This window comes from Oryzias latipes, chromosome 12 (assembly GCF_002234675.1).
Source record: "Oryzias latipes chromosome 12, ASM223467v1".
Taxonomy (NCBI): Eukaryota; Metazoa; Chordata; class Actinopteri; order Beloniformes; family Adrianichthyidae; genus Oryzias; species Oryzias latipes.
In genome coordinates this window covers 5496605-5568693 of record NC_019870.2, presented here as the reverse complement: position 1 = coordinate 5568693, position 72089 = coordinate 5496605, and the positions used below count along the sequence as shown (strand labels likewise).

General features: G+C 39.5%; 1 protein-coding gene across 5 annotated transcripts; it reads right to left on the bottom strand.

The window, feature by feature from the left end:
- Positions 1 to 11587: 11587 nt before the first annotated feature.
- Positions 11588 to 70119, bottom strand: arhgef28 (Rho guanine nucleotide exchange factor 28). Of its 5 annotated transcripts, XM_020707521.2 has the most exons (36): positions 69775 to 70119; positions 63402 to 63456; positions 54336 to 54480; positions 53875 to 54231; positions 50646 to 50820; positions 46744 to 46933; positions 45920 to 45989; positions 44862 to 44902; positions 44699 to 44762; positions 40137 to 40240; positions 39819 to 40057; positions 38962 to 39043; positions 38753 to 38855; positions 37444 to 37539; positions 36183 to 36225; positions 34742 to 34843; positions 33716 to 33839; positions 32407 to 32542; positions 32281 to 32336; positions 32148 to 32208; positions 31885 to 32020; positions 31481 to 31596; positions 30960 to 31106; positions 30601 to 30851; positions 30409 to 30534; positions 30217 to 30334; positions 29829 to 30083; positions 29666 to 29742; positions 29394 to 29572; positions 29190 to 29281; positions 28401 to 28586; positions 27854 to 28083; positions 25728 to 25775; positions 24682 to 25200; positions 20809 to 21082; positions 11588 to 13706 (listed from the first exon to the last, which is right to left on the bottom strand). In XM_020707521.2, the coding sequence occupies exons 2-36, from the start codon at positions 63432 to 63434 to the stop codon at positions 13540 to 13542; spliced, it is 5142 nt and encodes a 1713-aa protein (XP_020563180.1). In that variant the 5' UTR covers positions 63435 to 63456; positions 69775 to 70119; the 3' UTR covers positions 11588 to 13539. The 5 variants fall into 5 exon arrangements, with proteins under 5 accessions (XP_020563180.1, XP_023816525.1, XP_023816524.1 ...); XM_023960757.1 differs by lacking the exon at positions 34742 to 34843 and having other exon boundaries at positions 69775 to 70118; XM_023960756.1 differs by lacking the exon at positions 37444 to 37539 and having other exon boundaries at positions 69775 to 70118.
- Positions 70120 to 72089: the final 1970 nt, after the last annotated feature.

Below are 72089 nucleotides of genomic sequence, written 5' to 3'. Positions count from 1 at the left end.
GTACAACGCTTAGTGTGGGTTTATGCCACCAAATGTAATTCACGAGGTTGATGCAGGTCAGACACCAATATGATGGAAAATCTGAAAAATAAAGTGTTTTGGACACTAATGAAAACTAGAAATGACAGTGGTGAGCTTTGCCTAAATAATCATGGGTGTTTTTGTCTTTCCAAAGAAGCAACAAACACTATGACTCTTCAAAGCTCATTCAGAGCCTAAACGGATCAACAGCAGTTCACACAGTGGCCACTAGGTGTTAGTTAGAAAAGTAAGGCAGTCCTCATTCAGGCCAATATAAAATGCCCTTTACAGCACAAAAACCTTGTTTTTTTCTTTATAGCTTTGTGACTGGACTTTCCAATCAAATCAAATCAAACATTATCTATAAATAAAATTGAATATCTTAAGTAACACAAAGTGCTTCCCAGAATAAAAACATTTCTTAAAAATCCCAAAGCAAAACAAAGTCATGACATCTGTGCTGGAAACAACTTTTTATCAGCCTCATTTTACTTTCTTCTTTTTTTTTTAACTTGTCCTGTCCAAGATTTGGGCAAACAGATGAGAGCTGAAGGCCTCTTGTGTTGGACATATTTTACTTTAACAATAGGGGTTATGTATCTTCTGACAAACCAGAGGTATGTCTGAATAAACCCCTTTTGTAATCGAGGCCAAACTTTATTCATTTTAATCGTATTTGAAAATCTGATTATAGGAAGGGGGGGCTAAAACCATGAAGCAGCATAAAGAAACAAGTTTCCTGGATGATTATACTTATTACGGTGAGGTTCAGATGTCTATAAGGGCGGGGCCTGTCCACACACACACTCAATTGTTACAAACACACCTGTTGGCTCAAAAAATGTTCACATGTCAACATGTACACAATGCAAATATTGTTCACGCGCGCATACTTGTGCCTTCAAACCAACTAGTGTGAAATATTTCATTCAGTCACGCAAACTAGGTGAGCTAACACCTGTGCTCAAGTGAGTGTTTATGTTCTTCTAAAATGGATGATGGAATGCAAAAAGAAGGAGGGAGATTGCTCAGCCATCCCCACACCAAGACCCCCGCCGCGGCAGCCAGAACCCCCCAACATCCGCACGGTAGCAGATAGAGATCAACCGCCCCCCGGGTGATCACATCCGCCACCCAGGCCAGGGCCAGCATGACCGCCACGGGGCCCCCAGAGCCAGAGAGCAGGAAGGCATGGGGGGACAGAGTGCAGCTCCGGCTAAACCAGGAGAGCAGCCCCCACGCCGCGCCGGAAGGGCCCAACGCAGGGCCCTTTTACTTTATTATTGACTGAGGCTATGAACTAGGTAGCGATCCCATTTGATTCACCAATTAAAATCAACAATTCACAGATGAAAACAAAGTTTTAACTTATTATATTTAACATATTATGTTTAAATGGTTGCTATATGTATATATTTTTTACTGGATATCTCCAAAATATCTAAATGCAACTTATATTCCAGAAAATACGGTACTTAAAATCCAACATTATTCAGAAATTTTAGAGAGATAGTTACATTGCCTAAAGTCTATTTTTACTATTCCATTTTATAAAGATTGTGAATCAACAGTCTCAGATGCCACAATTAATTTTTCTGGAACCCACAACTTTATCAATGAAATATATGGCCAAATCCAATCATTGATTTATCCATATTTTAAAAACTTCAAAGTCAGAGCAACTTCAAGTGTACATTGCACACTCTGTGTTCATCTGTTTAAAGGGTTTAATCTCCCATGTAGCAATAGATGAAGTTGCTAGGGAGGGTTGTCTGGGTGTCTGGCCTCCATCTGATATAACCTTGTGATGGACAAAGCTCTTTGGAGTTAAGTATTAGAAGATTACAAGCTGCCAACTTTTACATAGGTCTCTGTTGACTTTAGCTGAGCTGTTATCAGCCACTGGTTAATTTCCCACAAATACTATTTATTTAAAGATACGCTGGGAGCTGATTCCCACAGTTCTTGGTTCATTTGAGTATCACTCAGATCCTTTTAGCTTCTGATCCACTTCTGAAGCCAACACTCAGGTTTGGCTGTTTATTTTGGCATCTCACTCACTGGGAAACAAAGCTGAGCATTGTCAGTTCAGCTCACTTCCTTCTTATTCTATCACCTTTATTAATGTGTTTCTGGGCAGATTTTAGAGGATTTGATTTAATGCCTCACAACACACCTTTTTGATCTAATAAGGGCTTATTTTCAATCAAACTGCTGCAAGACGATGTGGGTTCTGGACTACATTTAACAAAAACTGAACATTGGTCTTTTTTTCTTGTGATTGATTTTCAACAGAGATTAACAGAGATGTAAATGCTTTCCACATACAAGTCACAGCTGAGTATTTAAATCGCACCCCCAGCGAAACGATGCACACACACACACAAAAAAAACAAACGTGAAAATATGGTACATTGTTATCAGGCAATGCTCCATCTTTGGGTGTAGGGTGGAGTTTATCAGAGACTATGACTGAATAATGTTAATAATGCTCAGTGGAACTGCGAACTAGGTTTTTAGTGACTTCAACAATGAACAAAATATATAATGCATAGTTATTTCAGCTAATCTGTTATATAATCTTCGGCAATTGAAATTTTTAGTCATGCCATCAATCTGTCATTTTTTCAGCTCTCTGCTGGATTCACACTTCAATACATGCTGGATGATTTACAGTGAGATGTTCCTGCAGTGCGACCCGAAGCTGACAGGCAAAAAGACTGAGGGCTGAAATTTTAGGAAGCCAATTAAAACCAAATCCAGCGATTTGCTAAAAGAATAAGGGTGCAGAGGGATAAAAAAATAAAAGCTTAATCTAGCCAGACATTCAAATGTCATTCATTAAAGCTAATAACTAGCTTTGTTTCCTATTCTCACTGATGGCATTAGATTGAGATAAAAATAAACATATTCATTTAATTAAATTTTCTATCATCACACAACTAAGTACAAGTGCACTCGTGTGCACGTAAAAACAGGTGTAGTCAGAATTATGGGATGGGCATGAATGACAAGCAGACGTCACATTGCATGTCTAATGTATCACTGAGCCTTAGTTCCATTGTTCTGAGAGCCAGTTTCTAATTAGCTCTCAAGTCTTAACTTTTCTAAATAGCCTAAGGAAATGCATGATGACCATCTTTAGCTACAGGTATTTAACCCATCATTCACAGGGGCTTGGATGATGCACAGCATCACTGACTTCACCCCTTCCACTGATGACAGGGATGCAAAGCCCATAACTAAGAGCAAATGACCCCTGAGAGCTATAATTTTCAGTTCCTCTTTGTCCATGGGTGGATGGAGGTGAGCACTGACCTTGTTTTCACCCATTTCATTGACCAAGTGTTCATTTAGGAGCTGTTATCTTTTAACAGTTGCCACTTCCAGTATCAGGAAGAACCAATATCCAAAGGAAACTGAGTAAAAGACTGACACTGAGCAGCTCACGCTCCATTGATCAAAACAAAACAAACTACAGCGAAAACCCTCCAAAATAATTTTAATTGCATATTCTTAGGAAGGATCTTGGATGAAGTAAATGTTGTTGTTTTTTTTTCCTTTTTAGTAAAAACAAGAAACAAAAGAAGGAAAAATTCACTTCCATGCAGAATTAATGATACTCTGGGGTTCTAAAATGCAAAAGGGCATATTATTGTTCAGGGTAAAGACATTTTTACCCCATTAAAACTGCATTTTATAAGTAGTTTAAAAGCCCAAGAAAAGAAAATTAAAGCAAATATAGATTAAACTGTTGCAAGGTCAAAACTAGAACTTTGCATAAAAATGTTAGAATTTAAACACTTTCCCCAGAACAAATGAAACCATTCTCAGATTTACAACCCCTTTCTACAGCTGAATAAATCACTTTTTTAAACGCATTGTTTTTCTATTGTTTCACATTAATATGACTTGCATTGTGGTTTGAAATACCAAAGAGACATTCTGTTTTCCGTTAGCCTCCATTATTTAACCCTTTAACACCAGAGATGTCGCCAGCGACACCTAACTAACACATGCTCTTTGACATAATGTAATTCTTGTCCAAAGTCTGGCCTGTAGGCCAAATGCGGCAAGAACAATACTATGCGGCCCGAGTACTTTCTAAGAACTGTGAATACGATTTATTGCTTGGGATTGGCTAAATTCCATCACAAGCTGTTGTCAACCTGAGGCAACACTGTTGCGGGAACCTTCTGTGACACTTTCTGGCTTACTTCTTAAATATCGACTGCAAACAAAATGAACAGATTAGTTTTCCTGATCAAGTGTTTTGTACTTCTGAATAGGATAACTTTGTTCTTTTCCTGTTTACATGATTTACATTTAGAAGTTTACATTGAGGATTTATTAATGAATAATATGAAACATTTCATGTGAACCCAGTTTTGATGTTGATTAATCTTTTTCAGACTTCTTTGTTTTATTTCTAGTCTTCAAATACGAAATTTACAATAATTTGGGTAAAAATGTATTTGGATATATTTCTGTTCAATGTGAAGTAATGAAAAGTATAACATTGCAAAAAAAAATGTTTTTATTTAATAGTTCAATTGCATTCAGTGTTATAAGAGGGGTTGATAGAATCCAGGCCGAATGGTTAGCCCTCACGTTTTCACCTCACCAGATCTGGCCCTCTTTAGAAAAGATTTTGACACCCTTGGTTTAAGCAACTTTGCACTAATATGCAACATTTTACGATTGCATCAGAATCAGCTCTTTTAACTGTTCCAAAACCTTTAAAACAAAGCATTACAGTTAAAGAACTTTTAGGAAATCTTACAATCAGTAAAATATCTAGTATTTTAATATCTCCAAGCTTACCTTTTTTCAAAGTATGAAAAAAACAGTGTCCTTATGTAATACAAATAGAAAACCAAATGCAAAACAAGTTCAGTTACCTAACAACTTGTTTCTACGTCATTGTTGGCTACAACCCACACAACACACTCATGCATTACTAAGTATTTCTTCTGCTGCTGGCTCATATTCATGATGCACAGTCACCTGGCAGTTCTCTATGACTTGACGAACAAAGAAAGAAATTGAGCGTCTTTTTCAGAAGCAGGTGGGTGGGTCAAACTAATGAGTGGGTCTATTGTTGAGTCTCACCCCACTGTCACGGTGCAGGACCACGGCGAACGACTCATTCCCACACTGTCACGAACACCATTCTGCGCTTGTCCTCCACTCCTCAAGTGTTGACAGGCCTCGGCTGTGTGTAGGTATTCCGCAAACTTCATCTCCTCCCTGCACAAAACCAACAAAACGGCAATTAAAAAGAGGCTTTTAAAGGCACTCCATTCTATCAAGCTGGTTGTTTTTTTTATAGGCTAGGCCTCAGACAGATGATGCCAAACACTCCTTTGTGAATACCATATTGTCCTTTACACACACATACACACACCACAGACACACACACTTATACTCATTATTAGATGGGGCTTTTATGCCAACAATATATTTGGGCCAACAGATGACAAAAAGAATGGAGCACTGACAGGATGACAGGAGCTCAATGCAGTTGCTTGAAAAATGAGGCACCATTCACAACACAAAGCGTACAACAGGTGGAAAGACTGATGCAGGTTCATGCAGAGAAGATATCACCACAAATATATCCTCTTTTTTATCTTCATTACAGAAAACGTATACCTGTATATTGATAATTTTACAAGGATAACAACAACTGATAGATGCTGTAAAACAAGATATTTGTGAAAACTGTAAAACATCTACATTGCCCTACTTTGACTAGAGAAGGGCTATATACATAATATACTCCATGAATCTTGACACGCAAAATTAACATGTTGTGCATTAACTGTTGCAACAGTTGATTAAAAAATCTAATTCTGATCATCTTTTGATCTATTGTAGAAACTTTCTCAGGGCTCTTTTGATTATGATTATGTTGTTTTTTAGCCATTATCAAAAACGTGTCACTTTCTAGGACATAGTTTCTGCAGGGCGGCAGTAGTTTAAAAGAAATCACCCTCTGAGCTGTGGATGGGACTATTGGAGCAAACCTACTGGCCCTTTACATCACTCATCTGTTTACACTCGCCACTAGCTTACAGCCCCACACAACTCTAACCTAATGTTACCTACCAGCTTGGGCTGCACGATATTCGGAAAACTCTCGATTTACGATAGTAGTGATCAATTTTGCTATGACAATATAACTCCAGATACATGAACAAATAGCAAAACATTGTTTCACTCACTGCAAGAGTTTATTTTGAATGAAAGTCAACATAACAAATTACACTACAAATGATCCTAATGTCAAAGGAGTCCACCCGATTGGTCAAATGAAGAAAGAAATTTATTTGATTTGTTAAATACTTCAAGCTGCCATAGATTGTTTTAGCACATTTAAGGTTACCATTCATCGCAATTTTAGACGACTTTTGTAATATGCGTATTGCAGAGGTTAATATCCCAATAATGATAGTATAACGAGCTAAATCGGAACAAGGAAGTGAAGACTTTAACCACTTCTGATTGGTCAGACTGATGACGTATGATTAAGCCTCCAAGAATGATTGGTGGAGACAGTTAAAGGGGCGGGACTTTTCCTAAAACAGTTATAGCTGCAGCTAAATTGCGGTACCTTCATTCTTATCAAAATGTCTTTAATAGAATCAAATAAACACAAAGAAAAAAGTATTTTACGATCTTTCATATTCCTAACTACTCATTGTTGTATCAGGGCCTGTTTGGATGAACACAGAACTGATATCCTGGAGATGGGAAATGTTTTCCCACGGCACACCTGACCATCTCCCATGGCACACTAGTGTGCTGCAGCACACTGGTTGAAAAACACTGCATTAACCATTGAAAAATTATTAGTAAATCAGATCTGTATTTATTAAATGAACCCACACATAATTCATCCATGAGAGTACTGGAGCATCTCTAAATGTACTGTTTTGGGCTTTATGGGCTAACATTTTATTTTCCTGATTTCCCACTTCAGGGGAACAGTCGCCCCAATAAACAGGTGTTTTCAGCAAAGCTGCTCTTCAAATTTAATGTGCATTACTTGCAAAGCAGCGCTGCATGTGCAAACATTAACCTGGTAACTGACAGGCTGTGTTACTATTATTCATTTTGTTTATTTACCTCAAAAACACCTGACTTTTAAGGGATTGCTTTGGCCGCCCTCTTGCCTCGATACATGAGGCACATAGATACATGGGCAATCACCTAACTTTATTGAGATGATGGAACTCGTTTCTTTAAAGAACTTTAGCAGATGTCAGCCCACTTACTTTCTCATATCTACCATTCAGCAGAAGACCAAATATGACAAAAACATCATAAAGCTATTATTGAAGCTGATGGCAGGCAATAAAAGTGTGCAGTTTAATAATATAAAAGGCTGCCTGCATATACTATGGAACAAATATTTTCAATTTTTCCAGCTTATAAAACTAGAATCCAAGCCATTGCGAGACAAGCTGATGGATGTTTTTCCCCTAAAGCTCTGATATTTTTCTGCTCGTCAAATGGAAAACAAAATATAAATGCCTTAAATTTACCATTTAACCATTTAAAACGGAGCATAAACCTAATTATTTGCCCCCACAAAACCAAACAAATCCAGCCAAACGCAGAAGGAAATAAAAAAGGCCAATTTATGCTTCTTTAACAAGGACTCAGTATAAAATATTATTTTAGAGCTACTAGGACTTGCAAAAAAAATACTATTAACTGGTTTATGAGAAAAGTTTCTTAGCAATATTAAAGTCTGTCTATACGTAGAGTAACCTTTGATCTGTAATTTCAGAGCACAATGCCATACGTGCATGCATAACTTAACTTTGAGGTTTAGTTTACGGCTGTGAAACTGAATTTCCTGTGTGTAAGTGCTCTTGTAATCATTTATTCAGACATAAACAGCATGGCTTTTGGATTTCAAACAGCTGCAAGAGATGACTGTGACAGGAAGTGATGAGTAAAGCCAATTAAAGCAGGGTCAACAACAAAAAACAGAGGATGAATCACTCTTAAAGTCACGCTGCATGTTTTGCAAAACCAAAATCAAAGACATAGGAAAGCTATTGCAAATTTCTAGCACCATTTCACCTCCACAAACAAAACAAAGAAAGTAAAAAAGCACAAATACAAAACACAACCAAATATACATCACATTCTTAAGTTGAAAAATTCCCTTCATTTGAGTCTGTTTATGGCTCATATTGAGGGGAGTATGTAACCATATGTCAACCCAAGAGGAATCTAATACCATGTAAACAGGCTGTATGTATATTGTTCAGGTTTCTTATTAAAAAATCCCTCACTGGTTTGTGCTTTGATAGCTGTTTTCTGGGCTCGGCCGCTTTATTCTGTGAGCCTTAATAATTACGCACACCCATAAAGAAAGGTTATGGCAAAGCATGTTTCACCTTAACAAATGGCTCGGCAGTAATTTGTTTTCTTCTTTTTAATTTTTTTTGGCTGAAACTAGTTACCGTCCACTGAGGTCATAAAAAACACCTGCGATAAGGTGTAAGGCCACATAGTGATGTTCGTACGTGGTGTTACACATAAAACACTACTTTTAATTAGAAAAAAGACAGTTTTATATTAGCTTAGGACCTAATATAAAATCGGAGCATAAGGACTTCAACTCAAGATTCAAGATTTACATTAAACTATATTTGGCGGTATGAAAAATGCAACTTTCCAACCCAATGCAGGCATGTAAAAACAGTGTCTGACAAAAAATATTAATGCTAAAGTCCCTATAGCATAAAAAAAGCACAGCTTCAAACCCATATTTGTCTGAATCACTCCAAAATCTGATTCCAGCTCAAACAGATGTTCAGGTCTCCCTCTTCCAGGATTCCCGACATGCACAAAAAAGATTACATCACCTAATGGTTTCAAAAAGGAAGGAGATGCGTTTCGTGCCAAGTTCGATAGGAGCTGATGGAAGTGAGTGTAAACTTCACTGGAACAGCAGAAGTAATAAATGTAATGGATTCCTGATGGAGTTAGAGAGAAAAGTAAAAAGCATTGCTTTGGCTTCAGCCTACATGAAAGGTCAACACAAAAACTGCCAGAAGAATTCATAGCAAAGACACATTCATTATTTTTGATGCATCTTGTAAATTTATATATATGTAACTATAATTTAGTTAAATTGCAGTAAGAAAAGAAATTCGGAAGATTTTTTCAGCATTGGTAACAAACTAAAGCTCTGTATGAAGGATGATTGACACTGACAGTCATTTTTAGACTGTGACATTACACTGAGTTTTAGGAGATTTTAAATGGAAAAAAAAACAAGTAGTTTACAAAGCCCCATTCCATTGTCCACTGCTCATTCGGGACCGGGTCGCAGTGGCTAAGCAAAGATGCCCAGACTTCCCTCGCCCCAGCCACTTCCGCCACCTCTTCAAAGTGGCTGTCCTCAAGGGCCAGATATAATTTATACATGTAACTAAATGTAATGAAAAATAAATGTAACTATTCCTTAATGTTGAATAACTCATTTGTTTTTTTAAAACTTTTTAAAGTGACAATTGCAGTTGCATAAAAAACACATGTTTGCTTGTTACTCTAGCATAAATCCTTTGGAATTTGATTCTATCAGGTTAGGTTATATGACAGTGTTTAAGTCCTAATGTATAGTTGCCCAATCCGATATTTCAAGTCTGTTTCCCCCATGATATGAATAAATACACACTAATTTTATTTTTTTTTATTTTAAGAAATTAAAAACTTTTATGAACTCGCTGGCCACATAAAATGACATAGAGGGCCACATTTGGCCCCGGGTCTTGAGTTTGACTCATGTGCTCTACGAGCTTCTCACCCCATCTCCAAGGGAGCCCCCAGCCACCCAACGGAGGAATCTCATTTCATTCGGGACCTCATTCTTTCGCTCATGACCACGGGCGAGTACTGGAGTACAAAATGTAACTCGTTAACGTGTATCGCGATTTTACACATAAAAAACACTTTTTTTGATGGCTTGGAGTTCAAGTTGAAGTTGTTGTTTTTAACTTAAGTACACCTACTGTGTGTCAGCAAGGCCCCCCGTGATGGGCAACTTAAGCATTTACTATGACCTCTTTCAATGAAAGGTATAGTTGCCCATTTATTTTATTGGGGGGGGGGGGGGGGGGGGGTATTAAAAACAATAAAAATGAAAAAAACTTATTTGTGCATCGTGGTCTAAAAATGATTGTATATGTTAGTTTTTTAATTTTTTTATATTTATTATTATTATTTTATTCTTTATAAAAATTAATTAAAAAAAAGAAAAGCTGTTAACATAAAGCGCTGTGTCAGGCTAGCTGCTAGCAGCTAACTGTTTTCTTAAGTTAGTCAACTTACCTCAAATAGAAGACCATTCACTTCTTTAAGTTCTTTTTATTTCTCTGTCTTGAATTTTTTTATATATATTTTCCTTTTAATCCTTTCGTACCTGACAATTAGACGAGACTGAACAAATAAAATTTAATGGCGAAGATGTGTCGTATGGTTTAAGCTAGCCGCGGGCGCTACATATTTGCGCATGCGTAAAACGTTTTCCTTTGAGGGACAAAACTAACGTCCCGATGAGAAACACGCTTTCAAAATAAAATTGGCCAACATTCAGAATTCCGATTTGATAGCCATGCATTTTAAAAAATATATTTTTTATGAAAGCTCCTTTAATGTTTAGATTATGATTTGATACTTAAATTAAAAAATAACATTAAAAATAAAAACTATAGCCCAGTCATTTTTAAGCATTTACAACCTTAGTTATTACTTTTTTCCTTTAAATATACTCTATGTAAATTTACAAATTTCAGCTTTAGACTTTAAGATTTAAAAGGCCAAAAAAGTATGTAATTTTAGAGCCTCAGACTGTAAATAGGAGATACATAGGAGAGCATCTGGACTTATTAGCAAATGTCAACAAATTAAAATGTATGCAACAGAAAATATTAAAATTGCTGCAACTATATTAAAGGTTTAAAACGAAACTTAAAATAACTCAGAATATTCTATTTTGTTTAAAATTTTGTGAGCAGGGAGGTGTGGCTAATGAGTAAGGAAGTGGACATTTGCTTGAATTTCTTTTGTAAAATAATAGTTGATATTTTGGTTCAAGCAGAGACCCATAGTATTTTATTATGTGTTTCTCTGTCTAACAGGGATATACAACCAGAGACACAGCTGGCCTTTCCAGAATTAATGAAAGTCGTCAGGAAAAGCCTTGGAGCTCCAGTTGCGCTGTCCTTGTTTTTTTCCAATCCGACCTTTTCCTGACAGTCAGACCTCGAGTATGGGGTGTATTTCTGCCAGTAAACGCGAGAGAGTATTCTTAAAAACTGTAATGCTCCCAAAATGTGTCATCCCTCTCCAATACTAATGCAGCTCTTGTGCATGAAATTCAGAGCAGCAGCCAGACAGCAAATCATTGACATTCATGCACCTGGTTTACCACCTGTCACTGCTGGCAGCTGATCGGGCAGCACACTCATATCTGTTTGCATTCATCCAGACTGCACAATGAAACCCACAACAGAAAATGACATTCGTCCCCAACTTGAACTTCTGTGTTTACGTTTCAGCATTTTGTTTTCCAATTTATTGTAATAAAATTCTTCACAAAATCAACTTTACCTGTCAGCACAGCCATGTCTGATTATTGAATACACAGGTTCACTGTAAGTAAACATGGTTCACAACAGGAGAACATCTCTGCAAAACACAGAACATCACTTTTTGTTTTTAATGAATAAATAAAAGTCCAAATATATGTACATGGTACATCAAAATATGCCACTGCCCTTTTAGTAGTGGTAGAAAAATCTAACAAAGTTTCGACCACTTCATATCTGTTAACATATGAAAAAGATGCTGGGACAAATCTTAAGCACTGGCACAGATGTGTTTAAAGGAAAACAAGAGACAGAATTCAAACATGCTACATTACGCATAAAGTTCGGGGTTGAATTCAACAAAATGGGTTAATTACTGTTGCTTTAGGCACTTGAAGAATTATTTTAAGGCCCCCCTATAGTGAAAATCCGGTTTTTCTGTTTTAAACACGTTCTTGTGGGATTTTTCTGATAAGGGACATATATTAGGAAAATGAAATTTAAAACTTCTGAGTATTTCATTATTCAAATCGATGTGAATCCGGAGCAGACAAAAAAAAAAGTTTGAAAAAGAGCTTTGACCTTAGACAACGATTTGTGAATCATGGTCTAAAAATGATTTTTTTTATCTTAGTGTGTTTTTTTTGTTGCTTAATAGCTGTTAAAGCACTGAGTTAGCTAGCAGCTAACTGTTTTCTTAGTCAACTTAACTTCTATTTAACCGCATCCGGTTAAATAGAAACATGTACTTCTTTGTTGTAACTCTTTAACTCCATAATTGTTCCAAATTAGACTAAAAGGTTCAGCATCTATTGGGGTCCGTCATTAGCGATTTGATGGACACATGGGGGCCAAATTTGAGAGACTTAAGTTTTCGTTCTTTACTCTGTTTTCAGACCACTAGGAGGCTTGCTAGACAAATGAGTATATTAAGGAAAATGACAGATGACCATTATCCTAAATGCCCAAATTTTTGGCTAATGAACCGATTACATGTGGATCAAACCAATGCTCCACTGCATAAAGTTGTTTCATAATTAATCACCAGATTTTTTTCTACAATCAACTGTAAACAAATAAGAGGGTGTGTTTAATAATAGATGTAGACTTGGTAAAATATCTGAGATCTTTTTTTTTATGATCTGGGTACCTAAAATCAATTGTTGAGCCTCTTAATGCTCCAAAGATAACTTGTCTTGATTTTTATAGTTGATTAAATGAGCACATAAATTCAGCAGCAACTTTTCTTTTAAATTTTTGCACACATTTCAGCAGTAAATGAAATCCTTATTACAGAAAATTAAAAAAATATATAAAATATAAATTATGGCATACGCAACAAACCAAAGAAAGTGGGACTTTAGCTGGTGGGCCTTATTTTTCTGTTCAAATATTCTGCTGAGAGCTCGGCAGACAGCAGGACAATCGGACGCTGGAGAGATACAGCCTGGTATTTCACTGATATGGGCTGCGGTATCTTTATTCTTCCCCAGCTGCAAATAAAATAAATACACAGCCCAAGGGACGAAATGTGTGTGGCTAGGAAAGAAAAAGCAGTACGGGTAAAGAAGTAAGTCAGATGGGAAGAGAAGGGGAAAGGTTATGGTGGTGGGAGACAAAAGGATGAAAAAAGAAACCCTAAGCAGAGCGCAATAGAAAAAAGTGACACTGAACACCCAAGTGGTGCCTTCTTTTAAGGTGCAAGACACATGAAACACAATCTTTATCTTCTTTTGGCCAAATATATATATATATATATATATTACAAAAAAAGAAAGGGACAAAATAGGCAGATACATTTCAGTACAAAATACTTTACAGCATTAAATATATGCCTCATGGATGTCATATCTTTCCCACAGCTGCAGTGCTGGCTCTTTAGGAGCATGAACTCTGTCCAAACTCAGAGGTACACAATGGTTTCCTCCCTGCTCTCCTCCCCATCACTGTCAGTCTCCAAGGAAACCAGCGTGCTAAGGTCCAGCTGAGGGTCACTGGGGTGCGGGAACACTGGATATGGGTTGGCTCCGCTTGCTGCTGACGTCCAGGTCTCACAGTTGAAGCTGGGATCTGTATAACCACAAAAAAACTCACATTAGGATTTTATCTAAAAGAAACTAGATTTATAATGCATGGAATTTCATAATTGAGCAAGCACTGATAGATAAATCAGGAACAGATGTGTAGACAGTTATTTAATAAGCATAGACAGATTGTTTAACCCACTTATCTAATCTGTAACAAGCCCAGATAAAGCAGAGCAGCCACCTCCTGCACCACAGCACGACGCAGACAGGAAGACAATTTGATTCTGAGGACGTCCATCACTCCACTACTACTCAAAGTGCGCCTAACGCAATCAGCTGTTCGCGCTTTCATGACAGCTGCCTGCTCACAATTGACGTCTGACAAAAAGAGATGCAGGGGACGGGGACCGGAAATGAAAAATGATCCAGCTTGGTTGGCTTTGATGCTTCAAGCCCTTAAGCTGGAAAATATATGGCTGACTAGAGGGCTTTGGAGCAGCCAGCTGCACCAAGCTGAGCTCCTCCCAGAGCATGGTGCGTCCCCTTCAAAGATCCAGAACATGACGTTATAACTCAATTTAAAAAAAAAAAAAGAAGAGCATGTTTTTTGTTTTTGTTTTTTGACATGCAGCTGAGTGTGGATGGCATTACTGCGTTTTTAAGCGTGTCGGCTGCTGTATAGCATTAGGGCAGGTGTGCTGTCATGGTAACAGATGGCGTGAACTATAAATTGCCTCAGTGTGTCTCCATTGGGAAGTGTCTCTGTTTGATTAATTATATAAGAATCTGTTAGAGTAGCTCTCTTAGCCAACATATAGGTCTGGCCTCTGATAGATGACACATCAACAAGCAGCGAGATGACAAAAACCCTAAACCTCTGTCTTGGAGATCAGAATATCTGAGCAGAAATATAGTGTTACAACAAAGATGACTAAAGGATTCCGAAATTACCTTAAATGTTTTGATTTATTGTGGTTTTGTTAGCCAAAGAATTATTTTTATTTTGGTGAAAAGAGAGAAAAGTGTGAAAATGTTAACATTTGTACGAAAAAAGTGTATGGTTAGTGTTAAGTGAGGGTTTTACACCCTTAAAATACCTATGATAATTGTTAATAATAATAAATAATAAAAAAATTGTTATCAGTTATTGTGCCAGGAGTCTGCTGAAAAAAGACAGAAGTGTGTGTTTGACAAACTTATCGTGGGAGCTACATTCTAAAAATAAGCCATTGTATCATCAAACACAGATGTGACACACACGCACTTCTTTTTTACAGCAGACTCCTGGCACAATTAACACAGCGTTTGATGTTCAGTTCACAAAGCTGTTTTTTATAAAGCAGAAAGAATTTAAAAAAAGGTCAACGTTTCACTACTGTCTGTGCAAAATAAACTTAATCCACTATCTGGTAAATATATTTACTTTGGATTTTCCAAAAGCGTCCAACTTAAATGGGCCAAATCCAAACAAGTTGTTTTAAGATCCTATTGAAACACATGAAACATAAGATTTGACCATTTTTTCAGAGGTTAACACTAAAAAGATTTTATTTCAAAACCAAAAATAATCTCAGGTCATATTAATTCAAACTGGCTTTATTTATTTTTTCAAGCCAAGATACTTTAATACTCAACTTTATCTTGAACTTAAATTGAATCATCTAAATAAATTCAGAATAATTACTTATTTCTTTCACACAGTGTTGTGGTTAAAGAACACATCCTCCTGTCATATTTAGTTAGTTTCTCACATTAAATGATGTGAATACATATTTCTCAGTAACATCCAATTTTTTTGAATATTTTTCTTCTGTGGGTTTTTTTTTAATCAGGTTACTCTTTCTTGAAGTCTTATTCCGGTCTTAAATATGCAACACTGAATGGGGTAAGTTGATATTAAGATTTGTTATTGTTGCTATTCCTTCTAAAATGCTGATTGATGAGACACAGATCCACTTCCTGGCTGTGGGCCAATGATCCTCAATTATATTTTAGAGTTTTCAAAGTTACGAAGCAGGTTTCTGAGTCATACATCACATTTAACGAGACGTGAATTCATCCTCGTCTTTCCCTGGCGTGCTCTTACACAGAAACACGAGCCGCTGAAACCTGATTCATCTGAAGTCATCAGATGAAACGTCGTTTCAGGAAATTCCATCCAACTGGTTCCCCAAGATTACATTGTGCCGGTACAAATTATGGAAATCCGTCGAATTAAAAAGGCTGCACGTTTGGGTGCCAGCGAATGCCTCGGAGGAAATCTTCACATGCTCGGTGAAGGAAGAAGTGAGATCATATTCCAATCCATGTTGTAGCACAATAAACGTTTTGCATTTGAAAGAGATTTCTTTTTCATTTAACATAAAAGATTCTAGCTTCCTCCACTTTCCCAACATTGCAAGATTCAGTGTGAAGTCACACAGAAGCTCTTAGAACTTGAATAAAAAGTGACGACACTTTGCTATAGAGGTACAGCAAGAAAGACACGTTTCTGTTATGAAGGTGTAGCTCTATTTTATTTTAGCACCCCCTATGATCCAGAGGAGCCTGCTGTGCTGAGATATTAGCTGGAACACACCCCGTCTGCAAACCGCTGCCATGGAACCACCCCGAGCTTGTTAACAAGTGAGTCGAGCCTGAGTGTGCTCAATAATGAGAAAAGGTTAATAAGCGGATCAATGAAGAGGACATGGCGTCTGCGAGTGGCTGGTAAACAATTCCAGGACGTCTGGAGTTAAGAGTGACCTCATTCCCTGAAAAGTTGATGGAGGACTGGATGTAAATGATAATTTCTCATCTGTTGCGCACATTAGAAGGACCTGCTCCCTGAATGGATTAGGGATGACACATCCAGGCAGGCGCCTCCCGATGAAACATAGATTAATTTGTGTTTGCATCCCTTATTCCCCCACCCTGGTCGTTCCGCCCCCTACTTCACCTGATGCGATGACAAGTCATGCAGTAATGAGTTTTGTAAAGATTTTTCAGATCAATGTCCCAATCAGTCAACCCTCGCCTGTGAACTGTGATTCACATGCTGTTGTCTGCTCTGGCAGGAGTTAGATAGAGAAAGCATTGATTTTCCCTTCCTTTGGAAAGCAGGTGGGTTGGGGGTTGGGGGGGAGGGACTCTGGCTCTCTGCTGGTTCATGTGGGTTGGGTTGGGGGGGGGGGGGGGGGGGGGGGGCGCTCACCAGGGATACAGCCTTGAAAACACAGTGAAACCGGAGCAAGCTCAGGTTTGTTTGTGTTCTCACGGCCACAAAACTTCTGCTTTTGGCAGGAAGCTGGCGCTTTATCGTGCCGTCATTATCATGATTAAAGAGCGCTCTGCTGTCCAACACAAGAAGAACAGGTGCTGAATAATACTCTAGTGTTATCACTTAGGTACATAAACTACTCACAATAAGTTAAGGGTACTGTGAAAAACTCTTGGGTTGTTGTACACACAATGTTTATTTTTCCCATCATGGCCTCACTGTGTACAGCGTACGTTACTTATTGTGGCCATAGCACGTCTTCAGGTTGGTGGTAAGCAGTGATGTTTCACATGAACTTGTCTCAAAGTGTCATCAGCAGACTTGCATCAAGACACAGAACTACTGGTAGATTTTGTGGCAGACCCAGGAGTGGAGCCTCGTAAGTGACAGACCACAACCATGACCAGAACCTAAGGACCTCTGCACTCAGACATGGTTTGGCAAACGCCACACAGCTCCAGGCCCGTTTACCAGATGTGAGGGGTACTGGGGTTTCCAGGCAAACCATCCACAACCAACTCCACCGCTTTGACTTGAATGCCAGACGACCGTTGCAGGTGTCTCCACTGACACCAAGACACCACCGTGAACGTTTGGAAACAAGACCTGGACAAGGCAGCAATGGTCTATCGTCCTGTTCACTGATGAGTGTCACCCCACCTTCCACAGAAATAGTTGTCAGCGTTGCTGGAGAAGGCGAGCTATACGCCAAGATCAAAATGATCAACAGGGTTCGCTTTTGGTGGAGGAGAGGTGCAACACTCTGGACAAGCATCAGCAGTTGGCACAAAACCAATTTGGTTTTGTAGATGGGCCAGATGGGCATGTTCTTACCTCAGAGACATTATCCCCCAATTCCACCTACACACCCCAAACTTTCCGTTCATGGATGATGATGCTCCACCACATGGTGCCAGAATTTCCACAGCTAGACTTTAGGAAGTTGGAGGGCCTCATCTGGTGTGGCCGAATGACCACTGACCTGAACCCCATAGAACACATCTGGGATCTGCTGAAGCAAAGACTGGATGATCGGACCTTATTACCAAGTGATCTGACATGAGACGTCACTGCAGGCTGTCAATGCAGCAGATGGTGGAAATACCCGCTACTGACATGGTCAATAATATTTTTTTATGGCTCTCTTTATTATTGTCTTAAGTTTTGAAGTAACAAATTTCAAATGAATGAAAATGGTGTTTTGTCTCATTCATTATTAGTGATATCGAAGCAAACTTTAACAGGTTTCATTAAAAATCAGACCAACTAGGAAAAGTACCGTACTCAGGAAAATATCTCTAACGTGTAACACAAAAAAAAGAAAAAAAATCCAACTTTGGTACTGAATCTTTGTATTGAGTATTGAGCATTGAGTTTTGAATTTGAGCTAAAAAAATGTTAATAGATTCTTCAGTTGATAAATTTGGATGCATCTATCTAAATGTTTTTTGGTCTCCGATGTTTGTTTGTTTATTCATCCACAATTCTTTGATTTCATTTTGCAGGAAGAAAAAGAAGATTTCTTTTAGGGATCATTTTCTTTCAGCTTATTTTTTTTGTTTTTCATCAAATGTCTGAGTTTAAATCCAGGAGGAACACAGACTACAAGAAAACTAGGGTTTCTATTTGCAATTTGTAGTGCCCCTCTAAAAAACCACAAGCTCCAAAAGGACTGAATGTTTACAAAATAAAACAAAAGGCAGGTTTTTGTGGGTTTAACGTAAACCTTGTCTGGCTCTACATTTGCCAGCACATTCTGATTTGAATCCAGTCTCTAATCCAGACATTATTCATAACAACACCTTCATATGTGGTGGAATGACTTGAATATTTCCCCTGATGATCTTTTATTCTTTAAATAATACGCTGTAAGTAGCAGATCGCTTCATTACAAAACTCTCACCGTCTTCAAGGAAACAGCCGCCGTCTCATCTGTGTTGTGTTCTGGCACTTTTTCTGCTACTCTGTGTCGCAGTTTCCCAACAATACTCATTCAAAAATGTCAAGCGAAGCCATGAGGCTTGGTAGTGTGCCACTCATGTGCCAATCATCCAGGAGTTGTTGGATCTCAAACTCCACAGATGGGAGAGTCCATTTCTGCTCTAGTTTGGCTGAGCAGGCTGATGGAAAAAGTCACAGAACCACAAAGTTTTCCCATGAAGCATCTAATGAATGTCAACACAATTCATTTGACTTTTACTGCTAAAATAAGTAGCATAAAAGTATATGTTAGTACAACCATATTCCATGTAAGGCAATAAAAGTCATGTCTTTTTTATTTAAGATACAGACTTATTTGGGCCAGATGTTGAAATGTCTGCTTCATGTTAAAGTATTCAATGTAGGTTTACTGTGGCTGTCAGTGCAGTGTCCAGAGCATGGAGACGCTACCAGGAGACAGGCCAGTACATCAGGAAATGTAGAGGAGGCCGTAGGTGGGCAAAAACCCTGCATCAGAACCACTACCTCCTCCTTTCTGCAAGGAGAAACAGTAGGAGCACTGCCAGAGCCATGCAAAATGACCTCCAGCAGGCCACAAATGTGCACGTGTCTGCTCAAGCTGTTGGAAACATGCTGGTAGTCTGAGGGCCAGACGCCCACCGGTAGGGGTTGGGCCCAACTGTGAAAGAGGTTTGCCGTTTGCTAAAGAACACCAAGATTCACCACTGGCGCCCTGTGCTCTTCTCAGATGACAGCAGGTTCACACTGAGCACATGCGAGAGTCTGGAGACACCATGGAAATCACTCTGTTGCCTCCAACATTGTCCAACACGACCGGTTTGGTAGTGAGTCAGTAATGGTTTGGGGTGCCATTTCGTTGGAGGGCCGCACAGCTCTCCATGTGCTCACAAGAGGTAGCCTGACTGCCATTAGGTACAGAGTTGTTATTCTCAGAGCCATTGAGACTTTATACTGGTGTAATGGGCCCTGGTTTCCTCCTAATGCAAAACAATGCTAGGACTCATGCGGCTGGAGTGAAGGCATTGATGTAATGGATTGGCCCGCCCATTTCCCAGACCTTAATCCAATTGAGCACATCTGGGACATCATGTCTCAGTCCATCCACCAATGCCAGGTTGCACCACAGACTGTCCAGGAGTTGGCGGATGCTTTAGTCCAGCTGTGGGAGGAGATCCCCCAGGAGACCATCCACTGCCTCACCCAGGTGTTGCAGGTAAGTCATAGGGACACTTGGGAGGCCACACCCACTACTGAGCCTCATTTTGACTTGTTTCAAGAATCCAGGTTGGAACAGCTTGCAGTATCTTTCTCCACTTTAACTTTGAGTATGATTCAACATCCAGACCTCCACAGGCTAATACATTTAATTCCCCATTAATAGTTTTTGTGTGGTTGCATTGTCAGCACATGCAACTATGTAACAAATAAAGCATATGAAAATAATATTTCATTCGCTCAGGTAGGATGTGTAGTGTTCCCTATATTGTTTAGAGAAGTGTATATAAGAAAATATACTAACAGTGAAAACTAAGATGCCAGAAGAAAAAAAATTAACATTTCTCATCTTCTGATATACAAATGTTCAAATCATTTTGCTTAAAGTCAAAACAATATTTTTGTAAATAAAAGGCTCCAAGTGAAATTCCAGCCCCAAAAGCTTGTTTGGGGGCTAATGTCCAAACATTTCAGGTAAAGATTTGACTTTGGCTCAGAAAACAAACATTTTAGACAGCGATTTGGATTAATTGTTGTAGCTGAGGCTGATTAATTGTAAGTTGGCTCTCTGCTCCAAGAAGAATTCATCACAGAAGACATTGGCATAGACGGTAATTCTTAAAGTGAAAACAGCCCCCAGCTGCCATACAGTTATATCAATAACCTCTTTATCACACACAGCAAAAGAATGAATGGAGGCATTTCCTACCTGTGCTTGAGTGCTGAAGTCCAAAGGTTTCTGCAGGGCTGCAGAGGTACCCGGTTCCCACCGTCCAGTCCTGGGAGTCTGAGTTTTGGCTGTGAGGAGGTGGAACCATCGCAGAACGTCTATCGTTGGTTCTGGCCAGCAGGGTGTTGAGACAGTTGTGCGTGCTGGGGCCATTTCTCTTATGGTGGCGGTTGTTGGTGCTGGTGAGTACGGCCTCGTTCACGAACACAGAGCCGTTACCGGCCTGCCCTCTGGACTGACTCGGTGGTGAAGTCTGAAGGAGAGGGAAACATGTCCTGATTGGAGTTTAAATGTTTCAGAGGCAGAAGAAAATGTTGGATGGTGTCAACACTTGTCTTTGGCATGCCCTAATTGACTGTATATGAGAACTGGAGCGAGCGAGTGTGACAGTCATAGAAAACGGTTTACTTCCAGCTCCAACCAAATGAAGTCAATTCAGTCGCCATTTTTTCATGATACGGACACCGCCATGTTGGAGCCAGACATACCCAGTAAGCAGCGATTGATCAGATTGGGTCTGAGTCAATGTTTCTATGGCAACCACTCTTACCAATCAGGGGTGAGCTTGTTGGGACGCCACACCCCTACCACAAGAAAGCTGGCTACACGAAATCTGTCAAACGTTCACCGTGAGACCACATATTTTTATTGAGGCATCTCACTGGCCAGTTTATAACTTGAATAACTTGCACTACAGAAAGACAAATTACCAAAATTTTTATTTTGTCATGAATTTGTTTACAAAAAAAAAAGTTAAAGCAAGAATGGTTATTCTGACCAATAGAACAAGTGAGAAACAACTGTTTATTTCTCTATAAAGGTCTATGGGATTTAGGCTTCTTGGAGCCAGCAGGTACTTCCTGTTAGGAATGCAGGGTCACTCAGTCCAGTTCTCCTATTTTTAGCTCTACCAATAATATCATAAAAATGAAAAAAAATGACATTTTTGCATTTTGAACTTATAGAAGTTAGAAACGGGGAGTCAGTGGTTACTTCCTGTTTGGAACAGCGGGGGGGGGGGGGTGTCAATAAGTCCAGTTCTCACATACAGTCAATTAATGCACTCCCACATTTGCATGAGCGACCAAAACAGGCATTAAAAATAAATGACAAAAAACAACAACACAATTCTCAAGGTTAGTCACCAAAAATCTATTTGATGTAAACAAATATCTTTTTTTTTAGTTGAATTTAATGGTAAATGTGAGTTTAAACAGCAGCTTGAGAAGAGGACAGCAGCTGTTTGAATGACTGGCCTTCTTCTCCTTACGTCGTCTCCTACCACATGGCCAGACTCGTAACAATAACATGGCCTTTGCTCTGCAGTGTGGAGGCCGCACGGCTAATTAAATACAACTCGAGGAGTGATGCACGTGTGCGCGAACGCGTGTGTGTCATTGGATCTGTCTCTGACCCCGTGAACCACAGCCTCTGGCTAAAACATTACCAGGAAACATAAGTACCTCCATTGTCTGCACGCTTTTGTTGCTGCTGCAGCTCTTGCTGCCTCCGACTAAAATAGATGAATGGAAGTAAATACAGTAAGTCTGCTCCAGGCTGGGAGGGCCTCAAAGCTCATGGCGATGTGTAAATTAACCAGGGAGCAGGGCAATACTGTAACCCGAGTCTCCTCATTAGTCTAAGTCCTCTGTGTATTTGGAGTGGCTGCACCTGCAGAATAGAGCAGCAACAACCTGTCAGCCAGGGGAGACTCTTTCACCCACGACAGAGGGGAAAACCTTTTTTTTTTTTTTTTTTTTTTCATCCATCGGGACAAACTGATCCAATAAATAATACTCCGTCTTTTCAGGGCAGATTTCAATTCACTAGTCCATGATTGAATTCACAACTCGATGTGATTAAATTTACATTTAACTAACATAGTTATATCTAAAACCAAAATAGTTTGGTGATCAAAACCACTTCACAAAAAAAATCATTTGAACAAAACAGAAAAAGGACAAAACTAATATGTATATTAACAACAACATTACTTCAAGGCAATAGATTTTAATTAATTCAATATTATTGATTTGATATAGATTCAAAGTGCTTCCAGTACAGTAATTTATTATTTTTAATAAAAAATCTTAAGTTTGTGCCTATTGTATAAAAAGGTATGTGATTTTCCAGAAAATACAAAAATATTGCTTTACTTTCATGATTTTGTGTTATTGCGCTTGAATACAAATGCATGAAAAGATGTTATAATTGTCCATTTACGGCTCAGTATTTTTCAGTACTGCTATAAGACTTCAGATTCACAAAATATAGTATTTATGATCAGGAGCTTCATTTCTTACACATTTCAGAAAATAGTTTTGTTTTTTTAGGCTGTCAAAAATGATTTATTATGACCAATAGGAATGCAACCCAGGATTTGGTTCAAACCCTGATTCTCAGGTATCGGTTTGTTTTAGTTGATATATGAGGCAAAACAACAACAAAACCAAAACATTTGGAAAAATCCTTTTTTCAATGTGCCTATAAGCAAGTAACTATGAAGATAAACCCTTCAGTTGGTTCATACCAAGCCTGTAGTAAAGTAATAAAACAATAAATAATGAATTCTTCCCAAATTTGGCACGTTTGACACTTTCAACGTAAACATATGCAAAAGTGTGCACTTGCAACTTTCCCCACAATTTGTTTCAATGGTGTAATGTACGGTTTGGTTTTAAACAGAGAAATGTGGCATCCCTAGTGACTAGTTAGACCTTTAAATTCAAATATTTCAGTTCACTGTTTCATGGATTTTCAACCAATCTTAAAATGTAAGGCCTTAAACTTCTTCTTTTGGGGTCTTTTTAAGGCTAAGGATTCTTTAAGTTCACATCTAGTCACGATGGAAACAAAAGGTTGAATTTAAACACCCCCATCATTGGCTTAAATTTAATTTTCCACTGTTCTGAGTTTAAAATGCAGCTTTTTTCCCCCCAACAATTTCATTAAACACTGCCTGATCTGATCTTGGCATGAACGTACTTTTAGGGTGGGGAGTTGATATGACTCTTCTGTTTTCCACTTGTGAAATAAATTGCTACAATTGTCTGATAACTCTTTGGGGTCTGAAGGGCAGAGGTCTGACCAAGGCCGCCTAAATGATGAAAACAAACAACTGATTTATGTGACTTTCTGATACTTGCACCATTTATTTATTTCAGAGCAACAAAGGAAATCTTGTTTTTTCAAATATTTCGACATGCTGGCTTAGATTTTCTTTTTAAAAATACGTTTAATCTTTGAGTTTAAATGTATGTTGTTGTTTTTTTAATTTGTCTGCGTGCCCTGAACTGAGAGACTGTGGGCTTTCCGATTAGTTTCACCATCCCTGCAGTTCCATTAATGCTGCTAAAGGACACAGAAAAGTGCACGTTTGCTCCCCTGTGCCTTCCAGCTGCAGGGCATATTTAACTGCAGCGCTCCTCAAACAAAGTGTCAATAACTTAAGTCCTTTAAAGCACAATTGATTGGCTCCTGGAGGAATGTGCCTCAGGTTTTAATTATTTTGCCTGTGCTTTTATTTGCAATGTTTTAATTACCATCGGTCATTAGGATGGTGGTAGGTTGAGGGGAGCAGCTGGAACAGCGAGACAAATGAAGCTGAAATTGCTCCTGTTATTGCAGGTTGTATATCAAGGGAAGATTGAGCTGCTCGCTGCCAATGAGCGAAGCGTCCTAAGTGAAGGTGGGGATTGAGAAAAGCTTCATCTTCATCATTTTTCTGAAGGAACACTCAATAAGATGCTGCACACGTGAGGGGTGCCAGAGCTTTGTGACCTTTGAAAAAGAAATCCATGCACAACTTCATGCTGAGCCAACTGCCGTGTTATCACTTGCGATAGCCCCCACCTGCTGCCCATCCAGGGGGATGATCATGTGAGGTATGACAGCAGGCAGGCTGCTCTGACGCCCGTGCTTCCAGGTCTGGAGCAGCCTCTGCTGGCTGTCCAGACGCTCGCGTTCCCGCTCCACGCTCCTCTGGCCCTCGCGCAGCCGCTCCAGGCTCTGCTGGTACTCTTCCAGTTGTCCATCCAGCTCTTTCTTCTCCTGCTTGAGCTTCTCTGCAGTCAGCTGGCACTGCCTTTCCCTCTCCTGCAGTCTGCTCTCCTGCTCCCCCTGCTGGCTTTCTTTAGCCTGACATTCTCGCTCCCAGCGCTCCTTGTCCTGGCGCAGTTTGTCACGGAGCCGCTGGGCCGCGGCTACTTCCTCCCTCTGCTTCTCCAAGTTGCGCTGCTTTTCCTGCTCCTGTAAGGTGTTTGCCCAGGGACTGGAAAGGTGCACCCGCTGGGCCCGGGGCGAGGGGCGCCCACTCTCCTCCAGGAGGAGCCTCTGGACCTCGTAGCAGGTGTCCTGGATGGCCACGGCGGCCTGGCACACAGACAGTTGCAATAGGTTGTTGACAAGGTTATGGAAATTGGTTTAGTGCATCCTCATAACACACCACAGCTATTTGAAAGACAAAACAGGATGGAAATCCCAATCAGGTGCCAAACTCCTAACCACCTACTCTGCAACAGCACCATCGTACTGGTGAAACGGCTTCCAAAACAAGCCTGTGAATGGGAAAACAGCATCCTGATCAAAACCCCCAACCCACATGAGGAAGGGTGCAAAGGCGCACGCTGAATGCAAATGTGCACACATGCGCTCCACATGAATTTACATGATATGTCTGCACAGGAAAAAAAGGGATCAGTAAGGAGAGTTCCTGGATTGCTTCTATTGTTGGCTTCAAAAGGCCAAGAACAGTGTTGTTTCTGTGTTTACTGATGCTGCAGTGTGCAGGCGAGCATCTCACCTGAGCCTGACACAAACATGAATCAGCTCTCGCAGAGAAAAGGTTTGCTCGAGGTCAAAACCAAAATAAAAGCAGTGAGAAAAAAAGACGCTCCTACCTGCAGACTGTACAACAGCCGAGTCAGGTTTTGGACACTTTCAGCCACCTGTCAGAGGAAAGAACACAAACATGTGGGTCTGTTGTATTTCAGTGCATCACCTTATGGCTTATGCATCTAAAATGGAAAATATACTCCTTGCATAGACAAAAAAAAAAAAAGACTTTTTATTCATGCTCCAATGGTGCCCCCTGTAGGCCACAGAGTTTAAGGACAAAATCATTCGTCTTCATCCGGGCGGGTCACCTCACAGGTCAGAAAAGCTGCAGAGAGCAGCAGAACAGTAGAAGGATAATTGGAAAAAGTTTCCATATCAATTTTTAATGTCACTGTACCTTGGTGAACTAAATGGACTTCCCTTTATTATGAGCCCATCAATGATTCAGGGCTCTACGGCCAAGATGTAATTCTAACAGAGTGTGCTGAATTATTAAAACAACAGTTGGCAATCTGGAGACGCATCTGTAAAGAGGATGAAAGGAGGAGACTGAAGAATCTCCGCTATCAGCGTTGACATCCGACACCTCATTTAGAAACACTTCTATCAGCTCAGCTCATCAGATGGAATATTTCAAAGCCTCAAAGGTTAACCACTTACAGTCTTCCCCATACAAACCTATAAATGTACCTCAAAAGACAGGAGATACTGTTGCAACACCCTTTGAAGAGCATGCATTGGTGTGGTCAGACTTACTGCAAAAACTATGTGGTCAATAAAAAATATTGTAATCATTTTATATATAAAAACGTTTAAAAAAAACGTAAAATACTGACTAAAGTCTTTAACAGCTTACAAATATAAAAGGTAGGCAAACAGACACACAATAATAGAGTAATTAAAGATAAAGAGTATAAGGAGGATCTAAATTTAAGGAGCATCTAAAATGACAGAAAATAGTTTTTAGTGGATCTAAAAGCCACCACAATGAGGCACTCATCTTTAGATGTTAAAGAGGGAGCGAACAGAAGAGGGTTTCAGACCAGTCAAAGGTCCCCCCCCCCCAAAAAAAAAACCCCACAGAGAATTCTTCTTTTTTTCTCTTTTTTTTCATAAAGTAGAAGCCAGTGATCTTAGGACCGGGGTCTGAAAACTTCAACACTTAAAAAACCATTCAGGTGGGTTTCTCAAAAACACAAAGCCACAAAGACTTACTTCAAAATAAGACACAGATTTGTATTTGTGTTTTTTGTTACTTTTATTATATAAATTAACTGGTTTTTGGCATTAAAAACAACAACGATAAAATAGAATTTTGTGAAATGTGGAATAGTTCATAACTTTTGACAGAGGTTCGCTCGACTTCCTTTCAAAATAAAAGACACCCTGTGTGACATCTGATGATCTTAATGCAGCAAATGTAGTAGTAGGAAGTCTACTGTCAGATGTGGTTATAAAAACAAAAAAAAAGGACAAAAAATGTTTATTTTACCATTTGTGGTGCACGTCTGCCATAAATTTGTAAATCTAACTAACCACAATGAAATCAGAGCTAATTAGGTGACCCTTACTGTATTTTTAGGACCATAAGCTCAAAGACTTAAAGCGTCTGAATTCAAATATGCCTTATAATCCTAAGCGCCCTAGTCAGTGCTTACTGACGTGTAATTGATTCTCTGTGGTACACGGTGCTCAATGAATCAAAATGTCTTACTCTGACTTCACAGATGCATTTTAAAAAAAAAGAAATTTTCTTTCTTTAATAAAGACAGCCACAATGGAGGGGTGAAAGAGACCCTTGTCTTAGGGGAAAGTTAAAAAGTTGGAAAGAAGATGGGAAGTGAAAGACAATCCCTGCTGATATGAGCTGCATCACAACCTTGTGGGTGGGAAACACTTTTCAAAAACACATCTAGATGAGTATTTTGAAGGTTTTTTTTCCTACTGTCTTATTTGCTTCGTAGCATCTCTAAATGTGTTTTTTTATTATAGAAACTGCATGACTGTATTCAAATCAAAGTGAGTAAGTTGCAAAAGTGACTGAAAAATGACTTAATTGGCATTTTAGTCATATGTACCCAACATGCCTTCAAATTTGATCCACACTTGTGAAATCTGTGGCAGGTGAACCCAATCCACTTAGACAAGTATTCCAGGTAAAATACCAACAACTGGGATTTGCACTTACCATGGAGTCAATGGTACCCAGATTGCTGTTTTTCAGCTCAGGTGAGGTCTGCAGTACCAAAGCGTCCATCCAGTTGCCTTCGCCAGCCTCTGGGTTATCCGGCGAGTCCTCAGAGAAGTCTGACGTGGGCTCTGTGGGGGTGTCAGGGAGCGGACAGTCAGTGTCTGAGTCCTGGTTGGACTCTGATGGAGAACAGGCGTCAGAGGACAATGTGGCCTTCAGCTTCTTAGCTGCGAAAAGGAAAGAAAGTAAGAGACAAGTTCAGTGTATATACTACCAAAAAAAGTATATAAAAATAAGAATGTTAATTTCCTTTTACAACTGTTTATTAAAGATTTGTTTTTTTTATTAATTTTTTTCAGAGAATTTTCAGATTTTATTTCAGATACAATTGATTCAAATAAGCATATCTGAAGAACCTCTTATTTTTGATACAGATTTTATATAAATCAAGTATGAGATTCAATGGGCATAAGAAAGAATTCAAGAACATAAAATGTTTCAGACAGTGGCAGTAAAATCATGTAATCTGTGTGGAATGCATCACCCGCTTGCAGCGCTTCAGCCAGCAGCCCTGCAGCCTGTGGCAGCTCCTCGGACTGCGGCTGGACCTGCAGTCGCGCCTCCACCTGAGCAGCTCCCGTCCACCCATTTAGAGAGGAGAGCTCTGTGTAGATCTGCAGCTTCTCCTCCAGGCAGGAGCAGACCTGCTGGTCCTGGATCATCAAGCTCTCTGAAACACCAAGGATGTAGTTAAATAGATTACGTTTTGGGGATTTTAGTTTATGAATATGTTGGGATTTTGAAAAACATGGGGGTAAAGAAAGGCACCTTATTTACCAAGATATTAGTTATATATTTAAAAAAATTGCCAGGACAGTTCAGAGGAGGACTTTTGATAACCTCTTGGTAACGGTTTGTGCACATCATAATACTATATAATGTGCCATTAATATAATCAGTGGACAATCTGCAATAAATAGAGACAACTAAAATGTGTTTTAACCTTTGGCAGCTTCTGTTTAGTCCTGAGAACAAAATTGTAAACAATTTTGTTTCAGGAGGACTTTAAAGGAAATTTTCCAAGAAAAAGAGGAAGAAAACTGTTCAAAACACATTTATGAACGAGGCTAAAGGTCACGCTGGAACACTTTACATATGAATTTATAATCAAAGGTTGGGGAAATTGTTTCTGCAGCTGCAACAGCAGCCCAAATCATCACAACTCCACCACCGTGCTTAGAATTGGATCAATTCTAAACACGGCGTCTTTATTTCAAGTCTGATAGAAAGTCAAAATGTCTTGATTTTTGTTGATGTTATCAAATACTGTTACCTTTCAGTCTATGAATCTTCTGCAAACGAGCTTTAGCAGCTTTCTTCTCTTCTTCTGATTCAGATGCCCACTCCTCTTCTTCCTCTGGACAGCTTGCAAAAGGAAAAATGGACAAAAAATATTAGGATGCTATCAGTTTAAGAAAATTGAATATAAATAAATTAATAAATGAGTATCGACATTAAAACATAGACGCTGGCAAACCTTTCCACGGCCTCTCTGATGAGCCTCATCCAAGTGTTTCGTTCATCTTTGGAGGAAGTGTGGACCTCGTACATTTCTGGACCTGAAGACGAGGCACTGATCAAAAACATGCCTCTTTCTTCGTTGGCAACTTCCCGAACTATCAACTTCTGCAAAGCGATGACGGGGGGCTTCTGGTCCTGAGGAGAGTCAAAAGTTGAGAAATCTTGTTAAAACCTCTGTTGTGTTCAAAAGGGAAAAAAATCCATATCTGTTTTGAGCTGGTGACATACCACTGTGGCAAATATATACTTCTGGTCCTTTTCTTGCAGGAAGATGAGCCGGTCCGTGAGAAGAACCGCCTGAACATCTAAATTACCACAAAAAAAAAAACCTTAGTTAATGTTGCTAAAAGACACAAAAACCATTAACTTTACCAGACAGAATCAAACCTACCCTTAAGGCGCCCAGTTGCAGTCTTCCACAGAAGCAGGCCCTGGTGTTTCAGAATTTGCTCCGGTCTCATCATGTCCTGCTTGCGGACAGTGCATCCGTCCTTCAGCTTGGCCATGCTGCGGCTGTCGATGCGGTTCCACACTTCCTGTAACCTCTGGTGGCGCTCGTATTCGCTGACCCTCTGGTCCACGGCTGCTATCACCTCTCGAATCTGAGCCAGAGCTTTCGACAGGTCGCTGTGCTCCTCTGTCTCCTCTGCAGACCAGAAATTCAGAAAATGTTTTAGGAGTTATTAACAACCACAGCACAAGACTTCACTTTGTGGCAAGCTGTCGAACTGAACTAGAAAAAAATCCATCAAGCCTGCAGGGGGCAGCAGATGATTAACCTTGAGTATACTGCAGGATCCTCTCCAGCAGTACTGGGTACTTTGTAATCCTTTGAGTTACCAACAAGATGCACTCTGGGATCTCCCTCCGTCTCACCAAAGAGTTACTTCCTTGTTGCTGTAAATATAAAGTTCTGCTATTAAAAAACTCTTTTTTTTCTTTATTTGAGGTTCTAATTTACGCATTTATACCTTAATAAAGCTCTGAAATCTCTTATTGTGCTGCTGGAGCTCCTTAAAGAAACTGACGGCTTCATTATGACGACTGCAGAATTCGCCGTACACGTGCTTCATTTTATCTCCGCTCTCACCTGAAAACTGCAGGAGATCATGTTATTGCACAGAAAACTATCAACCAGCTCCAGAGCCAGACTTCAGGCTAACCTGTTGTAGCAAAATGTCGCCGATTTGGTGGATCAGGTAGTTCTTGTGTTCTTGCGGGACGGCCGAGTTGTGTCTTCGTTCCTTCAGGGCACCGAAGAATGCGTGGTGAAGGGCGAGCAGCTGGTCCAGACAGGGGAAGACCCGCTCCACTGTGTCAGCATCCAGCTGCACGTCCTCCTTCATGCCTCGTCGGAAAACCTCACCCATGATGTGCAGAGTCTGCAGGTGATGGAACTCCGTCTGCATCAGCTCTGCAGCAAAGGGTTCCAATTATAGACGCTTATTTGGTCCACATATATCAATTAAGAAGTTTTCAGAGGTGTTTTCGTGGAAACAGAAAATGTCCCAGATCTGCGCACCATAGATGACATCCTGCCTCTTGGCATCACGTTTGTCCTGCTTCTTGCTAAACTTGTGCTCCACTGTCAGACTCCACGACTCCGCCTCAAAGTCCACAGAATCCGTCAAGACGTCACTGTAGCTGTGTGCGAATGAGTCCAAACAGTCTACAAAGAGAGGGTCAAGCAACTTCAGAGAATGAAAAGATATATTTATAGCGTCTATAAATAACAAGAATCTGTGGATGTAATCATTTAACAGAATTTAGAGTTTTATTTTGAATAGATGTTTGTTAAAAATAGAAAATATATATTATGTGGTGTCCCTCAGGGTTCTACTTTAGGTTCCCAAGAGAACAGAATACCAAATATCTCATCACTCAGGTTGATTATAGTTTTTGACCCTCTACACTGCATGTGAGAGTATAAGAAGCCCTTTCCTTTAGGTTTACTCAGTTGAAAGGTAAAATTAAATGAGTTAAAGTTTTACAAATAGGTTTCCATTTCCACGCTTTGTTCAACATATACTCCTCTTTTCATACCTTCAGCAAAGCAGGAGTCGGTGGAAGTGGATGACAACGGGGTTGGCACAAACTCTTCTGATTGGCCGTTCAGCTTCTGGACCTCCAATTCAGTTTCTGAGCTCTCGCTGAGTAAACTATATGAAAGAAACAAAAAAGAAGCATTTATGACCATTTCCGTAGCTGAATTGCATAGAGGATCAACTCCAATGCTACGTTTACACCAGACTCAGAAACACACGTTCAAACCACCAGCCTATGTATTAGGGCATCACATGTCGCTACGCAAGTCTTTATGTCAGGCTATACGAAATGTGCAGCCACTGACCGCGTTGAAAGTTAAATCAGTTGAACTTTGACCAATCAGGGGCTCTAATTTGGTTGTGACATAGCTTCATTTTTAATTCACAGAGGTTCTTCCAGACCTGTCACTGTTGGGTAAGCTTCCAGAAGGAGAGTATGACTGGGTCAACGCATCTCTCCTCTCCTTTGGGGTCATGACCGGCAGAGAAGAGGAGATGGGGATGGCAGAAAACTGAGGACTGTCCCTGACTGTGAAGTCTGAGGGAAAAACGAGAGGAAGTCATAAACATTATTGTCATTATCCAAAAATCTGGACAGAATAGATAACAGGAAATACCCGCATGGTGTGGTTAAAAGAAACGTGAATTGAGGGTCTTAAACTCACTCTGTGGAAGGGATGCTGTCCTGTTCTTCACCGTGGAAACGGCATATTTGTCCTGAGGTTTCTGAGTGATACAAATCTCTGTTAGATGTCGTAAACATCGGACAAAAGCTCTGGTGGGGACGAGTAGACTCACCTTCAAACACGGGGGGACAGACTCCTTGCAGGCCTTATGGACAATGGCAGTGCAATCTGTAAAGGCGGAGGTCGTTGAAAAACGAAGCCACATGTGGGGGAAAAACTATGTTGAACTTGAACCCACCTGGACAATGCAGGAGGTCTTTTCCAGAAGCCGGTTTGTCACAAACCACGCACTGCGGGGCTCCTAAACAGGAGCCTGTCGCAAAGCGATGTCCATTCAGCTGCTTGTCCTTGGCCTCTCGGTCCTTTCCTTTCCCCTTTAAAAACCACGGCAGCGACATCAACAAATAGGTCAAACGCGCAGACACCGTCTGATTGATACCCACGCCTATGAACTTGGGTCAATATGGTGCAAACACAAGCGTCTAAAAGGGCTCTTATTTTCAGAGTAAACTCTCCTGCATGTGAGTGGATCAAAGAGTGAAAGAACCCCCCCCTCCCGCCATTCCATTAAAAAGTCCGCCGACACGGAAATGGAGCGCAGTGTAAACAACAGATGCAAGCTGGGGAGGGTTTCCAGTCTCCCTGCTGACTCAACAACAAGGGTTAATCATTCAATGGAAAGCTGTCAGACGCCATATTTGGTCCGTCTCTCAGACCTCGACTTTTCCCAGAATCACTTCCTGCTAGTGTCTTTCAAAAAGCATCAAGACATTTAACAGAATTTACACCTGAGCCTAAAGCAGAGAGCCTGCCAACGACTTTTCAGATCTTGGCTAAACAGGATTTTCTGTCCCCATGTCATTTGTAACAACAATACATGCCGGCAATCAGCATTTTTAGATCGAAACCTTCTTCCAACTCCAATCATCTTTGATCTACTGTAAAAGCGTTTAAAGTGGTTTTTCATTACGATTATGCCGTTTTTAGCCACAACATTTTTTTTAAACTGTCGTTTTTTAGGACATGGCTTCTCCAGAGTTTATACAAAATTTGTATTAGAGTTGTGGGCTGTACTATTAGCGCGGAGTAAGCCTGCACTCATTTCCCGTCAAGCCTTTGTTTACACTCTCTCCCACTAGCTTACAGCTCCCCAGCTAAAATTAGCAGTGAAACATAAACGGCGGACAATACTGTAGCTATTTTACCATGCAGTTTTGAGCCAGATGCCAGCTCAGACAAGGAAAACGACGACATTAAAGGATCTATTTGTCTGTAAGTGGATGCATCGGAATGGAGCGGCCTGCTGATTCTAGCTTCTACATCACAAATACAATCTTTTTCAAACAACATATTTTTGTCTGCTCCTAAATGATGACAATTTCAACAAAGAAGTATTTTTAAAAAAAATGCAATTTTAGGATTAATTTAAAAAAAAGTCCTCCACTGTTAGAAAAATGCCACAAGAAGATATTAAAAAAACACCAAAAACCAAATTTTTCATTGCAGTGGGTCTGTAACATTTCAGCAATAAGTCAAATCTGTCTTACCTTGCTCTTGTTGCGCGTACTGGACATTCTGCTCTTGAGAAAACTGAAGGTACGAATGACTTTGTACTTCTCCGATTCAGTCTTGGCTGGAATGTTGTATTTATCAGACTCCTCTTCTTCAATTCTGTGTAATATAATCAAATCATTTGATACTTTGGATAACACCTGGTTTTACCAATAACAAACCTGAGAATGAGACATTCATAAGGCATTGGCTGTATCTGCGAACTGGACTGAGTGAGTGTTAAGTCACCCATAGAAAATGGTTTCTTCCAGCCCCACTGTAATTAAATAAATTCAGCTGCAAATGTTTTTTGTTTTTTTTGGTGATACGGATGTCGCCGTGTTGGAGCCAGATGACGTCACTAAAAAGTGATTAGTCTCAGTATTTCTTAATCATTGTTCCAATGGCAACCACTCTCACCCATCAGGATGGGCTTCACCTCAACCACGTGAACACGAGCTACATGAAATTTGTCTAACATTCGACATTATAACTTGAATAAGATGCACTACAGAGCATCATGAAAAACAAGAGGATTAGGGGAAACATGTTTTTTTATAAAAAGGTATCGGAGCAAGAATGGTTGTTCTGACAAACAGAATGACTGAGTAACAGCTGTTTACTTCTCAATAGAAATTTATGTGGATACTTCCTGTTTGGAACATGAGGGAGGAGGCGTCACTCAGTCCAGTTCTCAAATACAGTCAATAGCTGGAGGTGAATCCCTAACAAATACACAGTTGTGTTTTCACTATCAGTACACAGAGGTTAGTTCAAATAAAACAGGTCATCCATATGAAGTTAAAGGCGGCTTTAGTGCGACGGTGAAGCCTCGTCTGCTGCAGTGTGCTGGGAAAAGTGTCGGAAGGTTAAAACATGCAAAAAGTCCTCCGCATTTCCAAGACTGTCGAGTTTTGCTGTGCTGTTAGGGTGAAAGCGGTCTGCTGACAGTCGAGGGTTAGTTTATGTGCGCTACGGGGTTAGGGAAGCTTTAAAGAAGAAATCCGTCCTTCCCCACATACTCTTTGAGAAACTCAGACAGGGTGAGATGCTGAAGCGACTCTGCGAGCTCCATGCTGCCCTCATCGTCAGCAGACTGGGCGCGCTTACGGAACCTAATCTCCCTGTAAAACACAGCGCAAGGGCACTCACTCTGAAGAACCCTTTGGTTCAAAAGATCAAAGCAGACACTAAAGACGGAATGGCAAAAGCATACCAGATGGACACTAAAATAAACTCCAAGGAGTTCCACAGGGCTGTCCACTCTGACCACTTTTTTTTTTTTTTACTTTTGTGGGTTAAACTACTCATTAAAAGGTAGGAATAAATCACTCAGAAGATGGTCATTTGTAAAAAGGTACCATAAAAATAGGATGTAAAGTATGAATTATTGCATTGGTTAAGAATGTGTTTCTATCAATGGATTTGAATCATGTTCTATCACTTCCTAACCAACTGATACATATGACCACTTGAATTTGACATTTTGTCAACTCAAAGTACATTATTTTTCTCCTCTGCTGCCTTTAAGGGAAGGAAAATCCACAAAATGTTGGACACAACCTCCTAATTATTTATATTCTAGTTAGCTTTTAAAATTAGGATTAGATGGAGGTGGATAGTTTGCATACTTTTAAACGTACTAAAAAACCCACTTCAATCAAAACCATGTTTTTAGTGTGTTTATATAAAAGAAAATTGAGCTTAAGATTGAATAGAAAATTAAACAGATTTTTGGATTTGGGCTTTAACGGTAGTAATCATATTTAAAAGACCACTGAGAATGCCTTTAAAATAGCTCAAAAGATGAACGGAGTGGGTCTTTAAATTATACATTAGACTCAAACTTCTTCCTTTTTCTTAGTAACGTCCAAATCCTCTTTTTAAGATTTATTGTATTTAAATAGCCAAACGATTGCAAGTAAACTGTATTTATTTTTAAAAGGACGGTGGAGGAAATAAATAACCAGAATAAAAAAAGAGGAGCCAATATAGTCTTCAGTGAACGGTTTACAAGAAAAACCTTGGAAGATAATGTTAGATTTAGATTATAACCACTGTTAAAAATAAGTCAGTTTCCACATAAAGCAACATTACAATGAAAGCCATGAAAGCGGAACAGATAAAGGGCTTTGGGCAACCAGAAATGAAACAAAAACAGAAAAAATGAAAAACAGGAAAATGATCCCGGCTGGACTGTCTGCACGTCATCGCCTCTATTGTCCTCAGAAACCAAAGAACAAAAAAAAGGATCAAAACACCCGCAGCAAACGTCAAACTGCATCACAACCACTGAGGGACCTCGTAAAAACATAGCAACAAACTTCACAGGGTGTCCGCGCTTATCACACAACCTGGTTGTCATGGTTACAAACACCGCCACAAGGGGTTGATGAACTTATCCAATAACATAAATTGGGATTTCAATAGAGAACAAGTTTTTTTTATTGCAAATTTAAATACCTTTTCTCGTGCGACTGATCCGATATGATGGAGGCTCGTTGCTCTGTGGACATAAAGAACACAAACTAAATGGTAAATGAGGCGCTTTTATTGAAAAAAAAATGTAAAAAATCGGGGGAGTCGGAGACTTTCTTTTTTATTGAAAGTTAACTTTGAATCCCAAAGGAACTCTTTGTTGTCTGAATGGATTTGTGCAAAGATGCAAAGCAACAAAGCTGTTCTGCAGGACAAAACACAAGAAAGCAGCGCAGAGCGGCACAAAGAGGAGACGACCTTTCATGTCAGCAAAGCAAACACGTCATTTCACAGATGCTAATTTCCTCTCTTCCTAAACCACTAAAACTCACAGAGGTCAACAAACAGCGTTATCGTTTTATTAATGACTATTTTGTTTATGATGTAGTGCTTCTATTTAAATGTCCATTATTCATTTTTCTCAGTTATTTGCTGATTTCTTTAGCCGAATAGACCAGTTTTAAAAACAATAAAACCTTTCTTTTTTAAAACCAAGTTGAAAGCAAATATCTGTAGAACAGCAGCTAAATACAAAATGCATGTGATTCAAATAAAGAGAACATAATCTGTAATAAAAAACAATAACTTATAAAAAAATAAAATAAAAAAACAATATTTTTTCTAATTATTTACAAATAAATAAAGTGGAATTTAGGCTATCATGAGGCAAAAATGAGCAGAAAATAACTTTGACATAGAAAGCTGAACTTTTCCATGTTTTTAGTTAAAAACCCACTCTGATCATCTTTTGGTCTATTGTAAAAGTCTTCTTTGATTATAACTATGCCATTTTAGGCCACAAAAAAAAAAAAAAAAAAAAAAAAAAAACCGATGTCGTTTTAAGGACAACTCCTACAGCGGGCAGAGGTTCATTAGGAATATGCCTCTGAGTTGTGGGCAGGACCGTTGGCGAGGAGAAAACCCGCCCCCTTCCAGTCACTCCTTACTGATTTTAAAAGAATGTGAGCTTATTTTTCTTAAGCTATGTCTTCCATTATCAGAAAAATACCACAAGAACATGCAAAAAATATCTATATATCAGAGTGGGTCTTTATAAAACAAAGAGGAAACAAAATGGAAGCAAATTTTTGGACTTCCAAAAGCGCTGAATGGGTTTAAAGCCATGACCTCCGTTCCCTGAAGCATCACAGAAGCACACACACAAGCACCGACACTGACGGCAGCGTGTGACCAGCGTGTGCTGGCTGTCAGCACGGCGGGACGCCTGCAGGCTTCCTGTACTTACTCCCATGGTGGAGCAGAGACAGAGACAGGGTGGATTTAGACAGAGAGAGGGCCTGAAGGAGAGATCGGCTGTGGCCGACACTGTGGAGCGCAGCATCTACAGGGCACAGAAGGCTCACACATTAACTACAGAGGCCGCGCTTCTACAGCCAAGTTCCAGCCGAGAGCTGTTCATCGGCCGCTCAGTGGTGGTTTCATGCAGTTTCGTTAGACCAGGGGTCAGGAACCTGAGGCTCCGGGACCACATGCAGCCCTTGCATCCTTCAATTGTGGCTCTCAGGCTTTGAAGAAAAATTCTAAGTATTTAAATAAATAATGGGTTTGTTGACTTGGTACATTTGTTTTAGCTACCTGTAATTAAGTCTAGTTTTTTATTTATAGTAATTTAGTCATTCCTATTTACTGCTGCACAGCAGTGTCCAGTTGCTGTTCATAGAAAGCTCTTAAAGTGTAGTATTGTATTTTAGTAAATTCTATAGTAAAAGAAGAAACTGGATGAAGACATATCAAAGTCATAACGATAGAAAATATCATGTTTGACTTTCTTACAGTTTTAACTCAAGTGGGCCTAAATCTGCTGCAGCTGGAGGACAGTATTAGACACAGGATGCATTTTATTTTGAAAGGCACTGGTGTATGCTGCTGTAAAATTAAAAGAAGTTAAAAAATAAGTTCATATACAAAAATATAAAACTGTTATAAATCAGTTGTTGTAAATATTTAACAGCTACATATTCTCAATGAATAAATTAACAAAAATATTAATAAAGTACATTTTGTAAAGATGGTAAAGTCGGACTTTGTGGCTCTTTTTCCTGAGTTAGACACATGGGAATTGAAAAACAAAAGTTAAACCTAGAAATAAAGGGTTAAAAAAGGGGAAATCCTCGCATTTCTGTTTATATTTAACATGAAGTCATAGTTATAAACTTCAGCTCATTTACAGATATTGTTTTCTAAAAGCAATCATTCATGTGTAGCTGGATTGCTAACTGTCAAGATGGACTGTTTTTTCATTTCTTTCTGCATTAATAAGATTTGGATTTTTAGAATCACATTTGTGGTTTCCTTTAATGTAATTTCCTGCATAAAATCAAAACTTGTGATCTAAAAGCTACCGGTAAATAAGGGATCAATAGGACTCTGAGAGGATTCATTCTTTGCTTAAATGTGCGCAGTTTCTTCAAGCATATTTTCTGGAGAGGTTAAACCTTACAAAACATTTCATTGGGGAGCATGTTGCATAGAAAATGAAAGATTATGAGGACAAACAGAAGTAACTTAGTTGGAAAGGTGTTATTCAGACTGACCGGAGCTGATGTCGGATGCAGGGTGCTCCTTAGAAAACCGAGGACGGAAACTGATTTTGGAGGAGGAGTAGGAGCGCAACCGACATCCTTCGTCCCTTAAATCCTAAATAATTGTTATTAAATAAAAATTTAAAAAACAACAGATTAGCAATTTACAAAACTTCTCCAATTAGTACATGTAGAAATATCTGATGAGAGGGATTTTTTACTTTCAAACTGGGTTTCTCAAGGATGGACAGTGGAGAGTTTGGCTCGTTTTCTTCTTCACTGTTAACTTCCAGAGCCACCAGACTGGAGATAAAGGACAGTAAGAGTTACTTTAACACTGATTACACTGCAAAGGAGCTGATCCTTGCAAAGACTGCGAACCTTGTTTTAAGATATTTAAGTTATTTTACCACGTTTTAAGCTGTTAAGTTCTTCATTTAAATTTGTTTTGGCTCATTAAGAGCTAGAAATTAAGAAATTATTATTACATTGAGTCCAAATCATTTGGCTCCATACTCTTGAGAACAGAAAAACTTGATCTAAGGCAAAACAAAAACCCAGATTGTACTCTCATTGTCTGTATAATTTTAAGGATGTTATTTTAAAGTTAGACTGGCATTATATTGACATTATTTTGGAAACAAATTGTAGCTTTTTGTTGTAAGAACTGGTGCTATTTTTTAGATTTTATAAGAATTTATTTGTATTAAGATGTTATTCTGATTTTGTTCACAATTTGTTCTAAAATGAGCCATTTCCATTTAGCACACTACAACTTTCTGTCACTGTGATCAAAAAAATACAATAAGGTACATAAAAACTCAAAATATACAAACCATTTGAATAGAACTACCAAAAAATACTTATTACAGGTCTGTATGACATTCAATTTAAGTAATTCTATCAAACAGTTTGCTTTTTTAAGCTTATTTTTCCCTTCTTTAATGCTTGTGTGGAACTTCTTGATTTTTATATCTTATAACATTTCTTAAGTATAAATTACTTGCTGCATGGACAATAACTTTGCTACTTTCTAATGATTTTCTTCTTAAGATGAGTGCTCTTTCCCTGTTTGTACCTGAGGTCGCAGGTTTCCACCAGCAGACTTTCTCCCGTCTGCTCGCAGGAGGCAGGACAGTTCCTTAGTCTGTGGAGGGGGGACAGCCGCGGTGCACAGGTGGGGTGAAAGTCCTCCAAATGGGGTGGAGGTGTGTCGGTTGCAAGAAGAATGTCTTCCGAGTCCCATAAAGAGTCGTCCGTCCCCGTGCTGCTGCACGTCACACCTCGAACTCTGACCTCAACATCACTCTTCTGGAGCTAAAAGTTGAAAGGAGATGATGATGTAAATGGACCAGAGCAGAGATGGGAGGTGTCGCTTTAAGGGAGTGAGGATCACCTGAGTCTGCAGACTGCTTTGGCTGTTCATGAGGAGCCCGGTGTTGTTAACAGTCTGGCTGAACTGCCGCTGATCTTCACTGGACGGCAGAGGGTGACCATTTACTGAGAGAGAGAGAGAGAGAGAGAGAGAGACAAAACCATTTAAAGTGGTTATATCTTCCTCCAAACCCATTTGAACCGTGTTTCTTAATCTTAAACATTTAAAACAAAAAATGCTAAATAAATTGGGATTAAACAAATGCATCACATGTAAAACACTTTCACACCCCCATGGCCTAAAGATTTGACACTCAAGGAGGTACAATGAGGCGCAGCAATTCCAGTTTCCATCTCTGGGGGGCAGTAATGTGTCAAAAGAAAAATGCAACCGAAGACAAAAAATTATGTTTAAGTAATAATAAAAGAAGCCACTTTTTGTCAACTTAAATCAATTATTAAACCACATGTGACGGATGGCTTTAAAAACTAAAAATAAAAACATCAAACGAGAGAGAAGAACGAACATAAACTTATTTGACGCTTAAATCTTTAGCCCTTTATGCACATAAATGGTGCAATTTTTTAGCAGAACATAAAGAAAATATTCACAAAGCCAAAATGTGATAGTTGGCATTTTAAATGAATATTTAAATATTTTTAAACACCTTGAAATTCTCTTAATTTGAATAAAAGCCTTGTTTTTTGTAATATTTTATAACTTTAACCAGACTTTACTTTGACGATACTCAGGTTTCACGCATCTGTAAGTGTTTTTCCCCCAAATATAGAAACTTTTGATGTAAATTTAAATGTTTTTAATTAAAAAGGAGCTCTGAGGAGGGACCTTGTGACCCACTCAGTGCATGTTCTACATCACAAGCTTTTATTTCAAACAGTATTATTTTCATCTGGTCCTAATTCACAGCGTTTTTAATTAAGAAATACTCAAAAATTCAATTTTAAGCACATTTTTGGTGTTTAAAAATAACAAAAACACAATTTTCCCCAGAGTGGGTCTTTTAAAGACATAAGCAGGTTTAGCGTGTTTTTAAAAAAAGTAATATCTGCTCTCACTAAATCTAGAAAATAGTAACTTTGAAATTATCAAAAATGACAGCAGTCTGTTTCAATGTGTGCTTCCACTTTCTAAAAGTTTCAGAAATCAGATTTATTAAGAAAAAAGGATCTGAAATGCCACAAAAATGTGCTGCTTGGTCAACTTTCCTGCTTGTTTTTAAAGCACTCTGCATTCATCCTTCTTCTGAAATGTCAGGGCTTACAGAAGAAGAAAGGCTGAGGGGAACAGCCGCCGCATGTCCGCAGGTGTTTGACCTTTACCTGACTGTTTTGAATAGAAACCTCCACATCTCGTCTTTGCCCCGTTTTCCAGAGAAGTGGGAGGATCGCTGACTCGGTTGTCCTGCATCTGTTCAGCTATCAGCTCTATGTGTAGCACATGACATAACATGATCCGTTTGAAATCAGGCCAAAAACAGGGGTTTTAATAATAAGATGCTAAATATAAAATTGGAAAAGGGGCTGAAGTTTCTAATAAATTTGTAAAAAATAAATAAAACCTTCAGGGAATATTTCCCCAGGAGAAGCTTTATTTCTAACGTCAAAATAAAAATGCTTCTCATAAGACACTAATTCCCTGTCACTACACAGTCGACTATGCTCTGGTTGCACTTTTATGCAACCATGAGTATGCAATACTCATTCCATGTGTGCAATATTCATCTTTTTTTTCCTGAACAGTTTTTAGTATCTATTTTTATTATTTATTAAAAAAGCTGCTGGAAACAATTTCACTGTGCACTGCATAATGACAATCAAAGATTCTGATTCTGATTTTATTTGAAGAACAGAAGGGATGAAGAGGCAAATTAATGAAACACTTAGGGGAAAATAGTTGAGTTTTGAAGAAGTTAATTGTAGTAGTAATAGTTGCTGACTTATTTGCAAAATGGCCATAAGACTGTATGTTCACAGTGAAAATGGAAGGCTGTGGGTTCAAATCCACAGTCAGATCTTACCAAAGACTTTCAAAATGGAACCCTTGCTTGACACTCAGCATTTTAAGGTTGTATTCGGGGTCCATTTGACCCTACCAGGTGTGACCAACAACTAACGGGACTTTAAAGACCCACTCCGATCATCTTTTGATCTACTGTAAAAGGAAAGCAACCCTGCCCCCCCCTCCACTCCCCGTTACTGAGAGCTCTCCGTTTACATCAGGTTTATCTGCTGCTGTTTACCTGGATCCGGTGTTTTTAGCCAATAAGGAGGTTCAATGGCAGATAGGTGGGCGAAAAAAATGTTGTACGCCATACCTGTAGGCCTTGATTCTCACCAAAGCTTTTACCAGACATAGAAATGCAGACTTTTAAATACTTTTCACAAAGTAAATCACAGCATTTTTGAAGATTCTTGATAAAAACAAACCAAAATTTTAATAATAAAATTAAACAGCCTTTTTTGGATGAAATTTACAAAAGAGAACATCAAAATCTGCCAAACAGAAGCTGAATAAAAGCGTTTTAAAGACAACTTTGAATGTGCAACGACAACAAAAACACCCGAGTAATGCTGATTATCTATAAAACTCAAAGTATTCTATTAAACATGATCTTCCAAAGGAAAAAGAGAGAAAAAAAAAGATTTTTAATGGAATTAAACGACTTCCTGGGTAAGACCCGCTGGAACCAAACTCTCCAGAAATTGGCCAAAACTGACTTCCTAAACTTCAGTGGCAGAGCGAGCCGCTTCCTGTGACTCATGTTGGACTTGTGAAAAACAAAGTTTCTGGAAATGTTTTCAATAGAGTCCCAAACAGAAAAATCTGACAATAAGAGAAGAAACTGGGACTGAATGATTAGTTTACTCTGAATTGTGTTTGGAAGCTGAAGTGGGTGTAGTGTGTCACTGGCTGTGGATTATCTGCAGCAGTAGATGGTATTTTTACTTTCACAGCCTGGAAAATTGCGTCCCTTGATGAGAGCGCTTTCCTCCCAGACTTTGATGTCTGAGGCAGCCTCGTCTGCTCTAATGTAAAGGAAATCCTGGGCATCTCGGAGGCATTTCCTCTGCTGCTCTCACACAGTGATGACACTGAAGCTCAAACACGGACGGTTTTTAGGCTGCAGCTCCTTTTTGGTCCGTTTTCAGTGCAGAGGAACAAAAAACTAAGCTGTGCTCAATCTACTAGACACATGTAAGGATCTAACGGCACTTCCAGCCGCTGTAGAAGAAAACCTTTTCCTGCACGTTTGCCTTAAGATTTCCTAATCACATTAAAAAACAAATAAACAGTGCGGTTCTGGAACGTGCACAGCTCTGTGGTTTTACTCAACTTTATTTTACAAAGACGCATGAATACACTCAGTTTATGGACCACAAGTTTCACTGTGTACCACCAGACACTCTCCATTACTCCAAAAGAGCACAGGAAATTAGCATTCGGTTACCGCGGCAACACCTGAAAGAAACTCTTAGCATCCTCAAGTTTCTACTTGCCAGAAAGAATGTGTGTTTACTGCCCTCTACTCCGTGGCTAATGTACATGCCTTGTCTTTAATGTCAGCTTTTGGAGGAACAGACCGTTTTAGCTTGTTAACATTCCACCTTTCGCTCAGACTGCGGCTTCCCTGCCCAACTTTGGGGTGAAAGCGGGGCTTTTATTTTTTATTTATTCAAGCTCGAAGTCTGAGAGGGACAAGCCTGACCCCATTTCTGTCTTTGTCCCAATGACTCTGCAGATTCTTCAGTATTTTGCAGGCTAAATGCAATCAGAAAGCAGCATTTAAAAAAAAGATTTGCAGTTGAATGAAAGAGAGAAGTGTGATACTTTGTAAGAGCAAAAGTAACTTGGGATGACTTTTTGGCCCTGATTGGATTCGGAGTCATTTGATTTTGAGTATCAGCTGATTTGATACTTTCAACACACATTAAAAAAAGAACAAATTTAACAAACACATCCAGGTTTTCCTCGATTTCTATTTTCTTCTTATTTTAGTTGTGAGGGGCTGTAAGCTAACGGAATTTCCCCTAAACAGATGATTGATGGGACTGCTGTCGCTCTGCAGAAATTATGTCACAGAAAAAGGTGTTTTTTTCATTTTGGCTAAAAACGGCGTAATCATAATTTACAGACCACTGGGAACACTTTCACAATAGATCAAAAATGGTTTCAGCGAGAATCCTTATTTTACTAAAAAAATTTTAGTGACATATTTTAATAAACTAATATTATTTTGCTATTGAAAAAGTTTTGATCGAGGGTGAAACTATGTGATCGTGCTCGATTACCGATTAGGTGGTCGGATGAAGACATCCTTAACAGTAACTGTATTGATTTCCTATGATGTGATTGGAAACAGAGCTCATGTCTCGTGCCAGTACCACAGGAGTAATCACTCCAGCCGTGGCTTCTTAATCACCTCATTATGCGTCAAAGCCACAGCCACAACTATTTAGTTGTTAAGATGTTTTCGAGTAAGATAAGCAGTTCATCACTGAAGCCAGACACCAGAAAATCACTGAAAAGTAGTTAAGTTGGGCTTGCGGAGGAAAATAAATTACCTGATAATGAGGACAAGTATTCCTCATCTTCATCCAGCGACAAAACCAGCTGTTCCTCAAAAACCTAAATAAAATAAATATTCAAGAACAGAATTTTTCAGTACATAAAAACCCAAAGGCTAAAGAACAGAGAATGTCCACATCCACCTGCGCTTATACTCACATTATCCACCAGCACATCCTCCTCCACATGGACCTCCCTGCCTGTGCAGAGCAAAAAATACACCTGTGTTACACGGAGCACCAACACTCCCCCCTCTCCTTCTGAACCCCCCTGGTCAGAAACTCAAAAGACGAACCAATCAGACGCCCAAACCAGCCGCTTCAGAGAAAGAGCACACGCTCAATACTAGGAAGTTGTTATTCTGAGAGGATTAATGAGACGCTGCTAAAGTCAAGACAGGGTTAAGGTCAATACTGAGGTGCTCTTCCTGCCTCTCTTTATGAGTCGATACCAGCATTTGCCATCTCCATGGTTACCAAGACGAGTGGCCACAGTTAAGAAATAGAAAATGTCTGTGGCTAAAGAATGAAATTAAATTTAGGTTCCAGCGCTGAATATTTACAAAAATCTCTCTCTGAGCATGTCAAAAGGAACATTCTGCTTCTTTAGTTTGCTCTGCATTTTACCATGAAAAGCAAATAAAAGTGCAGAGAGCTCCTTTTATGGTCGCCACGAAAAGTTTCTAGCCTCTTTAGGTTGTAAATGATGGATGTCGGACAAGACCACTGTTTGCACAAGTGAATCCGCGGTTGTTCATTTCCCACCGTTCCAAAGTAAAGTCTGTGCGCTCATGCACAGCCAGGCTCAGATGCATTTCCAGAACTGCAGAAATCCCTGGGATTAGGCTCATTTATATCTGCAGGATGGCATCATCTGTTTGTTATTAGTTATTTAGGCACCAGGGCGACAGAAGATTGATTCAAAATAGAAGAATTGTTGCTTTTCTGGTCACAATAATTGTGTTCTAGGCAGAACAGCGTGAAACACAAAGGAGTGACAAATAACTAAAAGCCAGTAGGTGTTCATGTTTTGAACATGTGCGTCTGGATTTGTTTTTCACAGCTTGAGTTACACAGCTGGAAGATACATGTGACCAAGTGGCTCACAGGTTAACACACAGACTGAGCTCCTTCGTTCTTTGTGTTCCAGAGTGATGGGTTCACGCAACACCAACCTTTCTAAAAACGGTCTAGAGTAAGTGTGACAGATGTCCTTACCTTCATCGCTCAGATGAACATCGTCTATGCTCGTCCTCTCCTCTGGAGCACCAGCTCTGAGAAATTTGATCTAAAAACAAAAGTTTGCTGATGTTTGATTGGTCATTTTAGGACTGAGTGAGAACAAAACACCTATACCATCTGTCAGAGGCATGAGAATCAAGATCATACGGTTTTATACATAGTTCGATGGCGGTGTTGTATGGGCCCCTACCCTCGCCGCCCCCTTTTGACAACCAGCTGAGCAGCTGCTGCATACCCCTCACTCTGCCCTTCTGCCCCCACCACCCTGATCAGAGCTGCACATGAAAAATTGATGCCATTTTCAAAATAGTGGCTTTTCTGTTGGTTTAATCTCCATAGCAACCATTTTATGTTGACGAACAGGTTTAAATAATTTTTAAAAGAATCGGCAAAAGTTAAATTTGGGATTTCCTTGGCAACAGAGGTTTTTTTGTTAACCACGCCCACATCATGTCTCACATTCTTTGATTCAGCTTGAGCCAAGGACTCATGTTTTTAATCCTCACATCATTCCTGTAAAATATGTGGGCAACGCTACTTTTGGGAGTTTGCCATGATGACGCCGTTAAAAATCTCCAAACTTTAAATCCAACATTTTCTTTTCCCCTAAGCTGCTTCCCAATCATGCTCGAGGAGTCAATAAATTGAAATCGAGATTTGTAGCTGGGGCTAAAGGGGATTTTTTTTTTTTGTAAATTCAAGATAGAACATGGCATCGTCAACATAGAGGTTTGTCCACTCATTATGCATTCTTTATTCAGCCACATCCAATCACAGTTACGATGAGGCTTTTTTCCTACCAGCTTGTGGACACTGGGGTCTTTAAGGCTTTTACGAAGGAGCAGAACGCCGTCCTGAGGGTCGCCGTCAACCACCTGCTGCACTGTGAGGACGACAGAGTCCCTCCTAGGACAAACCCTTAGCATTCTGGAGCTGTCGGACCACAAGCACCAAAGACCAGGAAAGAAGGCGTCAGCAGATCCTGAAGAACTGAGGAGGCGATACAAGAAACAGAAACATCAGAAAACTGCAATGAGCAACATTTGAAAAAACTATTCCTGCAAAAAAATAAAAAATTAAACCTTGTTACCTCGTCTCACGATTCTTGAGGTCGTAAATGTTTGTCTAGTGTCAAAGATTTCTCACTTGCCAGTTCAATACACTTGAGGGCTGCAGCCTTCAAAGTCAAACTGCATACAGCCAACAATGCCTTCAACACAAACAGATCTTGGAGAGGCCCCACCCACGTCAAGCGCTCCTCTGATTGGTTAAATAGACAGTTACAGCTTCAACCAGAACGTCTATGACTGCAGCTATGAAAGAATGTAGAATGGTATTACATGACCACACCTACACCGTCAGAAACACAGATTTAACACACCTTACTCTGACAGGTGAAACACTTCCTGATTTAAAAAGTAACTCCCTTGAGCAAATTCACACACTGACTTTGTTAAACGCTTTAGGTAATGTAAGCAAATAAAACTGTTTTGAGAAAATAAACTGCATCCACTGCTGGGTGGTTTAAATGTCCATTAGAAACAAGAACCAGCTTTGTGGTCCTTAAGTTACTGTGCATCTCCTTACTGTGCATCTTCTTACTACATTGAACTGCTGTACTTATAAACTCATCAATTTCAGAAATGTTCATCCAGTATCGTTGCCTACTTATATGGCTGCAGATTCTGTACGGTACTGGATTTTCGCCAGATGAACCCCTCTTACTCATCACCAATAGCAGCCGCTCTCCAACACCTCCTGATAATCTTAAACGCCGGATTTTTTTTGGGAAGATACAAAAGACTCATTTTTTGCAGACACACAAGTCAGTAAACTGTGCTTTTACAGTCCAAGAAGAACTGATATTGGCAAAAGCAAAGGAACTAAATCCAACTAGATTTAGATTTCTCATTTCAGAGATGATGCAGAACCAGTCACACTAAGAAACTCAGACTTTGACCTTCAGACAACGCCTCTTGCAAATTCAAAAGACAATACTGAAAGCTCTCCTTTAATTTACATGACAGTTCATTAGTTTGGACAAAAACATGCCATGTGATGCATTTCTAGTAATGCCCCGAGGCGACAGGCAAGGCAGGAATCTGAAGGATGCAGATACCCAACGATATTGGCAGCACCTTAACAAGTAGGGTTGTACATGCAATCAAAAACAAGACCGTTCACAAATGTTTGACTCGTCTGCTGCTCAAAAAGTAAAATACTTTTTACTGAAGTACTGTCAGTCTCATTTTGAAGAGGAAAACAGGGCAAAACCATGAACAGTATTTTAGATACTTCCTTAAAGGTCGATTTGATTCACACAAAAACAGAAAAAACTTTGGACATAGTGAGCTACTTAAACAATAAGCTCATCACATTTTTCAAATAGCTTTTTCGACAGCGAATTTGTTAATTGAGGGAAGACATGCAGCGAGGCAGCATTGTGTTTTCAGAAACGGTACACTATGTTCTTGTTTACATCAAGCTAAAATTCAGAACATTCAGCAGTGAAGAGCTTGGTTTTCAAGTAATGAGTGATGAAACACAAAACCATTAAGCTACATGTCGCATTATGTCACCTGAAATTATTTTTGGGCAGTTTATAATAGATCTATTTCAATTTGATGAAAGAAAGCCCACGAGGAATCATTCACTTGGAACAAATGACAAAAGCTTTTTGTCTTTGCAACAGGAAGTCAATGCAGAACACATGAAATGTTCTTTGTACTCCACAACAGAAACATTTGACCCATAACATAAATAGTCCAGGTTAGAACTTTTCCGTAAGTATCAAAGGTGCAGCTGCTGAACAAGGTTTATCGTCCTCAATAAAGAATGACCATTCCATAACTTCAATTGAAGTCCATAACTTCAATTGCGATCTGTTATTTTTCTTCCTTTATTCATGTGTTGACTATAGGGAATTAGAAAAAAAAACTTGTAAACAATAAGAAAGTAAAACAGTAAATCATTGGAAAGAGGTAAACAGTTCTTCAATGATTTGCAATGTTGTACATGTTTTTGAGGAACACTGACTTCATGTTCATCACAGGGTCAACATGCAGACACACACACAGATAGCCTACTAACACCAAGCAATTAGGAGTTTATAATTAACCCATGAAACATGTTAGGAGCGTGGGATGAACCTGGAATACCGGGAGAAAACTCATGCGTGGGCAGGAAAAACACGCCGGTTCCACCCAAACAATCAGTCCACAATCCAAACCAGGTCCTTCCAGCCAATCGTCCGTGTGCTGACCACCATCACATTATGGCTGCACGATATGAGGAAAAGTTGCGATTTGCGATATTAGTGATCAATATTGCGATGACGATATAACTTGTGATACATTAACAAATAGCGAAACAACCAAAAACATAATTTCCATTTCACTGCAATAGTTTAATTTAAATAAGAGTCAACAACATACCTTAAATATACTCCAAATGACCCTCGTCTTTATAGGATCTAACATGAAAGGGCTCCATCCGATTGGTCAAATGCATCAATGGATTTATTTGATTCATTAAATGCTTCAAGCTGCCATAAGATTGTCTCAGCACATTTAAGGTAACCATTTATTGCAACTTTTTTGCAACATTTTTGGTCAAATGCCTATTGCAGCCAGGTATCGCAATAACGACAAATTTGCGATTTATTGTGGAGGCCTACATCACACATTGCAAGCCAGTCATTTATGATGCAGCTCAAGACAGGCCCATTACCTGTCACGCACCTAGGTGTGTGAAATTTGTTCTCCGCATTTGACCTCTGGGGGTTGCAGACATAGTTTAACCCCCCAATCCAACCCCTTAATGCTGAGAATCAAGCAGGGAGCCACTGGGTCCCATTTTTAGAGTCTTTAACCATTTTATGGTTTGGGCTGAATTCAAACTCACGACCTTCCGGTCTCAGGGCAGACACTCTACCACAAAGCCACTGTGCTGGTTATCACCACATTTATGCTAGACACCATTATTGTGTGCGTCTCAGAGGCTGTTAGGCTTGTGTTTTACTGGATATTTATTGATTTTGAGAGTTCAGGGACAGTTTTGGGAAGCACAATATCAAAAACCCCAATGCATGCTGGCCTACGGTTCCTCCAGTATAAACTGACCCCTCTTTTTCACTGTAATGAATGAAGCATATTTTCTACGCAACAGGCAATCTTTTTCAAAACAGCATTTTTTTTGTCTGCTGCTGATTCACAATGATTTAAAATACATTTTAGGATTAATTTTCTCTATACGTGTCCACCATCAGCAGAAAAATTCCACGAGAACACGTTTAAAATACCAAAAACAGAGTGGGTCTGTAACTGACTGCATGGCCATAACGTGGCAGAACAAGCACAAACATTGCACCACGAGCCGAGTTTAGCTGCTGTTTATAGTCTAAGCAAATATAGATTCAGCTCAGAGTCTTTTGTTTTCTCTCCCCGGTTGAGCTGTTTGAGTATTATATGTAAATATACTTTTTCTAACAGTGGAAAAAAAACTGCTCTACTCGTGAGACATGGTTTAAAATAAATAGGACTAAAAATTTTCCACATGCGCTCACTTTTTATGGATTGTTGTGTCTTGGATTTTACATTGTTTCTATTGCTTTATATGTCATGGAATTGTTTTTTTTAGGAGCCATCATATCTAAGGGGATGATCTAAAGATGAGGAAGCAGCAGATGGAATGGTAATCTCACCTTGACAGCATCGTAAGAGTGTCGTGAGGCCAGTGGACAGGTGTTTCTTCCCTCTGACCCCGTAAAGCCAGAGCCCTCCGACCTGTCGGTTGGTGAATTAGAAAACGGGTAAGACGGACTAAACCCAGACGCACTGCAAGTTGTAGGAGACTCTTTCTGGAACGATGTTCAGAATCTAAAGAAAAAAGGGTTGAAAGACAAAGCATTACCACCAAAACAGACATCTGTTCGCCAAAATGAGTTTTTAAATTCAACTTTGAATTGGATTAGTAATGTATTATACCTTTTGGTTTTATTATCTATGTATGAAATGTACTTCATAATACAAATGAATGGAGGAATAGAAAAGTAAGCTTCAATATAAAATAATACAACCCAACAAAACATTTGGCTTTTTATCATATGTATACTCTAACCATTCATTCAGTTACGTGATAACATTTGCAAAACTGAAATGTTTTGTAGAAAACGGGTAATTTTCTCCTCGCCCGTTTCCTCTTGAATATAAAAACATCACAGAGATGGTTGATGTGAACCAAAGGAAATCTGAAACTCTTCTTTCAGCCCCACAATGCTGCCATTAACAGTGACCCAGTTCTGACGAACAGCGAGAGCAAATGCTGCGCACACTCCTCCATCAAAGGCCAACAAACAAAAATGTCATTGTCACACCGCTGCAGATACGACACTACAGCAGGGGGAATCGCTGCTTTGCCTTTGTGATTTGCATGAACATTTGATTGCTTTAAGCAAATCGGGGCCACACTTGCACACTGGTCATTGTGGACGGTTTCCGTCTGCAGCAGGACATCCACAAGTCGTGGCGTCAGGCATGTTTTTTTGTTTTATTTTTGCAAAGGCTTCGTTTGAAAGTTAAAACATGGTGCAAAAAACCCATGACATTAAATTTTGTGAGCTTTTTTAATATTTTCCTTCCTGATGCTTAATGTTTAAAGGCTTTAGATAGTATATTTAGTTTTCTTCAAATGGGCACCAAGAGTTTATTTTGACCTTCTGACGACCAGAGAAAAAATGTCCAGTGAACACTTTTTTTAACCTTTGTGCTATCTTAGATGACCCCACCCTTGCATTGACGTGTTCTCCCTACCATGACAAAGGTGGATAAAGGTGGAAAGATTTCATGTAATCCATGGACACCAGTGAAGATCACAAATCATTGAAGAAAAAAGGTTCAGAGCACTGTCTAGTGGGTCTAGATGACCCAACTCCCAATGGTAAAGTGCCTAGGATAGCACAAGGGTTATAAACCATCTAAACTACAAATCCAAGAGCCCCACCCCTTCACATTTGGCATCATTGTAAAGCCCCAAATGTCCTATGTAGATACAAAAATAAGTTAATCCACTATTATACAGTAGTTGGAAGATATTCAAGTTTATAGTTGTCCTCTACACAGGACAAATTTGCATTTCTAGTAGTCAGAAGGATTTTTTATTATAAGAAATTCTGTTCTTTGTCATAATTATTCTAAAATTTAAGAAGCATTATGAGATTCCTTAAATCCTGGTTTACTCTTAAGGTTGAGCTGATAAAACAGCTTCAAAGGAAAATATCAGTTTTAAAGGAATTATCAATTGAAGCTGTGAGCGGCATTGTAATGGTCCAGGCAATACCCGCCCCTGCTTTCTTTTGACCCAGCCTCTCTGGCTGAGCAGCTGCTACACACACCTTATTCTTATCCCCTGATAAGGTTGGAACACCTTTTTTTTATTTAAATGGTGGCTTTCCTATTGGTTTTACCTCCATAGCAACCATTTTATTTTTTGTTTGTTTGGGGGTGATGAATGGGTCTATGTCATTTTTAGAAAAATTAGCAAAAGTAAACTTTTGGATTTCCTTGGCAGAGGATATGTACATATACATATGTATTCCTGATATGTTCATATCATGTGTCATAGTTTGTTCAGCTTAAGACAACCATTCATGTATGAATTTTCCTCAAAACTACGGTAAAAAATGTGCAAGAAAAAGGGAACGATTACTTTTGCAAGCTCACCATGCCAAAGTCATTCAAAATCATCAACTTTTAAATCAAACTTTTTTTCCTTAAGTAGCTTCCCAATGACGCTAGAGGAGGGGATACATTGAAAACCATAGAAGCAGTGATTGTCTAAAATGGTTTCATTTATATGCACATTATACAAATCTGTCTTTGCAAAAGTTCCGATGTTTTTTGTATTGTGGGTGAAACGCAGACACCCTGCTGAGGCCGGCTTTAGGATGACGCCATGAAATGGTCGGGACCCACAAGGATTAAAAGGCGGACGGAGCCTCAGAGATAGAGTCGTCTTACATCTGGATAGGAAAATTAGCAGTGAAAATAATTAATACTTCATTAAAGTAAACTATTATTGTATAGATTAATATATTTTTCTCCAAAAGGCTTAACAAAAGCATGATATAGACCCTTTAATCTGGTGGCATGTCTGTAAAATTTCACAAAAATTGCTTGAACAAAACATTAATTTCCCATATTGCGGGAGAATGTGAAAAGTAGCCATCCCATAATAATTTCTAAACTTTCTTTAGATATCCCTGACATGTTTGTTGTGATTTTGTGAGCCCCATAAAAGATTTGCAGTGCAGGACTGCCTTTGTCATAATAACACAAGATAATTACACAATAACACTATATTTCAACTTTAGTGCAAAGATGAAGAGCTGATGCATACTGGAAGATTGCTGCAGTTCATATAGTTGAAAAAGACGGGTCTGATCTCCCAGATCAGGATTAATAGCAGTAATTGCTCTGTCTTTACACCCGATCTGCCTGTGGCTGGTCCTGAGTAAAAGAGGATGTGATGAGAGAGTTGTGCTCAGATCAGCTTCTAAGTAGTAAATGATTCTATTCATTTTTTACAGGACTGTGTGAAGTGAAAACCAACTTTTGCATAAATGCGTAATCCTCCCACTTTGGAGTATCTCTTATATGAATGCTGTTAATATAGCGGCCAGTGTCTGACTAGACCGGGCTAAAGCAGATTTTTTGTAGAGGGGATTCCCTCTACAAAAAAACAAAAATGGTATTTTGAATTTTATGAACCTCCTCGATTTAGAGGAACTTTGGAATTTAGCTCCAGGTCTAAATCATTGTATAAGCCCATTTGGGCCTAGAGGTGCCATAAGATATCAGTGACGAGTGAACAACCCTGAGGCATCTACAAATGTACCCCTCTGACCCCGACACATGGTTTGCACTTTGCTTTACCTTCTCCGGGCTGACTGTCTTTGCCTTCCCACTGCCAAGGGTAATCCATGTTAGCCAGGGCTTGTGTGATCCCCTCATCCAGCTGGGTCACATCGGCCTCACTGCCTGAACTTCGTCTGCAGTCTGACAGTCCATCACAGACTTCCTCATCCACGGCCAGTCCCAAAGCAGGAAACCTCTTCAGGATATCGCTGTAGTTCTGAAGGTCAAGCTGCTTAATGTTTGCACTTAAGTACTCAGCTGTTTCCTGGGCAAGATCCCTGACATATTGAAGGGTCGTCTGACCCTGACATGGATTAACTTGATCCTTTGTGCAAATGTAGGGTGTGACTGACACAGCTTCCACGAGGTCATGACCTGTGGAGGATCAAATGAATGTTTTGGTTTTTTTTTAACTCAAGGGATTGGTTAAACGGTGACAAACAAAGGGGGTAGCAGGTGATGCAGAGTCAGGAAAGTACCTGGAACAGTGAAGCGGAGAGTCCGCCCGTCTTCGCATGCTGTTGCAGGGGTTACATGTGTAAGTCTGGAGCCTTTTGTCACCACGTAAAACTCTGCGTCCACAGGAGCTCTTGCTTGTAATATTATCTGAGCCTCCACCTGTCCCTGAAATGAGGAAAGAAAAAGTACTATTAGACAACACCGCCCCATTTTTCTGACGATGAAGGGACATATGTCAAACACATTACGCTAAAATATGCATTGGAGTATGTTTTTGATTCAAATAGTTGTGGCAGACGTAAAAATGCAGTTTGAAAAAGAGCTTTTGTGTGACGAAGAAAATACGCTGGGCGGGCTACAAGCTCTCAGATCTCAGCAATGGGGAGGGGAAGAGGAGGCAGAGTTGCTCCACGCCAACGCTCCACGACAAAGCAAATTTCTAATGAACTCCTGGAGAAACTTTGTCCTCGGGAAAGACAGGTTTTCAGCTTAAAACAGCATAGTTATAATCAAAGGACCACTGGGAAAACGTTGAAAATACATCAATAGATGGAGTGGATCTTTAAATATTTCAGCATTTGAGCCCTTATAAGGAATTCAGGACAAATACTGAACAACTGCTTGGAAGAAAAAGTGAGAAAAAAATAATGCTCTGTCTAAAATGTTTGGGGAATGAAACTGTGCAACAAGACAAGGGTGACACAAAAGTTCAGGCGTCAGAACAGCTAAAATGATGCCGTTGGTCTTTAAGACAGCTCTGTGTAAGCAAATGAAAACAACCTGATGAAGTGAGGTAATGTTGGAGAGAAGAATGGGCCAAAATTCCTCATACTGACAGGAAATGAAGACTACGTGTTATTAAAGGTGGATCTCCAAGCTGTTGACTCAGAGAAACTTGCTGCTGCCAGGGCGCTTTTATTTTTTTTGGCTTCACTGCTCCTAAACAAACAAAGACGTTTCTATCCAAATGTACATGGAGGCTACATTCATACATGCTATTTAGGATGTTTTCCCCCATGCAACATAATCTGAAGATATCCAGCTGTGGATCCTTCAGCTTCTGAAAACACAAGCAGAAACATTTAATTGCTGACATTCCTGCTATGTGTACACAAACTCAAACCTCTTTAAACAAGCCCGGCTTCCTCTCCATCACTCACATTCGCTGTTACGCGTCTCCACCAAAATAAGTGAAGCAGCTGCACTAGATCAGCTGCTTCCAAAACATTGTCCAACAGAAGTGACTGTTATTCTTCCCCCAGATTACCCAACAACTCAAATCACTTGACTGAGTTTAATAATTTACGCCTGATTGACTTTGTGTTATGGCTGAGTGTTTGGGGTTTCATCTTGTGCAACATCTTGATCTTCTATTTTTATGTTTTGAGGAAATTGCTTTTAGAGTTTTCTAATCTGGCTGGGATCCTCAAACACTGTTCTTGTTCTGGTCTTGACTGATGTCCTGGTTTTAAAAGTTGCCTCTTGAGGAATAGAGATAAAATTAAAATAATTCACAGAAGTTCCTTCAAAAGAATCATTCAAAAGGATGAATAATTCTGCATTTTACCTTTGGATTTTTGTAATAATCATTTAGAGAAGTGTTTAAAAAAAAAAGAAAAAAAAAAGTGAAATTAGTGTTATTGCTAAAATCTTGAAGAGGGAGATTATGTCTAAGGAATTGAGAAGAAGTTTTCTAGGTTCATTTTTAAGAAAAACTGGCATGTGCAGAGTTGTAGAAAGCACAGAGGAATCAAACTGATGAGTCCCAATGAAATTAGTGAATTAGGGAATATTAGTGATAGTTGTGAAAGCTAGACTGATGTCAAAAGTGAGAATTTGTGAGCAGCGGTATGGTTTCATGGTAAGGATGAGAACGATAGATGCAACATTTGCTTTGAGGATGCTTCTGGAGGAGAACAGATGAGGTCAGAAGAAATGTGATCGCTTTTAATCATTCTAAAATTTACAGGAAGCATCCATTTGCCTCTACATCCATGAATTTATAATCAAAAACTGCTACTTTAGACATGCTAGGATTCCATTTTTAATCTAAATTGTGCTTTAATTTTTGGCCTTGATGCGAGCAGTTCTTCTCATGTTCCCACTGTATCTGTTGGGTCAAAGCTTTTATGTGGAGATCATTGACTGTACATGATATCTGGACCCAGAGTGAGTGCGACATCAGAGAATGGCTTACTCCGAGTCATCGTTTCTATGGCAACCAGTCCTGCCAGTCGGGAGTGAGCTTGTTGGAGATCCACACCCCTTTCACCTTGAAAGCAGCATGTTTTGAACTTTCAAAATGAGCACACATGCTTTTATCGAGGCATCTGATTGGTCAGTTTATAACTTTAATGACTTGCACTATGGAAAAAATTATGAGGAAAAAAATAAGATTAGCAAAAAAATGTTTAAAAAAAACAGGTATTGCAGCAAGAAAGGTTATTCTGACAGAATGATTGAATAAAAGCTGTTTTTCTCTCAATGAGGTCTTTTTTTTGAGATTTTGGCTTCTTAGAGCCCATGGTTATTTCCTGTTTGGAATGCGAGGGGGGCGGGGTCACTCAGCTCAGTTCTCGTGTACAGTCAATGGTGGGGATAGACATTTTTCTTTATGTGGATTCGGACTACATTTGTGTGGCTGAAACAGTCGCTTTGTCTCTGCTTGCTCCCCTCTCTTCAAATGCTGCGTGTCCTTCTGAGTCCGCTGCACAGGTGACACACCAACACCTGGTGGGGATGGAGCCACGGGGAATGCAACCCCCTCCTGCTCCTCCCATTCAGTTGCTCACATTCCACCCACAGGTGCAGCGATGCTGGAGTTCATTAAAGCGGTGGCACCTCACTTCCTGATTGAATCCAGACTTCAGACCTAGGTTGTTGTTTTTTTTACTTATATCCTCTTTGACTAAAAACTCAAACAAGGATGTAAAACACCTCTTTTTTCAGACAGTTAAGACAGAAAAGGTTAAGTAAAGAAAACCCTAACTTGCAGACACACTCACCCCAAGCTTATAAACTTTTTTTTTAAAAACAAACAAAAAATAAAATCACCTTTACTATGGAATATGAAATACAACATTTTAATCTGATCACTTAAAAATTGAAAAACACAGGTGCATTTTTTTAAAACTTTAAAACAAAACAAAAAACTAAACTACGACAAGCAAAATAATGGCTGGTTGATACTCATCCACTTACAGGAGAAACAGTAATTTTTGTACCAAGAGGGTGTGTTACAGTCACAAAAAAAGATACTAAATAAAAGATAATTTAAAGAAAAAAAATAACACTTGATTCCCTTCATTTTTGTAAAAGAAGGTCAGATTGAACGTCTTTTCTCTTTTTTGAAAACTGTCAGTTTGTTTGGACGAGTCCATTAGAGATGTGTTATGACATACCATTCAGTGCATATTATCAAATGAAAGCTGTGTTTTTTCATATTGACTGTACATCAGAACTGGACTGAGTGATCCCTCCCCCCTAATGTTCCAAACAGGAAGTACCAGCTGGCTCAAAGAAGCCAAAATAAAGAGAAATAAACAGCTGTTAGTTATTCTATATTTCAGAATAACCATTCTTGCTTTCCTACCTTTTTTTAACATGTTCTTGCTAATCTGATTTTTTTTCTTGATATTTATTCTGTAGTGAAAGTTGTTTAAGTTGTACGGTAGCCAATCCGATGCCTCAATAAATCTGGTTCCTGCTGGCCCCACCCCCTATGTCCAACATTTGAAATGGGATAGAGGTATGGAATTCTAACAAGCTCACTCCTGAATGGCGAGAGTGGTTGCCATAGAAACAGTGTTTCAACTGATTTGGACCAATCACTGCTTATTGACATTGTCTGGTTTCAACATGGCGGTGTCCATGTTGTCAAAAAATGGCCACCGAGTTGACTTCTTTTGGTTGGAGTTGGAAGTAAACCATTTTCTATTTTCATATATACACAATTGTTTTTCATACATCTTATTAAGAATCTGAGTCAAATAAAGTACCCCTACATGCCTTTTTAAATCCCAGGAACACCATTTTATTTCTTCTGTTGTGACTTTAAGGCTCCAAGGAAATATATGAAAGAACAGCCACATTATTGTCCCAACAGTCTGCAGAAGATAAAATTACAGACACAATTTGATCACAAGGATCTGTCTGGACTGCAGCTCCTCAACCCTGAGGAGGAACAAGTCACCATTGTGGCTATAAAACATCAGACTCGTGTGATCTATGGTCCTTTCTCACAGTGTTGTCACTACACAACCTGATCCAGTGACATGGAATTAAACACCTTGTAGTTTCACCTAACGCCTCCCATATGGGCAGTTTTAAGCCTGATACATTTTTGGACTGCAGGCTAATTAGAAATACCACCTTAACAGGAATGTGTTGATATGTGATATACCTGACAGGTGGTTTGTTTAAGGCTTTCCTTCATGCAGAAACTAGATACCCGTCACACAAGTGAAATAGTTTTGGACTCCAGTGATGTTTTTCTTTTCATTCATTGGGGAAAAACAGTGTCAGATCTACTTTCTGGTCTCCAGGAGACCAGAAGTCATCAACGCTGGGGCTCTTTGCCGTGATCTCCTGAGTCAACACACAAGTGACGTCAGGGGAGCAAGATAGCTCCTGCTGCAACAACAAAAACAGCTCCAATAACAAGTCTTCTTCTTCAGCGGGGAGGCGGCCGGACGTTAGCTTTTCACAGCTATGCACCCTTTTCATCAAGACAAATTGAGCTCCACAGTCAACTGTCATCCAAGGATGACGCTATAAAATAACTGTTTTCATTGAACCTACGTCACATGTAGAGAAGAAAAGCTCGAGGCTTGTTGCACTCTGAAAAACTTCCAAACGCACCAATGATGCTGTTAAAATTCACAAAGAAAGTGTTTTTAGAGTTATATAAGACTGCTTCAAAGTCAAAAGATTTAAATAAAGCCTTACAATAATACAGTGACGCTTGAGGCTATTTAAGCAGACTTAAAATAAACTCACTGAAACCTTGAGGGTGACGGAGAGCATCATGTTGGGGCCTTTTCTCAAACGACACACATACCTCTGATTTAATCGGCTGCAAAACTAATAATTACAGGCTTTCAGTAAAACTCCTGTGGGGCCTGCTTCTTTAAAGTGACAACTTAGTGTTGCATAATACAGTTCCCAGAATACAAGTCAAGTCTGCAGCATTTTAAAGGCTGCAGTCGTATGCACATCACATACGTGACTGGCAGGCTTCTCCTGCACTTAGTCACTTTCTACTTATTCAGTGTCTAAACAGAGAAGACCAGACTTTCCTTCTCCACAGAAACTCCACCTAGATCTACCAGGAGAACCCCCAAGTGCCACCAGGCCAGCTGAGACATAGCCCCTCCAGCACATACTGGCATTTTGTCATGGCCTCATCCCAGTGGGACGGGACCACATTACCTCCCAGGGCGGCGCCCATGAGGCATCCGCTTGAGCCATCTTAAATGGCTTCTCGAAACGTGGAGGAGAAGCATCTCTACAACAAACTCCTCGTTGCTGTGGTTCATAAATTGCTTTTCCATCAACAAAAACCTTACAGCAACAGTTTCAAACAGCTTCATAAAAATGGTTAAAGCCCTTCTTGATGTTGGAGTTGATGACTCTCGACAGTTTTGACAGATTATCATAATACATTACAAATGCAATAAAATACAATAAAATACATTAAATTAGCCCCGCACAATAAAATACGCAAAGACAAACACCAGTGGAAAATAAATAATTGAATAAATAAATAAATAAATAAATAAATAAATAAATAAATAAATAAATAAATAAATAAATAAATAAATAAATAAAGAGAAACCAGAAGGCGCCGTCTGCCCTGTCCTCCTATTGGCAGGGGTGTCAGTATAGACCCAAACACCCCAGCCGAGGGTGAGAAAACACTCGTAAACAGTCTAATTTGAAATAAAATAAATATGTGTTAAAATATCATAAAAAGTATACAAGTAAAATTCTAGATTAAACAGATATGTATATGATAAAATGTCATAAGATACAAGAATAAAAATTCTAGATTAAGCAAATAAAATGATAAAATGATGTAATAAAACATCATAAAACGTAAATAGAATGAAGAATAAATATATATGTGATAAAATATCATAAAATATAAGAGTAAAAAAAAAATAGTAGATTGAACAAATAAAATGCTAAAATGATGTAATAAAACATAAAAAGAAATAAAATCTAATTAAAAGCTAATTTAAAAAGGTGTGTCTTTAGTTTCTTTTTAAAAACCTCCACAGTAGATGAGGCCCTCACATCCTCAGGTAGACCATTCCACAGATGAGGCCCAGACTGGGCAGGCTGTTTCTCCAGATTCCTTTGGAATTCTTGTGGGCTTTGACTTCCCCCATTAAAAAGAAATCTGTTCATGTTCCAGAACTCCTCTAATGCTTCGTTCATACCGGCCTCGACAACGCGATCACAAGCGACCACTTCCAAAGAAAAGTCTATGTAAATGCACAGTAACGCCTACTGCGTTAAAACTCTTGCATTCACGCGCTGCTACGCAGGTTTTTAAGTCAGTTCTCTGGCTCTTTGTACAAAGCATGTGGCCATAGAATGCGTGTTGAAAGTTAAACCAGTTGAACTCTACCAATCAAGGACTCAGATTTGGTGGAGACCTATGAGTAGCATCCTTTTTAGTCCATGCAACAGCCAACCATTTGAAAATTGATCATGAAGAAACTAATACTTGCGTTTGTGCCCGACCGGAATGACAGCAAGACTATTATTTATCAGAATATAGGTGTGAAAGGAAAAGTCTTGAGCAAGATTCACGAGATTTGCACCACTTTGACATTTTGTATCAAGCATCTTTCAACTGTGAGTACATGCCCTAGAATCAGGTAGCGACAGTCCAGTGTGAGCACCTTATGCTAAAAGCACATTCTAGAATTTGTGTTCAGCTGGTCCTTGAACGCACATCACATGCCCAGTTTGAATGTGGCATTATTGATTTGATGTAGGCCGAGCCCTCTGTGCTGCTGTTCAGCCCATGACTCAAGACAAGGTAAGCGCCCTGTCTCTAACCCAAGGGTGCAGGGACTGGACCCTTTGGTTTAACAGGTTTAAACCTCGAACCTCAACACATGCTGACTGAAGTAGGTAACCGACACCAGCTTGCCATCCCTCACCATAGACAACTGTAGTAAGAGACTCCAACCCCTCCAAACCCAAGGCAAGGCAAGCCCAACCATCTTTAACTGATACCGCTCAACCTTCCATGTCCTGGTGGTTAGACCTTTTTTTTTTTTCCTGTGGAAATAGTACTCCTTTCCTTACTGCAAACCGAAATACACACCAAAAGCCCCTTGGGTTCTTTTTGGGAGTGGTGAGCCTGAGGGAAGGAGGCCCATTTTTATCTTTTGGGACTGGGCCAACACAGGCCCAGCCACCAGCCACTTTCCTGCAAGCCCAAACCCTGGGCCTGGGTCAAGGGCAAGGCCCTGGGAACATCAGTCCAGGCACATCCATTTTTTAATATTTTAATAGTGGCATTAGAACCACTCATAGTCTGGCTTGTCAACTAGGATCTGAATACCATAAGAGACTCGCCCTGGCAGTGGCATTTGCCCCAGACTGCAAAGTCCCTAGAATCAAACTTTCAAACCTCACCTCCACTGTGATCAAGTTGTGGTTCGTGCAGGAGCAGTAAGGTTTTCAGTTGGTTTAATATGTGTAACATTAGAAAGCAAAAGCAGATATAAAGATACAGCACCTGCTGGTTGCTCAGAGACAAGTGTGGGAGCAGCACATCTTTCTCTGAGGCAGCCCCCATTCCCCACCAGTGAGGAAAGGGGGAGTCCTAATTAGTCTAAATGTGGGCTATGAATGCTACAAAACTACAATGATGTTCACATAAATGATGTGCATGGCTCACAGGAATTTTTTCATGTGGATTGTGTATTCGTTTTCCATTTGGTCACAATTTAGTTCATTCAGTTCTTGCAGGGCCGCTCACTCACTGAGATAACAAAAGTCCAATTTATTAAAAGAATTGGGTAAAATGGAAAAGTGGTTTCAGATTTTATACATTAGTACGCCTGAAATATCAGAATCGGAATAAACTTTTGTTGAGGTTTGGTGCCATTTAAGAGTTTCTCTCCATTTTCCCTCCTTTGCTATCTTTGAGTAAAGTTTGTCTTTATTCTTGTGTTCACTGCGTGCGATACCAAAGGCAAGAATTTGTTACTTTATTCCCTTTTATTTCGTTTTGATCCACTCTTGAATGAAACCTCTATCCCCATCAGTTTTACTCATTTCTGAACAAACATCCCCTCTCAGTCTGGCTCAGGAACACCTCCTTCAACACAGGAACTCCAGCACTTTCTGCCTACCCACCCACTGATCTCGCCCAGCTGTATCTGCTGCAGGCCTGACCCTGCGTTACATGTGTGGAGGTGCACCGTAAAACTTAACAAGGTGTGTTACAATAGCAGCCTTTATGTCACAGCCATGTGCCAGGGCTTGTGGGCACAAAGCTCTGCATTGAAATCTGGATCCCATTCAGCAGTGAGAGTTGCTTCTGTTGCGCTGTGACCTTAGAGAGGGTGGAGACACCATTTCCTTCTAATGGAGAAAAGGGGCGTTTAAGTGCTCCCCCACCCTCCTCCCGCTCTCCAGAAAAAAAAGAAAATGGTGACACATCAAAACACTCAGAAAATCTGCTCGCCAGAAATCTGGTAATGCTTCACTGGCTGGCCCACCCATGTTTCCACACAAAAGAACAGAGACAGAAGAAAAAACAGGCATATAAGAGACATTGAAAGTCCTTGATGACATCCATTAAAAGCTTTTGGAAGCTCTCATCCATCGCAGAACAGCTTGAGCAATGGCGGGCTTCCCCTTAGATTGAAACCCTCCAGGTTTGAGTTTCACCTGCACCACAAAACAGCAACCAGTAGAGAACTGACAGAGGAGACTGGGAGACTGGGAAAGTGCTTTACTTCTGTTTTAGGCAAGAGGGGGTGGGAGCAATCCAAACAAATCGCTCTTCGAGACCACAAACACCAGTCACTAACAGACCAGAGCGTGCAAATACTTACATATAAAGGCGCCTCTTTTCTATTCAGCTCCATGTTCTTCTCATCCACTCGATACCTGGAGAGGAAACAGTCAAGTTAGTGTCGGGTTAAACACAAACTGTGGGTGGCCTCCACTTTGTCTACTCTGTAACTATTATTATTAGACCACACAGTCACTCAGCTCTGACGTGCTTGATTGTTTAGAGTGTAATGGTTTTTGGCTGGCTTGAACCCAAGTCGGTCTGGTGTCTGAGGAAAAAAGAAAAAGAAAAATGGAAAGAAAAAAAATGACGTAGAAATATTTATTTTTTAATGACAAAAACAAAATTTAAAAAGAAGAATTAAACAGTTTAAAATATAAACTTATGGGACGATGGACAACCCCTCTTTAAAACATCTTCTGATCATCTTTTGATCTATTTTGAAACAGTTTCTACAGAGTAGTGGGCGGGAACATCGCTGCCCCACCCCACCCCCTTTTGATGAGAGATCTCGGTTTTTATGCTCTCCCACTAGCTTACAGCCCCTCACACCCCCAAACCTAACATTAGCAGTGCAGGGAACCTGTGATCAGTACAACATATTTTCTAAGTCACAAATTTGATCTTTTTTCAAAAGCTTTTTTCATCTGCTCTTGATTCACAATGATTTGAATAAAGAAATACTCAGAAATACAACTTTGAACATTTTCTTTATAAATTTCCTACATTCTCAAAAAAAATGTCATAAGAATATCTAAAAAACACAATTTTCATCTGAGTGAGTGTCTTTAATCAATCTATAGTGGACTACAATGACAGAAGGTATTCATTGTTTACATAAAATGTGTGTTTTTCTACAAAATGATATTGGAGTATTACAAAAACTGACACTATATTGGAAGCGTCTTTCCTGACATGAAATCCTTCTCAATGTTTAAAGAAGCTTCATAATAAAGACGCTTTTAACTCAGCATTCTATATTGTCCATTATGTTTTGCAACTTCTGCAAGAGTAATCTTTGCAAAATCAACTTTATCTATCACATAACCAGACTTCTTTATGACTTATTTGGGCTTTTTATCCGTTGATTGTAAAGCCAATACACAATGAAAACATAGCCTCCCGTAAGGGTGTATTTAGTATATAGGTCCAGCTGCTGCAAACATGAAAGGCCTTTTGAGAGGAGTGGTACAACTGGTTTAGCAGGTGCTCCATGGTACAAGGTATACAAGTCCATGTTGCAGCAGCTTTTGTCCACCTTTCTGTACCCTTTAACTGTCAAATCAAAGTTCCCTGTAGCCGTCCATCTGGGAATATTTAGGGTTTTTAAAAGACTTGGAGTGTACAACAGCAGTATTAAATCCGAAACATCTCGACATACAAGAGACTAACAGAGCTGAAAAAAAGCAGTTTAACATGAAGCAGTTAATGTGCTACACTGCTTGCGTGAGTAAAGACAAAAGCTACACTTTTGAGGCTCTCGGGCAAGGCGCATTGGCGTAACAGTATCGTCCGCTCACACCTGATCCACTGTGGCTCCACGCTCGGTTGTGAATACTTTATGACTCATGTCGCACAACAGCTTCTGCTGTGCAAGTTGATATTTGTCCAGACGCTCATCTGCATCAGCTCAATGCCACTTCCCTTGAGAAGGTTTGATCGAGCGTCTCATTCCAGTTGCCATCAAAGTGGATTCATGACGGATAGTCGTTCTAGTCGCGTGACCGTTGAAGGGTTTGATAGATGAAACCCAATGACTAACATCCAAGAGTTGAACTGAAGGTCAAATCACTTAGCAATTCCTAAACGAGGCTATTATTGAAGCCTAAAGGACGGGTCAAACCTTGAAAAGAAAAAGAAAAAAATCAGACACTTGTTGAATTTTCATGTGGTCACTGTCTTGCTTTCGCAGATTAGCTTGGACAAAAGGCTGAAAATCTTCTAACAGCATTGTATCCAGTGCTTCCCTCGGCAGCCCATCATGCATTAATCATTTCTTCATAATTAACTGACCCCGTTAAACTGTAGGCGTCAGAGTGAGCATGCATGACTGTGTGTCTCATTCTGTAAGCCATGTGATGATCAGCAGTGTGAGTGACGTAAAATAGGCCACACCCCTAAAGCCCCCTAATGGTATTTAAGGGATTGCTTTCTCTTAATTCTGACCAAAGGTAAATAACAGGATGCCAGAACACTTCCTGATAGGACGAACTATATACACCCCTTAGTACTGACAACACCAAGATACATCAATGATGTGGTTTGATCACTTTTTTTAGCACAGTCCAGAATGTATTAGTGGTAAAGGAGCCAAAGCAGTTGCAAAGTGTTGAAGATGGCAACATTTATGTTTGAGACCTATCAATAGTCGAGTCTTAAAGGGTCTATATCATGCTTTTCTTAAACTTTTCAGAGTAAACTATCCATATATATGATAATGTATTACCTTTGGCAGACTTAAGAACTTTAACTAAGACAACTCGATCTCCGAGGCACCGCCTTTCACTCCTTGTGGGTGCCGCCCATTTCACTACATCAGCCTAGAGCTGATCTCGGCAGCGTGTCTGTGTTTTGACGAAAAAAAAACAAACAACAACATCCGAACTTTCGCATAGATGGATGTTCAAACTGTGCATGCAAAAAGAAAAGCGTTTTACAGATTACCCCCATGAGAAAGTGTGTGTTAACCTGGGGGCGGTGCTGGCAGTGCAGACTCTTCCTGGAAGGGGCTGTTCCTCACTTTGTGATGTCACAATGTGAGAAACCACTTGTTTTTGTGGATCAGGAGGGGCTGGTGCTCAGAGAGCAGAGTTTTAGAGGACTGCTCAAAAATGTGTGAAAGGATCAAAAACGTTTCTTGATAAGGATTAACATTATAACACACCTAAAAGCTTAAACAAGTTGATTTTGAAGGATATAGGTCATTTAAAAATCTCAAACAAGCTCACATTAGCCTAAAACAACATACATATCTAACAAGAGGATCAAATTCTCGTTGTTGGTAATTAAAAATGTTTTTACAATGTTTAGATGCATTCAAAATGAACAATTGGGACTATCTAGTTCATGGATTTTAAAGCAATTCGGACGCCATGCTTAATTTTTTCTTTTTTTTTTAAACAGCAAATAGAAAAACCTAATAAATATGAACATTTTACAAAGTCCATTTATTAATCCACTGTGTGTGCTGAAAAAGTAAATGTTAATACATTTTCTTTTAATGAAAATTTTTCAAACGCTGTACATTGTGGTCTATTTTCACCAATCTAGTAAGCATTGAACTATTTTTTTTGCAGAGATGTTTGGGAAATTTCCTGGGTACTGGATTTTGGAATTGTGGATTCAGAAACCCAGACAAAATGGTGAACGTCCTGTAAAGAACACTAAGCTGCTTGTCTGATAGTTTCTATTCACTTTATGAAGTCCAGCTACAATGGGACAAAAAAGTATTTACCAATTGTGAAAGTTCTCCCACTTAGAAAGATGAGAGGCCTGTCATTTTCATCATAGGTATACCTAAACTATGACGGAAAAAAATTTGGGGGAAAAAAAATCCAGAAAATTACATCGCTTGATTTTTAAACAATTTATTTTTGAATTATTGTGGAAAATAGGTATGCATTCATTCATTCATTCATTCATTCATTCATTCATTCATTTTCTTCCGTTTTGTCCCTTTTGGGGTCACGGGGCTGCTGGAGCCACTTGTGGGCGAAGGCAGGGGACACCCTGGACAGGTCGCCAGTCTGTCGCAGGGTGGTAAAATAAGTATTTGATCAATAAAAGATCAACTCAATACTTTGTTATACACCCTTTGTTGGCAATGAATGCAGTCGAATGTTTTCTGCAAGTCTTCACAAGGTTTTCACCAACTGTTGCTGTTATTTTGGCCCATTCCTCCATGCAGATCTCCTCTAGAGCAGTGATGTTTTGGGGCCGTCACTGGGCAACAAGGACTTTCAACTCCCTCCAAAGATTTTCAATCGGGTTGAGACTGACTAGGCCAGTCCAGGACCTCGACATGCTACTTACGAAGCCATTCGTTTGCTCCTTTGTTTAAAATGCAGGTTTAAGCTTAATTTTCTGTATGTATGTCTTCTGTCATGAGAAAATGCCACAAGAATATCTTGAAAACACTGTTTTCATCAAAGTGGGTCTTTAAGTAAGTGGAATGGGGAGCTGACATGAATTGAAAGTATCAAAATAAGCATTCATTATTTCTTGCATCACCAACAGAAACATAAAAAACAAAACCATGGACTTTTGGTTAAACTGTGTTTTTCTTCTGAGGCTAAAACATTTAAACTTTAGCTCCACCATGGGATCTCCGTGTACCAGAAGACTCACAGCTCTGAGAAAAAAACAACTGAATTACATTTCCACCAAGAGTGAAAACCACAAATATTTTTTTAATTTTTGCTTCAACTCTCTTCATGGGAAGAGGTTTCCTATCAGCTGCAAACCCCACAAATGTACTCGTTTCTGTCTTTATCATTAAATTAAAAGGCTATGACATTGACTTTTTGATCTGAAGGCACACATTATAAGTTAAATCTCACAATTAACTGAAGAAAATGAAAGCAATTCAAAGGTTTTTTTAAGTCAGAGAAACGACTATTTACAACCCCCCCAAAAAAGGTGTTAATTCAGTTATCCCACCTCACAGTCTTAATGAACCCAAACATTTGAAGTACTTAAATGCTTTGGATACCAATTAGAGACAACCTAACTAGTTTAGGAACTGGGTCAAACTTGGAACAATGCTGGCATTGACTGAGGATGACAAGAAATCAGACAACAAAGAGCCAGTATGTCCGAACCGAAATGAATTACCTCTTGAACCTCATTTATCTGCTGAAATTAACATTAAATTAGTTCCTGTTGCACATAAATTTGAAACAAATATTTCACTTTGGTATTTTTGTACATTTTGGGAGTTTGGTCACATCTACCAACCATTTTACAGCTAAAATAAACATTAAAACTTTTTTGCTTGGTTATTTGGTCAAGCCCGGGAAAGCAGAAAAGGGGGAGAGCAGAATTACACCGACTGATGTTTGTTCAATATAACGGAAAAAACAGATAAACGTTTTTTTTTTAAAAGTCCCTTTTTATATTATATTATATTACGGAGAGCGTTGGCTTTTCAGATGATGAAGATGGCTTCCATTTCATTTTGAGGATTTCCTTCCACTGAATTCAAACAAACATCACCCGACATTCTCACCCTCAAAATGCAACGCAGATCCGGAAAACAAAAAAACGAAATAAATGAATAATTGAAGATCTCCACCCAGGCTCCGCTGTTATGTGAAGAATTCCATTCCGGCACAGTTTGGAGAAACAGCTGACATGTTTAAAATGTGAGAGACACTGATCCTGTCCCAAGGCCACCAAACTCCAGAACCCAGCGTGAGAAAAGAGATTACACACAACAGAGGCAGCTGTCAAGGAGAATTTGTCAGACACTTCACATCCATGCAGGTTATGCACAAGTGTTGCCTCGTGCATCCATCGGATTTTTTAAAGTCCCACTTCAAATCTTTTCATCTATTTTCAAAGCGTTCTCAGTGGTCTTTTAATTACGAGTGTCGTTTTGAGCCAATAATTGTTTTTGTTCATTTTTAAGGGCATAGTATCTTCAGAGCAGCAGGAGTTCATTAGAAATATTCCCCAGAGTTGTGGGTGGGACTGTTGGAGGAGTAGGCCTACCCTCACTTCCCATCATCCCTTTGTTTTCCCTCTCTCCCGCTAGGTTACAGCTTGTTGCACAAATCTAACATGACCAGTGCTACAAAAAAGGCGAGCAATATTGGAGCTATTCGGCCTCACAGTTCTAAACTACATCATGCCAGAGGATGCATCATACTAGAGCTGAGCAGCGACTGTAGCACCTACGTCACTGCTACAGGCTTTTTTTTCAACTGCATTATTGTCTGTTCCTTGAAAAAAATACTCAAATACAACTTTAAGCATAATTTTCATCAGAAAAACGCCACAAGAACGTGTTCAAAGCACGACTTTGGTTGGACTTGGAGTGGGTCTTTAATCACAATATATTGCTAAATTAAAACTAGTTTTTATCCACCACTTCTTTTTTTTTTTTACTTTTGAACCATGGAACAAAAAACGCTGCAAAAATCTACAAAGACAACTTCTAATACCTTCACTTGCTGCTGTAGCAGGAGAATGAAGCCCACGCATTCAAATTTCAAAATAATAAGAGCTCCGTGATCTACATCTAGGCTTGCAGTTCGATCATTCGAGCCACGCGTGTGCCCTTGAACGCACCATCGTGTGAAAACTAACCAGATATTCAAACTTCAGTCATTGCAAGTCCAAACTCTAAATTACAGGAGTGAAAAGCGCGTCCGTGAAGGTGTGCGGACGTGGATGGGTTAGACTTCCATTACCTGCCGTCGTGCCCCTGCCGGCTTGAATAAACTCCAGCAGCTTCTGTTTACAGTCCAGACATCCAGAAAGCCGCTTTTACTTCCCCGTCGGGCTGTTCCGGCGTCGCTTCTCTGCTTCTCTCCCGGGCGGCTGTTTGACTGTTTGCAGGTGTCGCCGTCAGGACGGCTTCTTCTTTCTCCTCTCCAGCCTGCTTTGCAGCATTGACCCAGCCCCCCCTCACCGGGCTGCAGGCACCCACGGCCCCGTGTGGCTGAGTAACACCCGCCCTCCGGGGTGATGTTTGAACAAGAAACCTGGACGAAATGCAACCTTAACGCCTTATGGGACATCAAAAACCCTCACTTTGAATCAAAACGTTGTCTAATTTGTGCAGAAACGCCAAATGTACTTTCCACCAATCAGAGATGAGCTGTGCTGACGTCACTCACTGGATTTGCCACAAACGGGAAAGTCGCACAAAATAGTTTTTATTTTTAATTTTTAACATTTTTAATTTATATCTTTTTACTTTTTATTATGTATACTGTATTTGTATCTTTTTTCTATGGACCACAATTGAGTCTGAAATAAAAGTGTGTTAATAGAAATAAATAAACAGGGAAGTCGCGTTAGAATAAAATTCAAAATAGTAAAATATATTTCAACCGTGATTAACCATTTTAGTTTTGATTTTTTTAAACAAAAAATAAGGTTCATCACTTTTTCAAACCAAATTGTATAAACATTGTTTTGTTGTTTTTTTATTACTGCAGTTCAGTAGTTTCATCTAGCGCTCTCGAAAATATTCATACTGCCAAAGCTTTCCCTGCTTAAGTAATTTGCTGCAGATTTGCCGGCTGAAGATCTATGATGCCAATCTCCTGCTCCACCACATCCTAAAGGTGATCAATTGGGTCGAGATGTGGTGACGCGTAATAATGAGTACAGTGAACTCATTGTCATGTTAAAGAAACCAGTCTCAGATGATTCCAGCTTTATGACATGGAGGCTTCCCCTGCTGGAAGAAGCCAGACGATGGTACATTGTGGTCATGAAGGGATGGACATGGTCAGCAACAATACTCAGGTAGAGTGTGGGGCTGTAACCATGCTTAGTTGGTACAAAGGGACACAGTGTGCTAAGAAAACATCCCCCACACCATTATACCACCGCCACAAGCCTGAACCATTGATATAAGGCAGAATGAATTTGTGCTTTCACGTTAACGCCAAATTCTGACCCGACCATCAGAATTTTGCAACAGAAATAGAGACTCAGACATAGTTTTTCCAATCTTCCAGTGTCCAGTTTTGGTGAGCCTTAGTGAATTGTGTCCTCAGTTTCCTTTTCTTAAAAGACAGGAGTGGCACCCGCGGTGGTCTTCTGCTGCTGTAGTCTGCTTAAAGGTAGGACATGTTGTTCATTCAGAGATGCTCTACTGCGGTATCCAGAAGGTAGGCTCCCTCTTACCTCTCTAGTTTGCTGCTAAAATATTCCCACCTAAAGTCCCTGCATTCTTCGGACCGTTGTGTGTTGCTGGTTCTGAGAACCAGATGCAAATTCCGGGGGTGACCTTGTGTTTGCCACGTTTGCTCCTAAACACCTGAATAAACCGCCACCGGCTAGAGAGGTTACCCTCTTGGAGAGTTTTAGAGTTCAATTGTTCCTCCACCACTGTGTCTTAGTAACTGCCTGCTTTTAATCTTTTGTTAAATATTTATCTTAAGTTTATATCATTGTATTCTTTACTCTTGTCCAAATGTTTTTATTGTTTTAGTATTCATGCAATGTTGTTCATAGCACTTTGGGCCTCCTTGAATGGTGGTGCTCTCTAAATGAATGAAACCAGGTGAATACATTTGAGTTCCTTTTGTTTTTCCATCAGCCGGAACCAGCTGACCTCTGGCATCAACAAGGCATATCTGCCCACAGAACTGCAGATATTTTCTCTGTAAACCCTGGAGACGGTCGTGAGTGAAAATCCCAGTAGACCAACAACCATGCCACGTTCAAAGTCCTTTCAATCACCTTTCTTCCCCATTATAATGCTTAGTTTGAACTGCAGCAGATCATTCTTGACCATGTCTGCATGCCTAAATATATTGAGTTGCTGCCATGTGATTGGATGATTAGAAATTGGCGTTAACGAGCATTTGGACAGGTGAGCCTAAAAAGTGGTCAGTGAGTGTATATGTTCTGTAAATGTATTCACATTCAATGAAGTTTAAAAATAACCATTTTATATAATTAATGTATTTATAAAACCAAATCCATGTCCACAAATGCACATTTTCCTCCAAAAAAAATCCTATTCAATCTTTTAATTGAAATTAAA

Coding starts and splice junctions, on each gene's coding strand:
- arhgef28 (XM_020707521.2), bottom strand. CDS start 63,434: ATGGAGCTGAATAGAAAAGAGGCGCCTTTATAT. Junction 31,107..31,480: donor CGACTCCTGCTTTGCTGAAG/GTATGAAAAGAG, acceptor CTCTCTTTGTAG/ACTGTTTGGACTCATTCGCA. Junction 29,282..29,393: donor ATCAGAGAGGCCGTGGAAAG/GTTTGCCAGCGT, acceptor TCCTTTTGCAAG/CTGTCCAGAGGAAGAAGAGG.